The sequence below is a fragment of the Perca flavescens genome, chromosome 2 (genome assembly GCF_004354835.1).
Source record: "Perca flavescens isolate YP-PL-M2 chromosome 2, PFLA_1.0, whole genome shotgun sequence".
Lineage (NCBI taxonomy): Eukaryota > Metazoa > Chordata > Actinopteri > Perciformes > Percidae > Perca > Perca flavescens.
In genome coordinates this window covers 25,779,087-25,851,175 of record NC_041332.1, presented here as the reverse complement: position 1 = coordinate 25,851,175, position 72,089 = coordinate 25,779,087, and the positions used below count along the sequence as shown (strand labels likewise).

General features: G+C 38.6%; 2 protein-coding genes and 1 long non-coding RNA gene across 3 annotated transcripts; 2 read left to right on the top strand and 1 right to left on the bottom strand.

Moving 5' to 3' along the window:
* The first annotated feature begins 25,411 nt into the window (after positions 1-25,411).
* Positions 25,412-28,930, top strand: cnga1a (cyclic nucleotide gated channel subunit alpha 1a). Its single transcript, XM_028589275.1, has 8 exons — positions 25,412-25,491; positions 25,598-25,660; positions 25,770-25,814; positions 25,907-26,029; positions 26,118-26,222; positions 26,566-26,672; positions 27,268-27,878; positions 27,968-28,930. Exons 1-8 carry the CDS (start codon positions 25,412-25,414, stop codon positions 28,928-28,930), a joined length of 2,097 nt encoding a protein of 698 aa, XP_028445076.1.
* An 8,789-nt stretch (positions 28,931-37,719) lies between these two features.
* tacr3a (tachykinin receptor 3a) lies at positions 37,720-56,969 on the top strand. Its single transcript, XM_028589274.1, has 5 exons — positions 37,720-38,090; positions 42,276-42,464; positions 42,761-42,911; positions 55,625-55,821; positions 56,636-56,969. Exons 1-5 carry the CDS (start codon positions 37,723-37,725, stop codon positions 56,967-56,969), a joined length of 1,239 nt encoding a protein of 412 aa, XP_028445075.1. The 5' UTR covers positions 37,720-37,722.
* Positions 56,970-69,916: 12,947 nt separating this feature from the next.
* On the bottom strand, positions 69,917-70,677 carry LOC114563796 (uncharacterized). The gene is made up of 2 exons (XR_003693685.1): positions 70,479-70,677; positions 69,917-70,037 (listed from the first exon to the last, which is right to left on the bottom strand). It is a non-coding gene; the product is annotated as an uncharacterized LOC114563796 (long non-coding RNA).
* Between the last annotated feature and the right edge of the window lie 1,412 nt (positions 70,678-72,089).

The window sequence follows — 72,089 nt, the reverse complement described above, 5'->3', positions numbered from 1 at the left end:
TCGCACTCTACTGTGGCACAGAGGCAGCTCTAACTGTCAAGATGAAGTTCTTTCTTCTGGTGATTTTCTGCTTGATCAATTACCCTGTAGCTGTAAGTACCAACAAATTAATACATATGTTTTTCTTGCTACAGTCTTTATGATTTTCTTTTAGCTAATATGAAAAACAAACCAGCATTTAATTGAATGTTTTTTGCAGAATTGTCATCATCATAGAAGCAGTGATTCAGACAGCGATGAGGTAAGAAAGAATTCTCATCACTATAGCAGTGAGTCTGGCAGTGATGAGGTAAGCATTCAATATTAAAATAATGTATCAACTATAGTGACTTTATAGCAAAATAACTATAGACTGAAATATTTGATTGTGTTTATTTTCTCTTGCTACAGAGAGGCAATCGTCGCACGTGGTATGTTCCCAATCGGTTTCCTCCTTGGCCTTCTATCCCTTTCTGGACATTTCCTGGTCTGTGGCCGCAGCCACCACCAGCTCCTGTCCCACCTCCACCACCACCTCCACCTCCACCTCCACCTCCACCTCCACCTCCACCTCCCACTCCATCACCACCTCCACCTCCCACTCCAGCACCAAACCCAACCACAACCCGCAGCCCAAACCCAACCCCTGGCCCGCAGCCCCCCCAGACCACAGTTGTTGTCGTTACCACCGAGAGCCCACGAGGAGACAACAGATGACCTGTACTGATCTAAGAGCAGCAATAACAGATTGAGTTACTCACAGATATTGAAATGTATTAAAGTGTTTGTGTGTGTATTTGCATTTGTATATATATATATATATATATATATATATATATATATGTTGGTAGTATTTCACCATGATGAAGCCATGTGTGAACCAGATTTTTCTGACTTTTGTTTTGTCAGCATGTTTTCACATTTCAGTATTGGTTCAGAAACCTTTCCACAGTCTCATGTATTTGTCTGCTTAGTCCTTTCCTGAACTTTTCATATAATTTTATGTGTTACCCTCTTTTTTTATGCCATAGTCTATATAAAATCCTAGTGAAATGTAGTTTTGTATAGTGATTTTGATATGTACATTTTGAGTTTGTCGCGGTGTCATTATGACTTTTGTTGGAAGTTGGTCTCATGATGGAGGTGGAGACTAGTGTGGGTGGATGCTGATGACACGCTGCTGTAATATCCACTCAGTGTGCACACACATCACCATCCGTGGATCAACAGCTTAAGAAAGGGATGAGTGCTGAGCCTATAATATCTGACTCTTTGCTTCATCAGTTTAGTCTGTCACACTGTACTTTTATCATGACTCAGCCCATTCATCGCAATGCACTGCACTGTTAACTCTGCTGGATTTATTCACAGAAACCTTACTGCACAACTGCATTACCATTCTCACAAATATGTATGTGTTTATCCATAACCCTTTTTCAATTCATTCTCAGTTATTTTTCAAACAGTGGGTTTTGCACAGCTTCTCATTATGAATGTAATCTTTTGTCCCAGTTTATGTCAATTTAATTTTGTTAAAAAATGTAAACCAGCCAAACAACAGGCAGGGGGTGGTCAATACAATACAAAATCATGCACTAAATAATGACTTTTGACTTTTGATTTTATGATTTGTATTTGGGGTATAGAAACATAAAATAAAACCTTTAAGGTCACATTTATGTGTTAAAACTCATCTTAATAGTGTCTGTCTTTTCAGTTTTTTACATACTGTATTTCAATCAGGAGAGACTTTGTTATCATAATAATGAAATGTACAGAGTCTTTGGGTATTAGACTCCATCGTTAAAAATATTTTAAAGGGGTAGAGAAGCCAGACATATTCCCCCCCATAGAGCCTAGACACTGGTGATGGTGGAGAAGGAACGAAGGACCTGTCTGCCGGAAGGGGACTCAGGCTGTGGCTGACGATGACCAGAGGTGGAATGGGAGGAGGAGGGTTGCACGTTTGCCTGAAAAGACTGATAGCTGATAGCAAGGAGAGAAGACAGGATGTGATGCTGTGATTGGATCATGAATTCCATGGCCAATTCTGGTTGGTTTACTGAAAAATGAATGCCTCTTAACAGCTGAATAGTTTTAGGAAGAGATAGTAGTGATTTAAGTTATTTAGAAGTCTTCCTGAAAAAATTCCTAGAACCCAATATGACAGAAGAAATATCATGTGTTGAGCTCTGGAGTTCTTAATGTTGATGCTGTGTGGATGTTACACTCAATAACAGATTACTTCTGTTATCTCCCTAAAATAAACCCTTTGCTGTTTCAGTTGAGAGGGGAATTTTGTTAATCTTTTTAACCAAATCTGGCAAGTATAGCTTACCCTAAGCAAGTTTTAATGTGGAACCACTTAGTTGATTAATAATTTGGTAACCATACATGCTGCAACCAAGACTCATTTATAATGTAAAGCACTTAAACTCATTTTTTTGTAAATTTAAGTAAAATTCTGTCAGAAGTATATCCAGATTCATATTTTTTTAATAATTGAATGCAAAAATATTGTATAAGACTTTAATGATCCCTAAAGGTGAAATCACTCTACAGCAGTACAAGAAACAGTCTGAAGAGATAGAAAACCAATGAAGAGCTCTAAGGTAAATTACATTCAAAAGCTATATACATGATGTACAATATATCCCAGGCCATGTATGTAACATCACTTGAGCATTGTATAGGAAGCAAATATACTGTACAAGTGCAGAAGTAAAGAGTATTTATAATATTGTATTCTAATTCAATACTGAACAATATCAATAACAGTGATTCCAATTTCTGGCATTTGCAAAAGACATAGTAGTCAGGTGGGTTTTATACTAAGTCAAGCATCATAGCTATGAATAAAAGGGAGTGTGTGTCTATCTATTACTGTTGACCATGTAATAGTTACCTGTCCAGCGTGTCACCTTGCTTCACCGTGCAAGCTGGGATGGACTCCCAAAACACCTGTATTAGCTAGAAGGTATCCTTTTCTGCCTACAACACTAAATCCTCTAGCTGTTACAGTATGCACAGCTATTCTGGGATGAAATGTAGATCCTTGACTGACATTAAAAAGCCTCTAGCTTTAGTCTGCCCCCTTGTGCACTTGCAACCCCTGACTGTGTCCATCTGAAAAGACATTGGCTACAGTAAATGTTCAAACACATCACTTAGTGACAACGCTATGGGTTCACTCAGTCTTCTGTGTCTGGCTTTCAGGAGTGGCGTCGTATACCAGTGTATACAAGTGTATACCAGCATAAGTATTCAGAACAAAATTCTATAATGATATTATGTAAAATCCTGGGCATTAAGATATGTTTCATTGATTATGTTGTGTGTGGCATTCATCTAGCCAATTTATTTAAATGTCTACTTTAAGTGGTCTTTAAATGGCCACTTGTGGATTTAGCAGCTTTAGTTATACGTCATACTTTTCTACCATTTCCTTATTAATCTTTTTTTCTTGGTTTCGTTGCACATATTTTGTTTGACCATAATTACATCAGTCAGACAATGACGCATCAGCCGCACTTACAGCTGCTTTGAGTAACAGGAAAACCGCAAATCCTGGGTTCTTATGTGTTTGATTATTCATTTCTGTAGACATTACAGCACCATAATTGAAGGAAAACAGGCAGTTTGGGGCATTTAATGGATTTTCTTTGGCTTCCACCTCATTGCTTCATTCACACAGAAGATTAGGTTGAATTTGTCTGTTTTTTCTGTCTTGTGATTGGTTGTTTCGCTTTGTGAGCAGTGCATAAGTCAATGCCCCCTCTCGTAGTGTTTCACTGAATTTACTCTAAGTGCTCTAAGTGGACACTCCCTCCAAACGTTCATTGACCTTGTGGGAACTGTTGTGTTTTTGGAAATGATTATCTTAATACTATTATCTTGTTTTACCATAGTGTCTGCAGTACCAGTAAGTAGGCTCATTTATTGACCATATTTTAAAAAACAACATCTGAAATGTTGTTTCCTGAGTTTGTCAAATGCGAATCTGTTGTGACAATGATAATTTGGGGATTTTTCTTTTATATTTTCAGGTCCGTCCGGATGTTCTTGGTCCCCTGCTTTCACAAGGAGGAGCCACTCAAGCTCAAAGAGATGTTGAAGCCACAAACCAGCAACCTGATACTCAGACACCGGCCCCACTTTGCCCTAATGTGGAGCAACCACAGTCTGGGGTCCAGCAGCAGCCAGGGCCCCAGGCTGGCCCACAGTTTCTGCCACCCACACAACACCACGCCTGGCTTCCACTAGGGGGCAGTCCAATGATCATCCCTCAGCAGCCGAACGTCTACAGATCTCAGCCTGCTAACCAGCCAACACTCCCACAGCAGCCTCTGGTAGGGCATGAAGAGAAAAAACAACATCAGGAGAAAAATGTGCAGCAAACTAAATATGATTAACAATACATTTGTTGTCTGTTATTTTCTTAATTACAACAATACAATACATCCCAGAGATTCTGTTCAGTGAATTAGAATGCAACAAATGTAAACCTTTTTCTTTTCTTCAGATTTTCCCGCCTTATACATACTTTCCTGTTTTCTCATCTCCCTATAGGAATCAACTGGTAAGATGTAATTTTTTTTATTATAGTATAATATAGTTTTTTCTGAGACTGGTCTTCTCATGCACTCCAAACAGCATGTACTGCTCTGTACTGAACTAAAGACTGTAGATGCAAGAATATTTTCCAACCACAACCCAGCTTAAATGATTTCACCTGGGGGGTCTTTAACATATTTCTACAGCGCAAGTTTTGTGCTGTCAATATGTACTGTATAGGAAACCTGAAACAGCCATAACAGACAGTGTTGTGGGAAAAAAAGACATCTGTACTTTGCCTCAATCTCTCACTTGATTTATGGCTCAGAGATGGAAACTTTAGATGCTGTTTTGCTTTGAACATGTTTTTCTGCCACAAGTGATATTGTAATTGTGATACTTTGTGATACCAATTGTGTATATAATTGTCTGATGTTTGATGAGTAGGAGAGGGTTTGAAGTGCAATTTTGTCTTATCTCAGTGCAGAAACTGTTGAAATAAATGTCATTTTCTGTTCTCCAGTTCCCCCAATATAGATTTCCGATGATTCTTGAATCACCTATTCCACAAACTCCAGAAAATCAACCTCCAAACAGTCCGATGTTACCTACAGAAACACCTTCTGGAGCTGCTCCAGGAGATGCAGCTCAGACAGGGCAGCAGCAACAACAGGTGTCTACTCTTATAAGCTCAGGCAGAGTCGTACAGCAGTGCTCATATAATAAAATAGATAACATATTCTACTTCAAAATGTGGCACAACTTCAGGCAAAGTAAATTCTGCATTATACTCAGACTGTCTGATTTTCCTCCACAGAATCCTCAAATTGTATACATGCTCCAGCAACCCAAGGTAAATGCAAAATAAACTCTGTAAACTTACATATAATCATAATTATTGCCCAGTCTTGTTTTATAATATTCTTTCTGAATGTGTTTTATTTGACATTTGCTGTCATTGTTTACTAGAGCTCTCTGCTTGGCAGTCTAAGCTCTGAGGAATTTCAGGTAAGACAGCCAAGATTTGTATCTGTCTCTCAGCTTGTTTAAGCATTGTACTCAGTGAACCCAGTGATCCCATTGAGGATCCAATTGTTCCCCCTCCTGGGCCTCTTACAGTATCTTTCCTCTCTCCTCTGTGTTTCAGATGGCAGCTAAATTGGGCCAGCTAGGTGTTTACCTGAACACTGTGCTCACAAACCCACCTGCAAGAGCCGTTCAGCACGTGATCAGGGCCACGGGGCTCGCAAACCCTGAGCAGAAAGGCATCGTTCCAACTGTTGGGACCTCTTTATCTGGAGTCCTGCAGACACAAGGACCAGCAAGCTCTGGACCACAGCCGAACACTAATGGCCTCCCTGCAGGTTTGAAGAGACCAGCGCAAGAGGCCACTGTCCAAACATCTGTTCAACCCAAACTGCAACCCACTCAAGAAAACCTAGTCTGAGACTGTAGCCACCGGCAGAGATAACTTGAAAAAAAATGTTTTTCTTTTTCTTTTTAATAGTTAGAATAATAAAGAGTGAACCTGAATTATTTCAACCTGCGTCTCTATTGCTGTTTTTCTTTTTTTCTTTTTTAGGATATTAGTCTTAAACCTGCATTCACTGATGTTTTTGGCCAGTTTGGAGTACTAAAAACAAGCTGTTAACAAAATATTATCTATTATATCACCTTTTAAGTTGATATGCTACACGTGTTCAAAGAGAGACAGAATAACAATTGATTTGGAGTCTTGTTTGTGTCCACCTGATCAATAAAACTGATTGATTTTCTTAGCAACACCCTGACTGTGTTCGTAAAGTGTCACACATTTAAAACTACAGCAGTTTTTGCTATAAACACAAGAAAACACATATTTTCCATTTGTGCATAGCATGTCCTTTTTTGGTCTTTACATTTAAATTGTGTTTCATAAAGTTGAGTAGTTCTCACACATACTGTATGTTTGAAACTAGTAACCCATCCTGTTTAAGAATTACAATTAAACTCAACATGCCTTGAATAGTTCTTACTCAGTTTTTCTCACAATTTCTGGATTTTGGCCAAAGTGCAGCAGTTTGTTTCAAGCTCTCACCAATTGACTGAAGCCACCAAATCAGTCTATATTTCACAAAAGATGAATGAGTGGAGTCAAAATGAGGAAGTTATTAATATGCCTCAAACATGTTGTGATTGTCATGAAGAAATTTGAAAAATGGTTCAACTGTAAAATAATCATAACATTCATCATCAAATTATAATCAGCATTAATAGGTTTTAGAATCACCAACTAAATTAAATAAATCTATTACAGCTACAGTATATAATGTTAGTTTCAAAAGCTTTACTTTACACCATCTGGATACATTTGACTCCTAATCACATGCAACCCTGATGCCCCTTTGGGCTGATGCTGCAAGGGTTCACTTGATAAAACTGAACTGAATGTGATTGATGTGCATCTTGAGCCAAAAATGTGTCACAAGATTTCTCACAGAGATATGGCTGCCAATTTTGTCATCATAAAAACAGAAAATCCTTGGCCTGCCGCCAACACCTGTCCTAGATTTGCTCGTCCTTAATTCTGTCAGCAAATAAATAGGAGTAAATCTCTCTGCAGTGATCACACCCCTCCTCAACAATCCTTCAGTACTCTTCTGTTGCCGGATAGGAAAGGTAATGGAGACAACTAATATCATATGACGGGATATCATAAAATAACAATTTATTTAAATGCTCTTTCTGACTGACTATTGTCAAATCTAATAACAAAAAACATAATCTCTTTGACAGCTTCATTCGAAATGAAATTCATCCTGCTTGCTGCCTGCATCCTTGGGGTGGCTGTCTGTGCCCCAGTAAGGAAGACAACCTCTATTCCTAAAATATTTATCCTTCTTATTTCTCTCTCATTTATGTTTTAGCACTTCATAATGTAAATATTTGACAGAACTATCTTACCCTAAGATCCATGTATCTTTTTTGGAGCCTCCACGTAATTGATATCAGCAGATGGAGTTTTATCAATTGTCCTGGAATTGCAGATGTTCAAACTTCCAGTGTGTTGTCAGTGAATAATACTGCATTTACCAATAATTCTAAATAATTGATTTTACACTGACCTGCATTCCATTGATTGTGCAGTATTTTCTCATCTTTTTCACAGAAGGAGATATTCATGGAGTTTGACATCCGTCACGCTCCGGCTGAGGTACAGTAAGACACAGCTCAGATCAATTGGTGAAAACTATGACATACACACAACAACCACAGTAACAGACACATTTTCAAACATCACTGAATAAGCTCTGCACACAGGTCTGCTATTATGTGTTCACCACTGATGGTAATGTCTATAGCTGAGCCTGTTGATGGCTCTTTTACTTGTACTTGTACTTTACTTTTTTTTCTAACAATCTACACACATCTAAAGGTTAAAATGATATTCTTCAACACATGATCTTCTTCGCAGGCAGCCCAGGCTATTCCTGCTGGAATCCCACTTAAAAGTCTAGATGTTGTAAGAGCAAATTTAGCTTGTTTACACCATTTTGTATGAATTGTATTTAATAGTCACTCTTTTATTTGATAATCTGGACAATTTTCATTTCCAGCTGCTCCCGGTTGATGCCCAGAGGCAGCCTGTTGGAGGACCTGTGAGTGACATAGCTTGATTTGTGTGTGTGCATATATATAGTATCTAATTTGCAGACAATATTTAAGATGCAATAAAGCCCTACACTGCCATCTGAATGAAAAATATTTAATAGTATATACAGTCCAAACATATTTAAGTGCATGTGTGTGACTGCATGTGTTTTCATTGAAAGGTCCGTGGCTTCATCAAGCAGGAGATTCTCGAGCCAAACGGTAGAGACACCAAGGATGTGGTAAGTGCCTGCAGATTTTCATTTCTCTGACAGAAGTTGTGTGAGATTTAATTGAACTAATGATGTCTTGTCTTTGTTATCTGCTATAGTTCATCCCTTTTGGTTTCGATACTGCTGTAGCACTCCCTGTTGCTGCTGCCGACCCTGTTGCTCCTGTAGCTCCTGCAGCTCCTGTTGCTCCTGCTGCTCCCGTAGCTCCGGTTGCTCCCATTGCTCCTGCTGCTCCTGCTGCTCCAGCTGCCCCTATTGTACCCATCCTTGCTGCTAGTGCCCCTGTAAGATTTGAGCCATTTAAGTTTATTAAAGAATCATTAAGACTTGGTGACTGTCAGCTCAGGACATATATACATGGTTTGAGGGATTTTAATGTACGATAATAACTTTAAATGACTGCAGCGGTTAGGAAACTGAATTGAATTTAAGTGGTGATGAACGCAACGGGTTCATTCTCATAAATCAGTATTGCGTCAGAGAAACTATTTCTGCTGCGGTGTTGAGAAACATTCACTCATCAGCAGACGATCCTCACTCCTGATTGGCTCATCAAAAGCCTCTGTCATTTCAGGTTGCCAGACCCAGCGGAGATGATGATGATGATGATGACGAGGACTAAACAAACAAACATCCGAGTCAGCAGGATAGGAATAAGTAGGAGCAGGATAGGTAAACATGCACACAAAATACACATTACATATTTACAAGGCACGAGTGTGCTGTATTAATGCATAATTCAGAACGCTAGGTTTTAACAATATCATTTATTAAACAAAATCGAAAAACAAAAAAGTGTCTTTGAATACTTTACTACTGAAAATCTTTTTCATCACAAGAACAGTTAAAATGTATATGCTTCGCTTCCCACTTTAGGTGACCAATGCAATAAGACCAGCAGCCTACCCCGCTGAAAGATGACCATCCAACACTGCTGTTTCCCAAAGTATGAAAATATAGTGCAATGCTTTTGAAAAATAAATGGTGGTATGTTTTCTTATGAAATAAATGGTTCTCTGCAGATGGTGCAATGCTTTTCTGTGGGGAAAAAAGTGGCAAAATAAATAATAATAAAAATTGGTACTGCTCTGCAATGAAATATGAGTGTGTTTTTAATCCCAGTTTTAAGTCAATGCATTCTGCTGTTTCCTCGAATAAATTTGCTAATCTTTGTAATAATTAAAAATGGTTATTTGCTTCAAATAATGTACATATGAAAGATTACATTTTGAAATAAGATTATTATACAATCATGTAATGTTACTTTGTAAATCAGCTTTTTTACTCATTTCTACATGTTGCAAGTTACAACTACAAACATGCAGACATTAGCATATGAAGTTCATGCAAGCTAACACAATAGGGAAGTTTTACTCTTTTTCAGATTGTTTAAATGCAAAATTTCTGTTACTAATTCTAGCTTTTGACAATACAGTCATACCCTCAGTTGCCTGGATAGACTCTTCTCTGTGAAGCTATTCTGCTCTGCTGTGATGCATGATTTGGAAAAACAATTAACATGCAAGCAACTGGAAAACAAGCAATATTACATTTAATATTACAATCACATAAGTAATAGACATAATATTGAAGATTCAGATGTTTATGCCACAATGCGGCACATAACTTATAAACTGTTGTGATAGCAGAATGAGGAGAAGGCAGTGGGAAGGTGCACACTGCTCTAGACAGTGTAATCAAGCAGGCTGCTATTACACAGAAAGTGGATTTGACCACTGGTCATTTAGTAAAGCTGAAGACTAGACACCTGTTCTGCACCTAGTCATTTGGTCACATCACTCCCATCGGCTGTGATTGGCTTTCAGGTGAGCTGGGGCCCTATAAAAGACAAAGTAACTCTGTAGAAGATACGATCAACTGGCATCATCTCCCACATCTACATTCATCATCCTCTCTAGACGGTGAGTATTGAAGAACTTCATCATATTATCATAAATCTTCTTCTAATAGGTGGCCAACCATCCAGTATGACTCTGATTTTTGTAAATGTAATGATGAATTGTGTTTGTAGGACTTGGATAATCAGCAAAAATGAAATTGGCAATCCTGTGCCTCTGTCTGGCTAGCATGGCCTCCGCTGCACCTGTAAGTTTAAAAAACACAGACAAAGGTTGCTCGACTTCATTTTCTAAATGCAGGTAAAGAGCAAATGTTTTCTTGTATCTCACTATTTCTGTTTTTGCCTTCATTTTCAGTCCATCTTTCATTACCTGCCTCATTACGCGGGTTCCAGACAGCAGATGCCGTCCTCACAGGTAATCATGCATATTGTGTGTGCTGTTTAACTTCTGTATCAAAGATTGCTAATATGCAAAAAAAAAACAATAATATATAGTACACTATTGAGCAAAGGTTCCTTGTGATACGAAGCACAGCAGAAATATTGATATGTGGAGATGACTGTCTACTGATAATTTTCCATCCATTCAGATGAGGAATCCCTTTGCAGCTGGTCAGTCTCTTCCAAACCCTGGAATAGCTGGCGCTTACAGTGTGGAACTTGTATGTCAAACTCTTTCTCATCTCATAGGCTTTCATTTCACTGAGATTTGTTTTTTATGCTCTAGCTGTGATTGTGACAAATGCTTACAGTACACTTATGTTTATTTCTGTTTTTCTTTCGTAAGATTTATCCCCACAGCTTTGGTGCAGCTGGATCTAACCCTGCACAGGTAAGCACATGCACATTTTATGGTAAAAACATCACCTAACTGCTCACTACTTTTCATTGATTTTTCTTTTTTTTCTGCTGCAGCCCTTTTCCTCCCAGGGTTTCATCAAATACTCCATTCCTCAGCCACCAGGCAGACAGAGTGTGGAAGTCGTAAGTGATGTTTTTTCCACACTTTTCAGATTAACAGACGCTATTGGGACTGAAAACACTTCAGTTATGCTTGTAGAAGCATGTTTGGTACAATAAACAACTTGTTGGAACCAAATGTATTGATATTTTTGTGCTCTTGTATTTTTAAACTTGCAGTACTACCCCTATGACTTCTCCCAGCAAAGGGTAAACCTTTTAAACTTTGATATATTATACGTGCATAATGTAAATATGAAATTACTTTTAGAGTATATTGTTTTGCATGGTACAGTACTAAATGAGGGTTTGTGCTTTTGTTCCAGATAATGACAAACATCCCTCCTATGACAAACGTCCCTCACATGTCAAATGTGAGACTTATTTATTTGAAATGATGCATTTTATTGTTTCTTTTCATATTTTTCATATATCACATTTTACTCACCTCTTTTTTTTTTTACAGGTGCTCCCATTTGAATATCCCCCTCAAAACGTTCCCCAAATCCCAAATGTGAGGGAAAAGAAAGTATATATATAGAGAGAATATGTTACTTTGATTCATTCTAAGCATTTCTTCACTTCTGAAGTTTCACTTTTCTATTTTCAGTTTCCCCCATTTGATGCCAATCCTCTTCCATCCCAGGATCCTCTGCAGTCTCTCCAGCAGGACCAGCCCACGCAGACAAGCCAGGTATACTTTGCAATCTATATATAACTTTAATATATTGCTATATTAGTTTAATAACAGCTGTACTGCAAATCAACATACATATTGAGTGACTATCGATATGAATATATAGCAAATGTCATCTGTGGACCGAGTGTGTGAAAGTAACAATATTTGCTTTAAATTGCTTATTTGTTTTTGCAGATGCCGGCGAAGGTGTGAAGTAGAGAAGCATGAAAAGGAGGCAAAACTATTCCTTCCTCCTTAACATTCAGACATCTGCAATAGAACAAATTATGTTAAATGAGTGAATTTCTTTCTGTAACATGTGGATTTGCTGACTTAAGTTAAGATAACATGCTAAGATGATCATACAATAGCCACTTTTTATTAGGAATATTGTTCCGATAATAACTAAATCAATACAAGGTCATCTGCATATAGAATGAAACATATTTCTGAAGAATTTTCTGCTTTACTTTATAGCCTTCATAGATTTTCACTATTTTTGTGTTAATCAAGTACTTTGTAATGCTGTATTTCTACAGTATATAACAGATGTGCTGCATATGTTTAATAACTTTTTCATAAATGTAGTTTTCCTTAAGAATTAAAAGTTTTCAAGCAATTTTTGAGTTTCTGTGTTTGATCAAAAAGTCTCAGAATTCAATTGCCATTGTTAGTATGTAACGTGATACATACACAGCTGTAGGGCTGCAAGTAAATATTATTTGAATTATTTGTCTGTCTGCTGATTGTTTTATCAATTATCATTATTAATGAATTGTTTGGTCTAAAAAAATTCAGAAAACTGTGAAAATCACAATTTCCCAGAGCCCAAGGTGGCGTCTTCAAACAATGTTTTTTTGTCCTACCAACGGTCCAAAATCCAAAGACTTTTAGTTTAAAATGATATAAAAAAGAGAAAAGCAGCAAAAACCTCACAGTTGAATAGATGAAATGATCCAATATGTTTGCTTGAAAAATAACTTAAACAATCAAAATGGTTGCTAATTAATTTTCTGTTGATCAACCAATTGCTGTATGGACTAATTGTGTCAGCTCTACACATCTGAAGTCCGCCGAAAACCATCTTCTGCTTTTTTTCCGAAGAATATGTGATCTTTCCAGACCTCCCAGGCAGCCACTGGTTTCCATTCAGTTAACTACAGTATATGGTACAAGACTCAACATGCAATGGATATATCTTGTCAATGTTAATAAGCTTTAAAATATGGGGTATGGGCACTGGCTGCCAAACACCATCGAATTCTTGACCTATGTTTTCTGAAAAATCAAGCTCAGAAGGTAATCAGCATGCTGGATATAAAATACTTTAAAAATGTGGCTTTGCAAATGTTTTTGGACTAAGGAAATGCATTCAACACATTTATTAGACCTCAAGGATACACATAATGAGTTTTGATGAGTAACACTGAAAGTAAACATACATTTTCTTTGTTCACAAGAAAACGCAGGGCATCTTCAATTGTTATTATAGGTGATTGCACAAGTATGGTTTTAGAAATGGAATCAGAATCAGGTTTATTGCAAAGTAAGTTTTCACAGACAAAGATTTTGCCTTTTTTATGCATAACAATAAATATAGTAAGAGAAAATTAAAGATAAAAGCAAGTACTGCACTGTTCAAGAAACAGATCAAATAGAATATTTGACAATAAACAAATATTATCAAAAATGTTTTAAAAATGAAAGTTCTTTTAATGCAAAGATTCAAATGTAATATGATCACAGCTCTAGATTTGGTTGGCTTTGAATAAGCTAGTGGTGAGAGATATAGTAAGTATTACAAATTAAAGTGTTTATAAATTGTGTTTATGGATAATGTACAAACAATGGAAATTGTAAACAGTGGAGGGTCTCTGATTGACAACTGTGAAACACATTAGGACAAAGGGCAAGTGAACAAAGGCATCATCCTAAAACAAAGACAGTGAAACTTTTGTTTGTGTTGGAAAGGAAAGAGGTATACACTATAAGTGTCATGTCTATTAAAACCTCTGTGGTATCAGACTAAAGTCATCCCTGTACCCAACATAGTCAGTACAGGTACAATATATGTATCTTACATACTACATAGGTTACGGTACATCAAAATTACAACACACAGTGAACATAATTTGCCACAGTGGTTGAGCAAATTCCCCCACAGTGAAATGTAACTGTCTTAGAAAAAAAATACCATGAAGGGAAAGATCTTCCTGATCCTCGCTCCCCTGGGGACAAGCCTGTCAAAACATGACTTAACATTGATCTCTTTAAAGACACTTAAAATACACAGGCGCCATCCTCTCACGCTAAAACTGTCTCTTCCCCACAATTTCTCTTTCATGGAGCATTCATCACATAAATTCATAACTTCTATCACCCACAACAGAGGAGATGTCGACAGCAGGTTTACTAGGCTTAGTTTGACTTGCTACAACTAAAGTATGATGGCTTATGTACTGCACAGTAATTCTGGGAAGTTATAATGGCACGTAAAAAATGCACAAACAGAATAAGAGTGGTTGTAAAGAAACGCTGTTATCGGACAATGAGAGGATAACACCTGTGGGTCCGGTTAAAGAAAGAACTGGAAACATGATTTAGGCAACAGAACATATAGAACTGTTTTATAAAGATATATAAAACACACACCTATTCTAGTATGATGCTGTCACAGGCAATTTTCTAAATTTTTTGATACTTTTCGATTGTGAACACATTACATAATCAAAACCTGCTTGGAATTAGTATGTAGTATAGATTTGGGAAACATCGCGTCTACAGCCATGCTAGCAGCTCTGTTAGGGTAGGCCATATGTATACACAGCAGTGTGTTGAGTTATACTAAGATCAGCATGTTAACATGCATAATGATTATGCTGACATGCTGACGTTCCGAAGGTTTCATGTTTACCATGTTCACCACTTAGTTTATTGTGTTAGCATGCATTACCATCACATTTACTAATTATCACTAAATTCAAAATACAGATTAGGCCGATGTCATTAGTTTTAAATCAAAGTATCGGACAAATTCCAATTTTGGCCTGATGGTCACCAAAATTGTTATAATTAATCCTGAAAGGGGCATGAATGTCTGTACCAAATCAGGCTGTTCTCATTCAATGTTCATATTTATACTTACGAAAAGTAATGGAGTACTTAATTCGTATATGTAGGGACCTGCAAAAATACAGGTAAATAAATACAAAAATGTTTATGTCATACAGCTAAATACATGAATAAATTGTATTTTATTTAATATCTGGGTTAATTAAATAACAACTACATTTCCCATCCTTTGTTTTAATGTGAATTGTAATGTTTTTCTAATATAATATTATAATTTCATTGACTGGTAATTGTGTTGAAATATAATTCATGTTAAAAGTGTTAACTGTTTAATATTTGATAAGCTGAAACCATCTTAGGCATTGGTTAACTCTGGTGTGCTCTTGGTAGAGTAAGGGTACCTATGTATGATTTAAGTCTACCAGAGTTTCATATTTAAGTAAAATAGGTTTAAGGGCACTGGAAATCTATTTGCAGATGTTTTCTTCAAGTGTTATCTTGAAGAAAAAAAATGAGAAAATGTTTGAATACAACACAGTAAGAGAAACCAGAGTAGTGAAATACATTTATTTTTGTTATACATTTACTTGGCTGTCCTGAACATTTAATTTTACTAAGGTTCTGGGGAAATACCAATATAGCTCATAGTGTGTCAGTTAAGTAGTTCCACAGTGGAGGCACCACGCTGTTATTTCTTGATAATTTTGTATAACTAATTTTGCCTAAAATAATAGCGTCTAGTGGTAAAGGGAGATTTAGCCAATTTACCATCAACTGCTAAGCACTCAGGATCCTGTTCAGTAAAACATTATTAACTTAATCTAATATTATAATGTACTTCCAGGGTTATTTAAATAAACTCCTGGTGTACTTACAAACTTTCCAATCCATCGTGTACATAACCTATTTGTACTACTGTAGAAGTTTGGCATTATTAGTGGGGTCATTTATGAGATACAGAGTTGGATCCATTAGCGCCTGCACTAAGCTATTCAGCTGATCACGCTAACTCATCCAATGTTCGACCCAGCTGAAAAAAGCTTCTGGAGGGTTGTTTGGCTCAAGGTCACTTTAAGTATTACACATGATATTAACAAAATACCAGTATGAAACCACAAAAGTAGATAATTGTACCTGGTAAATAGCAGAATGGTGTCTCACAATCACATTTGTCACTATAAAGAGCTCCAGTTAACTAAAATTAAAACCACGTTTGTATCATAAAAGTTAGGTTATCAAGCTAGGCCTCAACCAGACTAGCAAGCTAGCACAACGTGGTGAGCTTTTTCATTTAAGTTAAAACAAAAGAAACAAAACAAATATAAAATTGGAGACCTCCCATGTGGATATATTACATGCATACTAACATATTATCACAATGAACACATTTACCTAAATATAACAGTGGAGCTCAGTATACGCAACTTACCATGAAACAGGCTATTGCAGACTGGTAATGGTGTGTAAGAATTTACCCTTAAAGGGATATTTCACCGATTTAGCATTAAGCTTTGTATCAGCAGAAACACGGTAGTATTTTTGAATGACCGTGCTTCCCTCCCTCATGTCCCCCATGGAGACGAGAGATCTCTGTATTGTGGGTCTGGAAAAAATCTTCCGATGGCGTAAAACGACGATTTTTGCGTCATCAGAAGATTTTTTGCCCAGAGGCAATGGACTACAGCCAGTAGTAGGAGCTACTTCCGCGTGTTTTCAACCCGCCCATAGGGAGTTGGACTGTCATCTTTCTCCGAGTATTGCCAAAGCAAAACGAGCGTCAGCCATCTTGAATCTTTGCTACTGGCTTCTAAGCAGAAAATATTTAGATAGATAGATAGATAGATAGATAGATTTATTCATCCCAAAGGAAATTTTAGAACAACAATTATGTGCATTCAAACTACTGCACACGTGTACCACCGGGATACATTGGTACAGATCAAGGAATATGCAGGACACTTTATTACAGATGGAATACTCAACACACTCTGCGAGTTTCGCCCGCCGGCTATGGAGACCAGCGGTGTTGCTCAATGCATCTGGCCGGTAAAGGGAAATCATCAGCTAGGAACGTTGAACGAGTGTGCCGGTGGAAAGCTAACGCTAGCCGACCGCCTGTTCTATCAATCCTGCATGCAAGTGTCCGCTCATTAGACAACAAACTGGACTACATCCAACTTCAATGAAACTCCCAACGCAAGTTCAGAGACTGCTGTGTTTTTGTTGTTGTGGAAATATTGCTGAACAACAGTACGGTAGCACTATCCAGCTACCAGGCCGGCTGCCCTGTCGCCAGGTAAGACTAGCTAGTGGAGGTGGGCTGTGTTAACACGGACTGCCTGGTGCAGAAATGGGGTGCTTGTATCCAACTAACTGTTAACTGCTGGTGGAGTTTGTGACTGTAAAATGCAGACCATTTTACATTCCACGAAAAAATGTACGGCTGTGTTTACAGCCCACAAGCGCTAATGCTAGTATACGTGTTAGCTGAACTTTAGGAGCATATATGTGTGTGCAGTGCACTAAATGTAGCATGTTTCGTATGTCGTTTTTATATAATGTCGTTTTTAATTGTGTAACCACTTGAGCCACGGTGAAACGTTTTGTGTATATGGTTGAAATTACAATAAAACACACTTGAGTTGACAGTCTCACTGTCTGTAAATGGTAGCCGTGGCTTGGGAGTAGACGCTAAAGCAGCGAAGCAAGTGCATTCTGGGATTTGGTGTCTTTCATCCACATCAGCCAAAAACGCATTTTCTGGCTTTTCTCGGCCTAGAAGCCACCAATTTAAAAAAAAAAAACAATTCACATTTCTACTACATAAGTGACCCAATTTAAAGATATATTCATGGTGAAAATATCCCTTTAAGTCTGCAGAATAGCACCAATAGATGGCGCCCATGTTACAGAAAAAGCCTGTCTAATATGGAAACTACTAGCCAAATGAAAAGTTACCTTTTAATGGCAAGTGGAATTATTAACTCCGCTCTACCAGCGCCGCTCTACCTGCCCACATGCCCCTCACTGAAAATGAATTACGAGGCACAAAAATTGTTCCCTGTGTGAAAAGGCCTTAAGACCGCTCTGGTCTGCATCAGGAAGAGGTCGGTGGGTGATAAAACACAGGAGTTTGTGTCCTGGGAGTATTCCTTAAGGGGACTGGTGTTTTAATCCAAACCGTAATCTTTTTACGTATAGCCAATCAGAGCAACGCTAGTTGATAGATTCAACTTTTGCTGTATTCGGTTGGCAAAACTCTGAACACATCTTTTTTTAAGAATGACTTCAATGCTTAGATTCACGGCTAAAGCCAATTCAAAAGAGCACTGTTCGCCAGCAGCAGCAGTAGCAGCCATCTTCTTTGTTTTCAAGTAGCAGGGAATTCACGCGGAACCGTTGCAACTCTGCCATCCTTATGTTAAGCCCGCCCACCGACTCTATACACGATGTGAATTGCCTGACCAGAATTTGTTTTTTCCAGCTCACAAGCCAACAGAGAGTTGCTAGACTGACCCTGGCTGCAAATTACATTTGCTGCCGCTAGGGTGTGTCTAGATTTCTAGGCTAACTTAAATCACTTTTTATCAGCTAAACTCAACTGCAATGGCCTCTGAAACAACTAGCACCTCATGGTGACCGGTACCTGGCTCACAGTAACTTTTTCTTGGCTAAATCTAACTGTAAAGAACGCTAAACTTAACTGTCATGTGACTGGTCGTCATGTGACCAGCCAGCGGTTGCCGTTATTTCGTAGGATATCATGCAAATTGTTGTGCATAGGTTTGATTTTTATCTGGTTTCTCTGCTTAAACAGAGCACAATTTATTTAAGTTGGCAAAAGTTAGGCATTCCTGTTGGTACAGGAAATATTCAGTTTATAACCTCATAACCCTTCTCGCAGCACAGTTTTTCAACGTAGCAAACAATGGAACAATCTCACTATGTGCCAAGTTAACAACAGTAAACATTTTGAAGAACTAATAAAGTTGTGTAGTGAAACTCATTAGCTCAGCAATTTGGATGCAAGAATGTCTAGAATACAGTTTTGCAGATTACAGAGTAAGTCCTTAATTATCTGATTTAGAACCTGAAAAAATAAACATAAGAAACCTGCAATGTTCAAAATTACTGTCTTATACGACTACACCAGCTAAAACAAACACAGGGATCAGTGGAAACATAGACACCACAAAAGTACTTCCCATTGGAAAACACAAACTCCTACTGTAAATCTCAATGATTGATAAGAATGTCTGAAAAACCTGTGTTAAATGTGCTAAATGGTCCAATTGGAAACAACAAAATACTCAAATGCAGTAGTGGATTATTTAAATCTTTCACTGAAGTAAAGGCCCCCGTTAAATAATGTAGAAGTGTATTTAAAATGTACTTAAGTAAAAGCACAGAAGTAATTGTCAACAAAATGTAGTATCAAAAGTAAAAGTACTCAATTTGCAGAAAATAGTCCTTGGGAGTGATAATTATTTATTATATATATTATTATATATATTATATATGCTGTTATTACATTGTTAACGTGATGCAACCATGTGTAAGCAGTATTTTACTGTTAGAGGTGGAGCTAATTTTGTACTTACTTTACTGTTAGATATGGTGTTGTGCAGTGGTTCCCTCCCAAATGGTCACAAGATACATTTTGGGGGTTGTGAGATGATTAATGGAGCATGAAAGAAGTTCTGCTAGACAAATCTGTATTCATTCATTTCTCAGCCTTTTCTCTAATCTTTTCTTATTTTGTGAAATAATGGATCATTTTATAAATAATAATAAATGAAACCATCTAAGAAGTGGACCTGCTTTCAATTCATAGACATCTGAAATGTGACAAGGGGCACCAATTACACACTGCTCTATTAAAGGGGTCACAAACAAAAGAAATTAGAAACCATTGGTTTATTCTATAACAGGAAACATTTTTATCACTATCAGTATTATCAATATTTTTACATTTTTATATTTAGAACATTAAATACTATTTATTAGTGTTGAACTATATATATATATATATATATATATATATATATATATATATATATATATATATATATATATATACTGTATAAGTATATATAATTTTCAAGTCAAACCAAGTGGTGTCTCAATCATTATTATTACATGCTTATGTCATGTCTTGTCTATTTTTTGTTTGGTTTCAGGGCAATAAAGAGAGGCCAATGTGCTAAGCATACTTGCAAAGCATGTAATTACCTAACTATAAGAGGGGCCTAAACCCTACATGCCTTTTTTTTAAGAGTAAGGAAATTTCTTCAAACGCATAGCTCTGTGAGTTTTACTGGATGTGATTGGCTGTCTCAGGATCTTCCAGTATATAAATGGCATCCATGTTAGAGATGAAGTAGATTTCTTTCCATCCCTGAGGAGACACATCTTAAGTTTCTCTCTGTACAAGGAAAAAAGGTGAGATGGACTTTTCATATGGAACCAATGTTATATCGATATATGTGTAGAATGTCAGTCTCAGAAAACAGAATTATACATAGCTCTGTCAGGTATACATCTAGACTGAGGAGACATTGGTGCTCCTGTTTGTAAATTAAAGGTGAAGGTTGTTGACCTATTATTAACCCTATGAATTGTACTATATATTTATTGCTATATTTTGTAAACATTGTCCATTTTCTTATGTACTATGGACTTTCCATTTGTGTCTTGAATAAAATTATTATTATTATTATGTTACACTAATGAAACAGTCCTGCTGAAATTATAGGTCTTAAAGCCAATTATCTTCCTATAATTTTTATTTTCAGAAATGCTTTCTCTTATTTAGTTAAAAGGAAATGAAGAAACTAAATCATGGTTATATGTAACATAATGTCTTTTTCTGTAGGAATAATCATTATGAAGCTCTTGGTGTTTATGATGTGCCTGCTGGTCACTTCCTTGGCTGCTCCTGTAAGTCTTTCTGAAACATGAACAATCTTAACATGTCATTTAGTCTGCCAACTGATTCCTTTTTTAAGATTTTAAACACTGTTTTGCTTTAGAGAAAAATGCATGGAGTCATTGTTGCTTCCTCTTTTCTCTTGCTTGGTGTGCAGGTTCCTGAGAGTGAAAGCAATGAGGAAAAAGTAAGACTTTGTCTTTTCTGTGAGGTTTCTGTCTCCGTCTGCCATTGCATGTTATACCATGTTTTAGTCCATGCCATCAGATGTATTGTATGATATGATGTCTGACAGTGAGAGGGTAATTGGCTTAATTGCATCACATGTCTGGAGATGTCTGGTATTTTGTCAGCAGGTTGCAGCACATGCTAATGATGCCCTGAGGTGGATGGAGATGTACAGGCTTTACCAGCAGCAGGTAGTGGGGGTTATTTTCACCAAAAAAGAAAAAAGAAAAACAAATATTTAAATCATCATCAGTTCAGATAGTTTGGCATCATTAATTATAATTATTAATCTTTATTTTTTCAGGGAGTAGTTGGAAACCCCTTCCTGCCTGCTGCTGATGCTCCTGTAAGTTTACATTTTGTTAGACTCTAAGCTTACTTTAGTTTTAGATTTATATGAAAACTTTAACATAAACTTTGGCATTATTACTGAAGTTTGTGTTACTTATTAATGAGCTATTCATTTGTTTAGGCAGATCCAGCTGCAGCAGCAGCGGTAAGCTCACATACAGCACCACACAATCTAATCGGTCACAATTCCATATGCTGTTTTAGTTAAACATTTTTTATTTATGCAGGTGGATGCTGCACCAGCTCAGCCAGCAGATGTCGCCCCTCCAGCTCCCGTGGCTGCTGGAGACGCATCAGAGGAGGAGACAGAGGTGAGCAGACATCTTCATACCCAAACTGAACTAAAATATTGTTTGTTTAACAGAAATAAACTATAAATGTAGATCTCTCTTTGATATAAATAGCACAACAGGTACTCCAGTTGAAAGAAAAAAAAAGTACATTTTGATTTGCCATGCAAGAACAACAAAAACACCCGGCATTGAATATACACTGACTTGAAATTGTAAAAACAGCATACATGCAGTAAAGGAGCATCCACAAAAGGAAACAGGTGCACTTTTTCTGCACTTCATTTGGGAGCTCTGAATAAAGAATTTTTTTTCCCAAAGCTAATTCAGGAAAAAGGTATCACTCCAGTGGTGGTAAAACAAAACTGCTGAGTCACCTCATGTGTTGATCATTTTGTTGAATAGTAAGAAAAACACAGGTATATCTACTAGCATGCACAATACCAAGACCCTGAAACTGAAGCAGCAGAATGGAATTCAGCCATAATAATTTTATTATTTGCACCTGTTTGTTTTCCTGTTGATTCTATTTGCTCTTTGAAAAGAGACAGTTGGGTCAGGCCAATAGTTGAAAGTAAAATTCAGGACAATAACATATACATTAGATGAAACTTTTTAATTTGCACCACTTGAGTGTTTCAGTTTTTGTTTGGGGAAACACATTCATTCATTCATTCATTCATTTATATATATATATATATATATATATATATATATGATCTTAAAGGGGTATTCCAAAAAGGTGTTATAGGTAGGTAAGTATTGTACTTGTAATTTTCTCCCACGTAACAAGAGCCACTAATGAAATAATAGCCTTAATAATAGCCTAGTTTTCACAGACTGTAGTACTCCATGGCTAGTAAACTGACGTTGTTGTTTCAATGGATAACCTAAAGTATCTGAACCGTATCTACATCTAAGTCAATTTATTTCCTTGTCATAGGATGACAATCCGGCCCCCAAAGCTGCATCACCTGGTGCTCCTGCTCCCCCCCTAAACTCTGATGAGGTAGAGGAGGCAGAGGAAGTGGAGGAAGCTGAGGCTGCAGCAGCAGAGCCGGCAGCAGCAGAGCCGGCAGCAGCAGAGCCGGCAGCTGCTGTTGAGCCAGCTGACGCAGCACCAGTAGATGCTGCAGTTGTGGATGTGCCTCCTGTTGATGTGGTTCCTGTTGACATTGCCACTGCAGCTCCTGAGGTGGCTGTCGATGGGGTGGCCCCTGCCGCAGCCGATGTCCCTGCTGCTCTTGATGCCGGTGCTGCTGATGCCGGTGCTGCCCCACTGGCAGCTGAGATTGAAACAACTGGTGTGGCAGCAGATCCTGCTGCAGTGTAGTTATCTTCCTCTTATTCCCAGACTAAGTGCTTTCTCTGTAAGCAGTAACAGCGATAGCTGGAAATATGCAACGGGATGTGTGTGCTGTGCAAAAGGTTGAACAAGCTGTGGCATATTGAATTGAGACTGAAGAAAAACTATTCAAGTGTGTTTTTATTTCAGAATTGGACAATTAAAACATTTTGTTGTGTTCTTATTCCTGTCTTCAATTAAAAGACTGCAATTCTGTACTTTAAATTCAGTTTGATGTTTGTTTGATTTGTCATGAGCGTGTGCAAGATAAAACATATATATCTTTCAGGGACTTCGTATTAGCCTTTTCCACAGCAGACATTTTGACTAGTCCTAGTAGGAAAAGCACAAATACACTAACAATAACATTAATTGTGGTTGTGTCCTATTCAAGTGTCCCAGTGCACAATACCCTGACCCTGAAACTGAAGAGTTAGGGTTAGCTAAATGGAACTAAGCCATCATTAATTTTATTACTCACACCTGTGCTTTTCCTACTTTGACATGTTAAAATGTCCACGGTGAGAAAGGCCTGTACTATAAATAAATAAATATAAATACTATAAATAAAGGCAAAAATGTCATGAATAGTAGCTGGTGACAAGTCCATTATTTGCCTTTCCTTTTCAGTGTTCCCATCATCAAAAAAGTACATAACAAAGCCATATAACACCACGAGAATTTACACTTGTTCCAAAATGATTCAATTTAAAATATAACTTCCAGAGATGCTCCACAGTTTATATTGTATACAGTAAGGGCAGATAATCTGTATTGTCATAAAACTGCAATCACGACATCAGCCAACAGGGAGTGCCACTGAACCACAGGGGAGGATCTCCTGCTTTTAGGATGCAGCGCTCACTGATAGAGGTTTAGGTTTTATTTCACGCTGACTCTTATTTATATAAAAGGAACCAGACCCACCTGATCTGAAATCTGTAATACCCGACACGGTATAATAGGATCAGAGGTGGATATAGCTGAGAGTGCTGACTGTGTGTGTGTGTGTGTGTGTGTTTGTGTGTGTGAGAGAGAGAGAGAGAGAGAGAGAGAGAGAGAGAGAGAGAGAGAGAGAGAGAGAGATCCTCTGGTGTTCCACAAATGGTGAGGAAAATAAGAGCTTGTCGCAGATGAAAAAAGAAAAACATTGTGTCAACACAAACTGTTCAACAGTTTAACAACAGGTTGTCCAAACTTCACTTAAACAAATCTCATCTCCCACTGGAGTGGGCAAATAAGGAGTGAGTGATGAGTGACTTTGTCTCTCCTCTTCTCAGCGAACTGTAATCCACAAATCCTTATCGGGGGCACTAAGACTCTATGACACAGTTAGTTAGTCTCAATGCTTATGGATAACACTTGTCTTGCTATATTTTGATATTATTTTAATTCGCATCAAATGATCAATCGAATAAATCGGCTTCTGCTGTGAGAGGCCAGCTTCCAGATCTTAAAAAAAGGATAAAAGAAAAATGGACTTTACACTACATTAACAAGTGGAAAAGGTAAGTTAAGCATGGAACCAAATCATTTCTCACTGCGAATGATTTCTGGTTATTTTCACAGAAAGTATTTTGCAGTATTTAAGATGTCTGGTCAAGAAAATAGGTGTGATGTGGATGATATTTTGCTAATGTATTTTCTGTTTTGTGTATCACCATTAAATGACAGGTGTTCTGAACTAATGATTTAAAAAAGGTTGTTTTCCTTTTTGCTCTCTTTGGCGAGCAGACTTGTTACAGTACGATTGTATAAGAGGTTTTGAGAACACAACACCTTTTTTTTGTAACAAAATTGGAAACACAATTTTGGTGCTTGTTTCATCTTACACTTCTGATTCTAAACATGCATCAACACCATGGAGACTGTAAGAAGTATCTAGGGATTCATATTTTGCAGATTATTTTTCTTAATTGTTTAGTTTATAAAATGTCAGAAAAAAATCTAAACTCTCCATTACAAGTTTACAAATGTCTTGTTTTGTCCAACAGTTTAAAAGATATTCAGTTTACCATCGAAGAATTAGAAAACCACCAAATATTCACATTTGAGACGCTGGTACTGGTAGCAATTGTCTTTTTTTTCTCCATTTTTTGCTTTAAAATTACTTAAATATAATCAAGTCATTTTGAATATTAAATTATCAAAATTGTTGTTGACTAATTTTCTATCAATGGGCTAATCAAATAATCAAGTAATAGTTTCAGCTGTACGGTAGAGACCAATTTTGAATGTGAGAGTATTTAACATTTCCATGTGTGATTTCTTTTTCCAGGTTAAACTGCAGATCTGCTGCCATGACCACTTCAACCACCCTTCCCCCCCTCATTGTGCCACAGCTCTCCACAGACAGTGATGAGTCCAGCGAGGACGACCTGTCAGCAAAAGACACATTTCAAATTATTCAATGAGCTTACAATACATTAATGAAAAAAGTAAGACAGTTAATTAACTTTGTGTGTAACATGCTGTGTTGCTTCCAGAAGTGCGCCTGAATCAAATCGTTATCGTCTGCTCAATGTGAATAACAGCAATAACAATGAAGAGTAAGTTTGATTGTGGAGTCACAAAGAGATGAAGCCCTTGAAAAACACAGTTTCTCTTTGAAGTACGAGTCATTTCACTAATACAATGTGTTAATTAATCCTTTTCCAGGGAGAAAAAGAAAAAAAGGAAAAAGGAGAAGAAGGAGAAGAAAAAGTAATTGTGTTTATTACAAACCTTTTAGCAAATTTTGCTTTAAAAGAATAGTTGATGCTCGGTATTCTCCAATGTATTGATGTGCGTTACAGAAACAAGAAGAAGGAAAAGGAAGAAAAGGAGGCAAAAGAAAAAGAAGAGAAGGAAAAGGAAAAAGAAAAGGAAAAGGAAAAGGAAAAGGAGAAGGAAAAAGAAAAGAAAAAGGACAAAGATAAGTAAGTGCATCATTCAGAACGACTTCTTCAAGGCACCTTTTTCTATTTTTAGATATTTAAGTTACACTTTCCATCTCTCGTTTCGCAGGCCTAAAGAAATATTTGTCATTAATCCTGCTGGGAATTTGTATTACAACTGGCTGTTCATCATCACACTACCAGTCATGTACAACTGGACCATGATCATAGCAAGGTGACTTTTTTTAACACTGCAATTTCCCTTCAGGTCAAATGGTCATATGATTCCATTCAGATCCATCACGTGCTAGCTGTTTTAAAATAGTTATTATTGCAATTTTAGCAGCGGGCTGACTTTGTGCAGAGAAATAGCCTTGTTCTTTCAAAAGCTGGTGGCAGGGTCTTTAAGTTAATTTGAATACACTGCAATATATATATATAAATGCTTTAGCTTGAGACTAGTGAGTTTGGCACCACATCAGATGCAGCAGTAGCACAACAGGATGTAGTGGGGAAGGTGCTCAACACTATTAAATTACAAAACACACTCATCACTGGTGGTCTTCTTCTACAAACAGGGCTTGCTTTGAGGAGCTGCAGCATGACTACATCATGTACTGGGTTATTCTGGACTACACTTCAGACTTCATCTACCTGGCTGATATGTTCATCAGGACCCGAACAGGTGAAAGCTGACTTGAGACTCCCAATCAAAATCTGTTAAAGGAAAATAGCACATTGTTTCCAAATCTGTCTTAAAACAACACTCACATACCCACATGTATTGTACACTGATGAAATTATGAACAGCTACTGTTCATACTGCAGGTGGTGCGAGATCCCTTACTTGTGTAATGGAAAATTACTGGTGACCCCTCACATGTCCTACACTCTCAACATGAGATGCTTCCATCAGGTCGATCTTATAGGGTCCCAATTAAGCATAAAAGATACCTCAACAGATATAAAAACTCATTCATCCCTATATTAGTACATCTTCTAAACTCAGGGCATAAGGTTTAAGGGGGGTGAAATGTATTTGCACAATGTATTGTATTTACTTAATGTATTTTCTGTCCATGTATGTATTGTATATGTATTTTTATGTGGCAGCCTTTTGTCCAAGACAAAACTCCCTTGGAAAAAAAGAAAATGATCATGTGTGTGTAATCAATTATTGCAATAATACATTTGATTTAATTCCAACCTTCCTCTAGGACTTCTACAGGCACTCATGAAGAAATATTGTGTCTTTAAACTTTCTACCTTTTTGAATGCAGGTTACCTGGAGCAAGGCCTGATGATAAAAGATAAGAAGCTGCTAGTTGATCGCTACATCGCCACCTTCCAGTTTCGTCTCGATTTTATCTCCATGCTGCCCACTGACTTCCTCTATTTCTTCCTCGGCCTCGACTACCCAGAGATTCGCATCAACAAGCTGCTGAGAATCGGCCGCATGATGGAGTTCTTCACGAGGACGGAGACTAAAACCAACTACCCCAACATTTTTCGCATCGGTAACTTGATCATGTACATCCTCATTATCATCCACTGGAATGCTTGCTTCTACTTCTCCTTCTCCAAATACATTGGTTTTGGTGCTGATGACTGGGTTTACCCGGCTCTGGATGATCCTAACGAGCCTGCGTTTGGGGAGTTTGGCAGGAAGTATTCATTCAGCCTCTACTGGTCCACACTGACCCTGACTACCATCGGAGAAACTCCACCACCGGCCCTGGACTCAGAATTTTTTTTCCACGTGATTGACTTTTTAGTGGGGGTCTTGATTTTTGCCACCATTGTAGGAAACATTGCCACCATGATTTCCAATATGAATGCTGCCCAAGCTCAGTTTCAGTCCCGGATTGACAACATCAAGCAGTACATGCAGGTAGATAGACCTCTTTTTTCACTTAAGAGAGCAAAATAATCTGTTCTTTGATTATATGTTGAATGTCCGTGTTTTCCTTTCATTCGCAGGTCCGAAAGGTCAGCAAGGACCTTGAGTTGCGAGTCATCAAGTGGTTTGAGTATCTGTGGAATAGTGGCAGGGCTCAGGATGAAAGAGAGGTGATGAGGTATCTTCCAGACAAGCTAAAGGCTGAGATTGGCATCCAGGTCCACATGGAGACACTCAAGAAAGTTCGTATTTTTGCAGACTGCGAGGCAGGCCTGCTGATCGAGATGGTGCTCAAGCTGAAAGCGCAGGTTTTCAGTCCAGGAGACTATATCTGCAAAAAGGGCGATATTGGCCGTGAGATGTACATCATCAAAGATGGAAAACTTGCAGTTGTTGCTGATGATGGTGTCACACAGTTTGTTGTGTTGGGAAGCGGCAGCTACTTTGGTGAGATCAGTATTCTTAATATTAAAGGCAGCAAAGCAGGAAATCGGCGAACAGCCAACATCCGTAGCATTGGATATTCAGACCTCTTCTGCCTGTCCAAGGATGACCTGATGGAGTCGCTGGTAGAGTATCCGGATGCCAAAGGCATGCTGGAGGAAAAAGGGCGGGAGATCCTGATGAAAGATGGTTTGATAGATTTGGACCCAGCTAACATCATACCCGAGGCCAAGGAGTTGGAGGAGAAGGTTAACAAATTGTACAACACGTTGGAGCTAATGCAATTCAAGCTGAAGAAGGTTCTGGGAAATTACAAAAACACTGACAAGGCTCTGAGACATCGCATCGCAGATCTGGAACACCTAACAGGAGAAGAGGTGGAAGACGAGGATGAGGAGGAAGAAGAGGGGAAAAAGGAAGACAAAATGGTGGAAGGGGAGAAAAAGGAAGAAGAGAAAAAGGAAGAAGAGTTAAAAGGCCAAGAGATAAAGGAAGTCGAAGAAGAAGGTGAAGAGGAAAAGAAGGAAGAGGAAAAAGACGAGGAAGCAAAAGATGAAGAAGAAAAGGTTGAAGGGGCAAAAGAAGAGGAGGAAAAATAACTTGGACAAGTTGTTGAAAATACTGTCACAATAGTCTAACCCAGTGGTTTCCAACCTTTAAAATAAATTAATGTCTGCTTGTGATCCATCTTTACAGGTTGGACATAAATTGTGAGCAGTTCAACCAAGAGTGAGTTCTCCTCAGATGGTTGTTGGAAAGGATTTTAAGAGGCCTGAAGAAGTGAACGTTTCTAGTATTTCAAAGGAAAATAGAAAAATCTGAGAAAACAACAACATACTTTTGTTGTTGAGTAGAATTATCTGCATGGTGACTGGTGAATTTTTCTTGGTACCCATTGAGGGGTGTCGATCCCCAGGTTAGGAACCACTGGTCTAACCCATTGGTTACAAACAGTTATTTGAATGAAACATTCTGTCAGTCTAGAGGAAATCACTCGTTGGTGGAATTGCAAACTTGCTTTTGAAACGTGACAAGCAGCCCAAACAAGACATTGTCTGTTTTTTGGTTTTGAGCTACAGTGCATAAACCTATGACAATAAAACATCTGAATTTTAACTTGAAAAGTGTTTGCACTTCTAGGCAGAGGTTTTCATTCAGTGGAGAAACAGAATCAACTGCACATGTTGGAGATTACCATTCAAAAGTGTGTATGTGTGTCTTGTGTATATGGCACAAGACGCAAATGAAAAATCTATTTTAACATCAAAAGCCCAAAAATCTTCCACTCAAAGCCAGATGTCTAAAGGAACACAAATAAACACCACTTACTCTTCTTAAAAAGAGTGTGAAAACAGCTAAGCATGTGATTACTGATCTATTGTGATTGTCTCTCAGCACTGATGACTAGGTGCATGGCACCAGAACAGAGTCACATTCATAAGCTCTAATGCATTAATCAAATCATTGATAAAGCCTAACAAAGAAGAAAATTCAACCAATGAGTGATATCTGGCCCCGGTGAATGAGTAAGACAGAGATGTTTGTAATTTTCTTTGACTTTATAATTGTCAGTGTGGTGCATTGTGGGGATAGAATGTATTTGCGTTAATTAATGAAGAGCTAGCAGATGGTTACTGCACATGGTAGCAATATAGCAATTAAGAAATGCCCATCAATTTGCCTTGTAAGGCATCCTGTTGTGCTCTATTTGTGGTCAATTTTATTCACAAAAATGTTATTAAAGGGTAAAAAGAAGACTTTTGGAGTTCAGAGCTTCAAGAAATCAGTAAACAAATTTAGCAGCATTAGTAATGGGAATATATATATAAAACTATTTGAAAATAGTAGTACAGCAGCCAGCAACATGTCATCAGAGCAATGCTGTACAGTGACAGACATAAAGAGTGAATATCTATTTAGAGTTAATTAGATGCTAAAAAGGCAAAGTGGTCTATGATTAATATGAGAGGCTAAAGTAGGTGATGTTACATTTGTTACATTGTAAAGGTGTTACCAAGCAAAAGAGAATGCTGGGCTTGTTGATTTCAGTGACCGGGGGTTTGCATCCTGAGTCCAGTTGGGTTAGGCAACAAAAGCACTTTGGTTAAGGTTAGGGAAAGATTGTGGTTTTGAGTAAATGTTAATAAACCTGTTGTGTGTCAAGTAAGTGTTTACTTTTTCTGTATTAAACCAGACAATGATCTTTCCCTAACCTTAAAGCTCTAGTAGTTTATCTTTGACGTCAAATAAATTCCGTAATATTCTTTCAGCATATTGTAATTCAAGTGGTCTGAGAGAAAACTAGACTGCACCTCTTTATGGCTGTTGTCAGGCTTGGGAAAATCTATCCCATGATGGGGGCCTTTGGTCACTCATAGGTCATTTCAGCGAGAGAGAGCGTTCCTATTGGCATGCACAGTCACACTATTTTCTCCTGCATGTTATAGGGAGAGCCGCATTGTTCCAATAATATGTTAGTCTATATCCACGATGTTCCACTTCCGGGATTGCCTTGTTGCTGCCGGAAATTCCGCCGGATGTCCTTCTTTTCGGCCGGATGTCCGTTACCTTCTGCTTTCTTTGTGTTGGCATTCCAGTCGATTTTTGAGGACTATGATTAACTGCTCCTCAGATCTCTGCAGGGTAAATCCAGACAGCTAGCTAGACTATCTGTACAATCTGAGTTTTCTGTTGCCTTCCCGAGGCTATTTTGCAGCGGCACTGGGGCTCTGTCTGGCACTTTGCGCTGCCCAAGACGATTGTGATTGGTTTAAAGAAATGCCAATAAACCAGAGCACGTTTTTCTCCCATCCCGGAATGCTGTGTGGACTCACCAGACCCTCTTCCGCAGCGCTATAGAGGAAGGTCTGGCAATGCGAGACTATTAATATGTAGAGTGTGCAATGCAATGTGTGAATCTTAACATATAGTGACACATTTAATTCCAAAAACATTTTAATTGTAGAGATTTTTGTGCAACAGGTTTCTTCTTTTCCCATCACCAGGGATAGCTTTAAGTCCTTTGCCTTTATCTGGCACACTCTACGTTGTATAAATATTAATGCCACATACTCTATGTCTTTGCAGACCTGGCACAGTGAAGGTTCTTTGCAGACCTGGCACAGTGAAGGTAATGAGTGCATGTCATTTATCATGGAGAAATTGCTGCCTCTAAGGCTGATTTCCCAGTGGAGATATTTCGTTATGAGTTTTGAAGCCTGAGGGTCCTGATTGTATTGACCAGTATTAGTTAAACAACAAAATAAGGGTCTTTTTTATATAAGCTAGTTAAAGGCATGTTGCAGAGCAGGACTCTTTTCCTGCTTCCAACGTTAGCTACATGATTGCTGGATATACTAAACTTACTTTTCTTCACTTTCCTGGAGCACAAGCGGATAGCTGAAAGGAACATCGCGACTGTTGTGTGGAATAAGATTGGTGAAAAAGTAATTTGCCAACACTAAATATCAAACAAAAGCCAGACACTATATAGTATTAAGTTGCTGTGAGCTGTAGCCTACATTCACCACTTCTAACCAGAGGCAGAATATAAAGTAATCTCTGAGATTATTCCTTCACAGCACTGTGCAATGCGAGAAAATCTCAGAGCTGAACCGGGCAGACACAGCACTTTTCATCAGGTTAATTAAGTATACTGCTAACTAATAACATTATCATCGCCAAAATACCCCCGCAAATCAAATCCCCTACGATCCGACACTGTCTCTTTCTCTCTCTCTCTCTCTCTCTCTCTCTGCACACACACACACACACACACACAGTCCAGTTCTGGTGGTTGCAGATATGCAGATACTGCAGATATGTGCTGATTAGCGGGCCAGGCGGGTAGGGCACTGCCGTGAGTCCATGAGGCTAATGTCTGATTACTCCACATTGTGAAAATAGTGCGACTGTGTTTGTTCAAAATTTTTTATTTTCAGCTGCAGATTGACACATCTGGTGCTCTACTGAGTATTTACTACTGCAGTACAGTGTACTGTATGTGAGATTGACTCAAAATAAACTACAGTTCATGTTTTGTTTTCATATTGAAGAGACATGACATCCAGTGCAACAGCGTGGCTAAGTGATATCATGCATTGGCTGTAAGAACAATTGTTGGTTATTGTCATTTATGCATGGTTAAAACATGAACGCAATCTGTTACTCAGACTCAGCAGCGTACACAATAAATAACGAGTGCCTTAGCTAGAATAAAAATAACAAAACCTATAATAAATAGAAAAACCGAGCAGCAGTTCCTCTGGGAAGAAGCTGCACTTTATAGCCTTGTTGTTCTGGCTTTAAGTCTGTGCAGCCTTCTGCCTGAGGGGAGGGGGTTGAACAGTTTGTGTGCCGGGTAGGTGGGATCCTTTGTAATACCTGAAGCACTGCTTCTGCACCTGCTGATATAAATGTCAGTCAAACAACCACCGTGTCATCTGCAAACTTCAGTATACAATTGCTTGGGTACGTTGCAGAGCAATCGTATGTGAGAAGTGTGTACAGCAGGGGGCGCAGCACACATCCCTGTGGGGAGCCGGTGTTGAGTGTTATGGTGGAAGATGAGATTCGTATGGATCTAACAGACTGGCCTGTTTGTCAAAAAGTCCAGGACCCAGTTGCAGAGAGATGGTTTTAGTCCCAACAGCAGCAGTTTGTTAACTAAAGTCTGCGGTATGATCATATTAAAAGCAGAACTAAAGTCCAGCAGGAACAGCCCGATAAAAGAATCCCTGCTCTCCAGATGGGTGAGAGCAGAGTGTACAACAGTTGACACTGCGTCACACACAGCCCGTTCTTCCTATAAGCGTACCGATTGGGTCCACCACGTTGATGTTGATAGTGTCCTTAATTTGGGCCAGAACCAGCTGTTCGAAGCATTTCATGACTATTGGGGTGAGGGCCACCGGACTGACAATGTCTTTTGCTGTTCTGTTGTTCGAGCAGCCATTAAAGTCGACAGCTAAACAGAAGAAGTTGCCTGTGTGCAAACCGGCATTACAATAGTATACTTTATAAAAAACTATACAATGTTATAGATTAAATGACCCAACAGCATATACAATTATTAAAACTATTCCCACCTCAAACAGCTGCAACATTAAAATGCTGCTGATATCTCAATGAATCAGTAATAATTAACCAGTAATATTTCATTCAATATTATTATTTTACTGCCGACTATCTTGTGGTTCTAAGATTATTAGGATCATATTGTCCTTCTGGTCCTTAAAACCCCAGAGCAACAAATAATAAGTGCCACATGCACATTTAAGGGGAGGGGATTTAAGGGGACCCCCCACATTGTATGCCTCCCTACATATCTTGAAATAAATCCTATGCCTTTGGGTTCACAGGCCAGCTGGGATTAGGTCAAAAGTTAATGCCATGTCACCAGGGCCTGGAAGCTGGCACCCATTGGGCCACTAATGCACTTCTCTAACGTCTGTGCTACCAACCGCCCAAGTTGCCCACCCATTTTTTCTACCAGCCCACCCTAATATAGCAGGCTAGAACTTGCCCTGGGTTAAAGTGACGTCCACTGATTGCATTAGGGAGACAGACTAATAGAAACACTGCATTAACAGAAGGAAGGAGAACCACATTACCTTCTCTGTATGCAGCTGATATGCTAACATTTATGCATATAACATAGCTTAGCTTGCCATTATCATTATCATCATTGTCAGGAGCAAGAGTGCTTTAGTTTGATCGGAGTAGCAGTTGATATTCAGAGATAATTGCAATGCCCTAAATTATAGTTAGTCTCCAGTCTTCTCCTGCTTGCTAATGCAGGATAAGTCTCCATGTAGAATACCTAACACTGCTCATTTTATAGGAGACAAACTCTTGAATCTAGGTTTCTGTCAAAAGGTTCCAGTATCACAGACATGCCCTCTAATAGCCTTAAATTGATTAGTGTGTGTCAGTCTGTTGGTGGTCAATATTCCCACTCGCTTTGCACACAAAAACTAAAGTACAATAAGCTACAAAGTAAAGCTTTCATTGTTTACTTTTTAGGAACGTTACGTTCAGCTGTCAATATCTGAGGTAAGAACTAATAAAGAAATATTTGAAGAGCAATGCTCTTTCATTATTGCTGTAATTGGTTACATTTGGAATTGATTAAATCAAATAGCCCAGAGCCCTGAAATGGGTTGTGACACACCACAGGGGCAGCCATGAAAAGAGCTGACGACAACACTGCAGCTAAAGCTATCTAACCGTTGCCCTGATATTTTCACAAGAAATGTGCACTGGTATGCAGTACATTTTATGTCGAAAATGTAATTGCCTAAAGACAATGAAGTCTCTACACGCACATAACAACGCGGCGGCCAAATAATAAGCCCACAGCACCTCATTAAGCAGCCAGTCTCTAAATGATCTGAGGAGAGAACAGACAGGGGTCAAGACTAGACTCTGTGGACATATACGGTACGTCACTTGCATTTTCTTTTTTTAAATAGTCTTTTGTTACTGTGTTCTTTGACAGAAGTGTTACTGTAAATCATATGTTGCTTAATTTAACATGTACACAATATGCCTATTTGGACCCCAATGGTGTTTTTGTTTAATTATTCAAAGACTGAACCTTTGTTTTTTACCCTCAAACTTGAGTAATTGTGATCTTTTCTCCCTTTTCAAAATACTAATTTCAGGGGCATTCTTTTAGCCTTGTGTGTTAGAATGCATCAATATAACCACAATGTCCCAATTCTGGCTAGGGATCTTAGTTGTGTGCCATCCCCCTCTCTTGTCCCATGTTTCCAGTCTGTCAATAAAGGCTAAAATTACTAGAAAATAATGTCCTCTTTTCTTCGAAGCAATACATTACTTACATCACTGAGTGAGGTTTTCATCATCATAAGGTGACTATGAAAAAAAAAATAAACCTTTTCAAAATTCACCAGGTCTCGACTTGTCAGCGTCAAGTTGTAAACACTGTCAGTCTGTCAGTTTAAAAAATATATATTTTTCTTCCCTTGTAATTACAGTACACATTATTTATGAAACATCCTAAAATATGTTTCCACCGTGTTCCTCAGAGAGCTAATATTTCCATCAGGACACCACTAAATGTTGAAATACATTTACTCTGGTGCAGACAATAGTCACTGATTCTATTATAAATGATATTGATCTGTGGGTCTGCTGATTCACTGAAGGGAACTAAAAAGCTCAGGAACTGCAAATGTGTGGGACCTACAAAAATATTTTTTTCCATTACATTACATTACCATCCATTCCATTACCTGTCATTTAGCTGACGCTTTTATCCAAAGCGACTTCCAATTAAGTGCTTTCAACTCTGAAGGTGCAAACTCCAGAAAACAAGTAGTAAGTGCAAGTACATTAGCTTTAAATAAACAAAACTACAAAGAGCCATATGAAAGTGCAGCCATCATTATCCCCATTTTTACCTTAAGGACTAATTCTCTCAGGAAAACAATATAGTTTTAATAAGTATTTGACTTCAAACTGAAGTCAAACACTGAATCAAAATTGAATTAAAAAGTTGACCTCTACCTAATATCAGCATTCCTAATAATGTGAATACCATTAATTCATAAATCAATGATTATGTATTATGCTCTATTTTCACATTGCAAAACACTGTTGTATTATTAAACTGAGTCCCCATCATCATTTACATATCCTCAGGGACAAAACTTCAAAATTGTCAGTGTCTCATGAATTTTAATCAGCATTAACATGCAGCATTGCACAGTAGACCAAAAGATTCATTACGTATATACGATTTACGTATAGGCAGGGCCTAACACATAAAATCGACTGTTTAAATTACAACATTAATCATTTTAACACCATCTTGCAATGATTCAGTGCTTTCTTAATAGGGATACTTTAGGTTGTGTTCCTGCACCACACAACCCTCTGAATTACTCAAACATATCTTTACTGTCAGATGGACACAGTGCGAATACGACCATAATGTTTCGGTAACCTTTTGCAGCTTTTTATGTATCTGTCTGTAAACACTATAAATCACTTAAGGGAAATTTCAGGATGTGTAAAATGGAACAATTCTTTTTCTTGTGCCTCGTGTCCTTGCTGTGTTGTGCTACAGTGTAATCTATCCGCATGAATGACACCACAAGTGAGACCTAATAGACTGAAATCACTGCATTCTTCTACAGTGCAGTCTGGCACAGTGAAGTGAAAATGTCCTGTGACTGACCTCAACATTTAATTTTTGTATTCTATTGATTCAGCATATTTTAGATCCATACGTCTATCTTATCTTATTTTATTTTAGAGTGCTGCTATCAAATTTAAAAATGTATATTTTGAGGAAAATCCACTCTACTGGAGGTATCCTACTGTATAGACCTCCTATAGCTCTTATTATAAGTAGGGATGTGTTGTTTCAAAGAATGAAATGACTGGATATGACGTGCCACTGTATAGTCACAGACATAGTTGTCTGTTGAACAGCTTTACTGGATTGATTGGATTTGATAAGCCATGAAGACATGTAAATGTACTAGTGTAGAGGTTACCATTGCTCTAAAGGCTATGTAAGCAGATGAAGGAGGTTTATCTGATGTGAAGAGTTGGATGTCTGGGAGGGACTTCAGCCTGTTAGTTGTGAATATTGATGTGACAGAAAGGGTAAGAGTCACAGCCATTCAGATACAGGATTGAACATTCTCTGAGGTGCACTGTGAGAATGAATAAGACTGTGATAAGAAAAGCACCAAGACAGATACATAATTTGACAGTGGTGGAAAAAACTCAACAGAAGGAGGTGACACTGAAATTTATGAAAAGAGTGATATCTTTGTACACACTGCCTGCAATATTTCAATATCCTATTTGTGGCTTCTTTGAAATGCTGCTGACACAAGATTATCTGAAGGGTCACAGAAGATAAAGGTACACAGTGTGCGCTGCCGCTGACTGATTATATACCCCGAAGAGAAACAGCTTAGTACATCTCTTATTCATGAAGTTTAAAACAGCAGCCACAAGTATCAATCAATCTCTTTTACCACGCGTGCCACTTGTGCGTCACTGAGTGCGCACGGCGCCCTGCCTGCTGCTGCTGCTGCTGGAGGAGAGGCTGTGCGCTCACAACCACAGTCAACAGGCACTGGAGAATATTTATTACATGTCCCCGCGTTTTTATTAGTCTTACCTTATACTAAAAAGTGCGGAACGATTGGAGACATTCACTGTGGGGATCTGGGAAGGAGATGTGTATTGTTTAAGGATAGTGATTTGCTTAGGTTGCGCGCTATGGTGCATATACGCAAATCCTCACACCATTCACACCAAAGCTATAGCTTTGCACCTCAGTGACTGGATCAGACTACTGAAACAACTAAATCATTCACTATATTTGAGGGGAAAGGAGAAGAGGATGGCAGCTCCACACAAAGGATCCAACATGACGGCGAACTTCACCAACCAGTTTGTGCAGCCGCCGTGGCGCGTAGCTCTCTGGTCCGTAGCCTACAGCTCGGTACTGGCGGTGGCGGTGTTTGGAAACCTCATCGTAATTTGGATCATTCTTGCCCACAAGCGTATGAGGACGGTAACGAACTACTTTCTCCTAAATTTGGCGTTTTCGGACGCGTCAATGGCCGCGTTTAACACTTTGATAAACTTTATTTATGCTGCCCATGGGGAGTGGTACTTCGGGGAAGGGTACTGCAAATTCCACAACTTCTTCCCGGTAACATCCGTGTTTGCAAGCATCTACTCCATGACTGCGATAGCTGTGGACAGGTGGGCTTATGAAATGCTGCAAGAACAATATTTATCGAATGACTAATTATGCTAAACTTTCCCCATGCCCCTAACCCCTCAGGTGACCAGTTACATTTGTGGGCACATGTATTGTGATTTTTTTTTATTTTTATTAAAGGAGCAATAATTTAGATTTAAATTATTCTTAGTGCGTCTACTCAATCAGTATTAGTTTGCGTATTAAAGAAAAAGGGGCAATGCAATAAAGCAATTGAGATAGAATATCCAATTTGAATGCATACTACATTTAACACACTTTAACAATCAAAGAATAAATTATATATCTAGATCCCATACCATAAATATTTCAAGCTATACAAATATCTTCTCAGTTCAAGACTTCTATCTCAGGTGCTTCATGCGTGATTTTTTGGACATCTCGTTTTTGATTATTCTACTTCACTACTTTCACCAGCATTGGTGGAAAATTGAATCTTGTGCTTTAAAAAAAAGTGTTATGGCTTGCTTGAAGATGCTCCATTTGGCAATGCTTATGCAGTTCAAGTCATTTGATGTTCTAGCTCATGCTCATAAGAACTTGCTTTGATGAAGTCTCCATCATTTTAATTTAAATTCCAATGATGCCATTGTGCCCACATTATTTCATCAGTAATGCTCCCTGCTGATTTAAGTTTATATTTATTTCAGTTCCCAGTAGGGGGGCAGTAACATGTTTGTGATTTGCATGATTATAACTGGAAAGGTGGTTTACCTGCAGGGTGACTGCCATCTCACCCACCATTAGCCTATTCCACACATTAATTTTTACATTTCGCTGCCAATGAATCATATACTGAAGCTGTTGTTTTGCACTGTCTGTGAATGACTTTGTGTGGCAACACCCTAGAAAAAATCACCCTTTTCCTCCATGTTTTTTACGCTCTCTGACTGGTTTTCTGTCACATGCACTCATATTATGTATCTTCTTTGCTCTTCCACACTTATTTCTTTCTGTGTTCCTGCATCTCTGTCTCCTTTCCTGCCCCTGTCGTTTCCAGTAATGCAGTCATTACTATCAGCCGGGCTTTGATACTGATCAGTGGACCAACATACGTCATCATGTTTGAATAAAGGGATTAGACTGATGAAGGAAGCTACCACAGGCCAACATAATGAAAACATAATGCCTGTAGAATCTGCCAAGAAGCTGCATGCAGGCATAGTGTGTGTCTACAGCCAGTATACAAGTGTCACAGTGTGTTGTGATGCTGCGTGAGGTGTTTTCCTTCTCCTTGACACAGGAAGGGAGAAATGCATTTCCTGAGGCCGTGCTCATTTTGGCTCCTCTACAGCAGCTCGCATGGGTTTGTTTTTTTGGTCTGCAGTGTCTGTTAAATTCTGTCAACCGTGTACTGAGAAAGAGAACATTGGTATGACCTACATGATGTAGATGTAACCTCCAGTCATGCTTTTCGTAACCCCAGTATGATGCTGTCTCCACTCTGATGTCTTGAAATGGCATGAGGCCACAGTTCGTGACCATCTGTGAATTTGTCCTTTCTGTTGACTCTCTGCAAGCGTGTTTTCTTAGGCGCTGGAGCAAAGCAAACGCAGGTGGCTGTGTGAAACGTAACTGGCGAAGCCTTGAAGCTTTTTTTGATGACATGGCTCGTGCCTTTTTTCATTTCTCACACCTTTATTTGCTTGTGCTGAAGCTGTAGATACTGTATGTGGAAAACATCATTAGGTCCCTGCACATAGCATTAAAGTATATATTAGGGCTGCACAATGTATAGTTTTTTTTATCGCCATCGCAATATCAACTGCCGCAATTTACATATCGCGAAAGGCTGCAACATATCACGATAGTTGAAAGAACATATCAGTAGAAAACTGCACTTTAAAAAGAAACTGTCGTTCTTATTTTATTGGGGCCTTTTATGTTTAATTTAATGTTCAATTTGTTTAATAACAGAATGTTGGGAATGATTTCCTTTTATTTGTTTCAAATTCAACAAGAAATTTTGTAAAATTGTATTTTAGAAGAATTCTGAAAGCGGAGTACATTTTAATATTTTTTTATCGCAGGTAATATCGTTATCACAAAATTCAAAATGCAATCGCATATTGCGTTTTTTCCTTATATTGTGCAGCCCTAGTGTATATATATATATATATATATATATATATATATATATATATATATATATATATATATATATATATATATATATATATATATATATATGTATATAATGTTATGTGCAGGAAGAACTGGAGAAGGAGGCACACATCACTGAGAATAACCAGAGATATTTTCCATATGGGTCATTTCACTATATTTCACTAATCATGAATATATCGGTTTTAATTTGTCTAGTTTTAAAAATATCCATGTGTGAGATTTTTTCCTCCTTCCCAATAGTAGGTTAATGGATTTTTGCTTGAGCAGCAAAAATAATAAAAAGCATAAAACAAAAATGTTCCTATACTTTCAGGAGCATAGTCCCTATGAAAACTGTTGACAATGATATCTGCGGAGTATCCAGTGCAATAGGGACATTGTTGCTGGAGGTAGATGTTGTTGAATCTTTTTTTAAAGAATAATGTTTCAATTCTGTCAGCAACACAGATACAAGTCTTCACTTTCATTTTGTTGTGGTGACATCAGAAATCTCAGAGGTAGATATCTCAACATCCAAACAAACAAAATCAAAACCATCTGCATGGCTAGATACAATTAGTTGTGTCATTTGAACTGACATTTTAAGTATTTATAAGATGCCGTGGAGTAATGGTGGCTGAAACATTTAACGTACTCCTTTCCTCTGATAACGTATGAGCCAACATTTGACATTCAGCTGTGCACGTAATGTCGGCCTACCCGCGCTGGAAGTCTCATCCAAGGTAATGTCTGCTAGTTAAACACCAGGCGGTGATAAAGTGAGTGTTTAGTTGGTGTTGTCACACAACGGTGACGTGGTTTCCAAACAATACGTTGTCTGAAAGCTTTCATGCATCTTAAGGCATAACAGACTCCCAGGTTGAACAAAAAAATGTAAAATGATTTATTAATTGGCTGCTGTAATGTTTCTGTAATCATGCCCAGTCGATGCTGACGCCTCTGTGAATGTGTGGTTGCGTAATCATGTTATTCAAGTGTTACTGGCTTTGCATTGTGGTTATTGCTCAGTGGTTACAAGTCTATCAGATAAGCCACCGTTGTGCAAGCCCGTTGGATCCCAAATAACACATACTGCTGTGATGCATACTTGATTGGACATCTAACAATCTATTCACACACTGCCAACCACAAGGACCAGCGAGACACACAGAATAAATGCCAAGCAATTACTCGTGATAGATGGGGCATCTTTGTTGTTGTCCCTCAGAGAGTTCCAGTCACTGAGGTGACAGGACAAGACCCATTCTTTACCATCTTATGAAGATTGAATTAGCGACTCTAAGCCTGCGTTAGCAGCAATTGAAAATCATGTAGCATCCTGAGTTGATAATCTCCTGCCATTTCTGAGTGCTTTACTTTGTTATTCAAACTTAATCTCATCACAATTTTTTTTAATTAATCATCCATCAATTTCCCGGAAAACCTAACGCCACAGTATAATTGGACTTTTACAGGCTGCAAGGCAGAAAATAACATATATTATTTATGAAATAAAAAAGTTAAAAAGTTAAATCATCCATTGCTTTTTAATTACATTTAGTATTGCTTCCCAAGATAAATCTGAGTTATTTTCACTTTTTATACTATTCTCTAATATTTTTCTTTTTCTTGTGGAATGCTGTTTACTTTGACCTCTTCAGGCCACTGAAAAGTGCTTTAATTTTCCATTATTTAAGCAGGTCACACGTCACTGTAATGCCATCACCTGTACAAGTAGACATTACTTAATTTTAATGAATCAAAAGCCTAAAAGTTTATGGAAAATGGATGTCATTTAGGTTATTAGTTTATTTGTAAGGGAAAAGTACAGAGAAACATTGACAGTTGGCGAGACAGTGTCCGATATACTGGTGACGTGTATATAGCTAAAGCTAATTTCCAACACCAGCCCAAAACTGTAAACAAAAAGCTACAGGGTCTCTTGCAAAGTCTATAATGTATCTCAAGTGACTTCCTGGTTAAATAAAGATTAAATAAATGAATCAACCAACAAATTATTAAATATGTATGAGGCTTGAAACACTACCTCTGACCCGTAGGTACATGGCCATCATCCATCCCCTGAAGCCTCGTCTGTCCGCAAAGGCCACCACGGCAGTAATCGTCTGTATCTGGAGTCTGGCCGTGGTTCTGGCCTTCCCTCTCTGCTACTTCTCCACCACCCGAGCTCTGCCCCGCAGGACCCTCTGCTACGTGGCCTGGCCTCGCATGGCTGACGACCCCTTCATGTGAGAAATATTTTGTAACTTGCTTTGATACCAGACAGTGTAGCTCTGTTCTTTCCACAAACTGTTGCAACATTTTTCTCTAAGTTCATGTATGTAGCTCATTTTAACAGGTTGCTCCATGCAAATTACCTATAATGCTGTAATTATGATATCATTTACAATTTATCCACAGGTGTAACCATTAAGTTATTCCTTGCTAACTGTTGTCATAGCAGAACATAAGACATAAATTTACACTGTGATAAATATTTAATAAATGTAATCACTCTCCTGCCTTCTCTCCTTTTTCTTTCTAGGTATCACACCATAGTGACAGTTCTGGTCTACGTGCTACCCTTAGTGGTGATGGGCATCACTTACACCATCGTGGGGTTGACTCTGTGGGGAGGGGAGATCCCAGGAGACTCATCTGATAACTATCATGGACAGCTCAGGGCTAAAAGGAAGGTAAGCAGCGGAGATAGTACACCATTCATTTAAGAATTTGACTTATGACCTGGGGCAGCTCAATTACTGACTGTGAACATGATGATCTTTGAACGCCACAAGTCCGAGAACCAGGAATAATCCATAATTGTCTGACAGTGAGCAGCCTGTGGCTCCAGGTAATTATTATCTCATTTCTAGAAGTAGGAATAGGAAAAGGACGATTATAGGCAGTATGCCATTTTGACAGAGATCTGGGAGTTTTTCAATTTTCTGATCCTTTTTTGGTAAAACAAGAAGACATTCAATAAGCATCAGAACAATTATCCATCTGGCTGGTGTCTGTGTACCTTTAGGATTTGGAATTAAGCCTCTGTCTCTGTTGATTGAATTGCTGTGGCAAAAAAACATTTGTCTGATGGAGAAAATCCCTGACCACCTCCAAATCTAATTAATTGTGAATGTATCCTAGTTGTAATATCATTGGTAGAGATAAAACATAACAAGGTAATTCTATACAGCAACGCTCCATGTATGATGTTTGTGCAATGTTAAGCCTGTGATATAGAAAATATGAATATTTTCCATCTGTAATTGTACCAAAATAACTCCCTATAAGCTTTTTGTTGTGTTTAATCACTGGAATTAGTTAAAAAATAGAAATATGAGATTGGATTCCCACTGGTGAGATTAAAAGGAAAAATACTGTTAATCAAGCTCAACAATTAATACAGTTATTAACTAATAATTCTGCTTTAATTTCAGTTGACATCTTCTGTGTCAGGTAGAAAATTATTATATAAACCTTACACTTAAAAATGAGACTAGAGCTAGAGCATACATCATTAAAGAAGAAGAATGACTTCTGCCTTCTGTATATGTGTGCAACAGGCAGACACACTGCACTGTGAACATTTCAGGGAAGAAAACCTTGATTCCACAGAACACAACCTTTGTGGTTGTCACTTGTCCTCAATCAACTCTTTTTCCATCCACACGGACAGGCACAAGCTCTGAGAACCAACAGTGTCTCGAGGCATTGAGTTTGTCCGCACTTAGACCTATTCAGGGGCTCATGCAAGACATTCTTTTACAATAAGACTGTTTAATGCTACAATAAGGAGTGAACAATATGAGAAAACACATCTTGCAGCAGACAACTGGGTCATAAAAGGGTGAAGAGGGCAAATGAATCACCTACTGCAACATCACTGGCAAATACAATGCAGTATTACTTGGCACAGACAAGGTCAGTTAATTCCAATAGAGGTTATGATGGATATCCATTCCTCTTTATATCTTTATTAGAAAACATTAATATGCTTCTGATTCTGTGACTGCACTATATGATTTCCCTGTGGCTGCCCACGTTCCCGAGCACCAAGAGCATTGTTGATGCAGCATCCAAAGTTCTGTCTTTGCCTTTACATGCTTTAACCTTTTCCTAAGAATCAGTATTGGCTGAAGATCATGATCCTGAGTCTTCCAGACAGAAAATGGGTCTATGGGGAGTCCTTCCTAAGTATCTGTGAAGATCAATAAGTGAAAAGCTTGGGATGGATTACCTCTAAAAAATCAGATTTATTTTTTTATGATAGGAAGTAGAACAGCGTTAAGCTGCTGTGTATGTGAGCGTCCTGCTAACCTGCAGAGTTAATGGAACAATTCTAATCCTGACTGGACTAGTGTCAAAAGATCTGTCTGTTCTGACAGAGCCTAGTGCACAGGTTTGATCCATATCAATAATCACAATAGAAGCAATTTCTTAAGGGCCATTTACCATTCACCATGCTGCACTATTAGACAATAGGAGTTGGCTGCTTTCTTTCGAGAGTGAGTGCCGGCGTTAAGGGCTGTGGCTACAGGCACATAATCTCCTGCACTCTTTCTTCACACCAGTAACTGTAATGACAAAAAATGGATCTTTGTATTTTTCACACCCTGACAAAGGCTCCTGCTGGAACACTTAGGTTAAAGCCATTCCTATTTTTACTTTATTTGGACTCCTCAGTACCTTCCTGTTCTTTCTTGCAATGGCTTTAAGAGCTGGCTCCAAACAGGCTATGGTAGGTCTGGAAAAGTATTCAAAAGAATTTAAATTATTATTCACAGCAATATTATAAAGCCTCAAATTTAACTTACAAACAACTTTAAATATTCTTGCTTTCCTGGCAATGCTAATTATAAAATGTGTTTCTGATTAGAGGCAGTTGGGAGATGTCAAACACCAGATTAAACTAAAACGGATTGTTTCGACAGTGGATTGTGCACAGAGGAGACTGTTCAATATTCTTTTGTGGAGTTTTAATTAGCATCATCAGACCTATTGCAGACACTGTCACTACTGCTAGCTACTGTAGCTAGGAAGCTCCTCATCTCATAATGGGCAAGTTTTGGTCATTTAAATAAAAATATCATTTTCAATTGATTAATCAATCTATCCATTTTATGCCACTTATCCAAGTCTTTTGCATTGATTTATTGTCTTATTTAGATTATTGCAAAAATACTGGAAATAAACGTGACATTATAATAGCTAATTCTAAGTCATATCCTTCCTACTTTGGTCAATGATGGTTAAACAGGTATTAAATTGTATTTTATGTGGGGTTAAAAAGGTCTTGGAAAGTCTTACATTTAACATGGTAAAGCCTGCAGACAATGACATTGATATATGACTAAATGTGCATTCCAAATATGCATTTGAAGGAATGTAATTATCCAGGAAGTGTACATTCCTGTACTGCACAGAAGTCATAGGTAGGTGGGAGGGATGTGTGGTTGACCTACAAAGCACAGGACTTTGACACCAGAGACCAGTGATTCATGCCCTGCTTCCCGTAAGTTAGTTGTAGACTAAAAAACATTTTATTTATGGTTAAGGGAAGGTTTTGGTTAAAGGGACAATTCAGTAATGTCCAACCTTATCTCTATATGAATGAGGGATATGGTGTGAAAAAAGTCTGCAGTTCTTTCCAATGTTCTCTGTGTCGCCACTCGTGCCCAATCCTGGTATCCTGGTACATGTGGGCACAGCTGGCAATCAGTACTGATTAGACATTTACAGTAAAGGTGCCAAATTTTCCCTTTGGATGTTTAAAACGTTAACGAGTCCAGTCTTCTGCTTCAAGTCATTGTTGACTTTTTCAATATTTAACCGAAATCAGCAACCAAGTGATTTTAGTGCCTACATGTAATCATACAACTGTTTATAATGCTGTAGTTGCTACATGTACATTGTAAAACAAATTAAATATTCTGTCAGTGAATGTTTTGCAAATTACAGCTTTGCTGATTCATCAAAACATTTGATGACTCGTTATGTTGATTTAAAAAAGTAGGGCAACAGTATGTTTTAATTAAAATGTTTTGGCTTTTGCATATTAGTGTGTACACTATACATAATTTGTAAGAGACAGGGTTTGTTCAACTGTTTTGTTCCAGTCTATGAAGTGTGTTACACTGTTGTATTGCATACATGGTGTAGGCAGGCAGTCAGTGTTGATGGTGTTGATGGAGACAGTGCAAAGCACAAAACATTTTACGTTTTTTTTGCATCTGAACCTTTTATTTTTTTTAACAAATCAAGTAAAAAAAACTTTGAAATGAAATCCACATAAGGAAATGAAAATTTATAGCATATTATTATATCTGCAAATTAATAAACATATTTTTTAGTAGACAAGGTTGACCTGAGGGATTTTATTTGTGAAGCAAACTGTTGGTGGGACTCAATATCTATTTTGCATTAAAAAGCTCATTAGCATGTGAGTTTCATTACTTTTTTTCCAAAGTAAATCAGCATCAAACTAATATGTTTTCCTTGTCTACTCCCATTTGTTTCCCACTGCTCATTTGACTTTGTATGTGAAATGCTTTGGAGATTTTGCTGCATTTAATAGTGTATTTATACACGGTTGATAAATTGTATTTATATACTACTAACTTACAACAGCAAATACATTTTAAAAGTGTTGACACCAGCAGACCAGCTCTCCCTAAAATTCACAGCAAATGTCCGCTAATCTGGACTACATTTTTACACTATTTACTGTAAATAGATGGATGACAATAACGTCTCTCTAATGTAATAGTTAAGCCATGAATTCACCAAAAGGAAGGTGCAAGCACATCTACATTTGCAGAGCAGCCAATAGAAATACTCTCTTTCTTGATATGACCTGTGATTGGCCAAAGTCTTAGATTAGATTAGATTAGATTATTAGGTTAGATTTTCTAAAGCCTGAACAAAAAAAAAAAAAAATTAACTCTTGTTTCCCTTCCTATTTCCCTAACCCCAAACTAATTTTGTTGCTTAATCATCATCCACACCAACCATTGCTCTACAACTTGTGTGCAGTAGAAAAAACAGGCAGTTGTCATTAACTTTCTGTACAAATACTGTAGCTACGAAAAGTAAAGCAATGTATTTCATAAGCATTCTTGTATTTTTTGCTGTATGCATCACAATGACCGTCTTTCACCCAGGAGTACATGTTCCTTGGCAGTGTTTAAATCCAAACCACAATTTTTTTCCTAAACTTAACTAGTCGTCTTGGTGCCTTAACTTAACTTCTGTTGCTGTCATGACGCTCACATTTTGTCGCCTAAACTTAACTGTAATGTTGGCCAAAATGACAGGCAGCTTGGGGTGTCCTGTACCCGGTTTACAGTCACCTTTTAATCAGGTAAACTCAAATTAATAACTGATGCCGATTCATTGATATCTAACGGAGCTCTGTAGCCAGCCAACGGTTGCCTATTTGTAAGATATCATACAAATCAGTGTACATACTTTTTTGTATAATACCGTACAAACTCATTCATAAAAATGCGTTCAGAAAAACATAATACTTAATTCATATATTGTGTCAAACATGTCTGTGAAACATGTTCTGTTTGTAGCTCTGACAAGCTGTCGTGGTTGTTGTTTTTAGTTTTGTTATTTGTTCAGTTTCATCTGTCATATGTTTCACCTGTTCGCTCCCTCCCTGCTCGTTTGCCCCTGTATATAATATCTTCTGTTCTGTTCAGTCTTTGTCGTGTCCTCGTCATATGTTGAGTGTTTCCTAATTGTTCCCTGTGTATTTGTTCACTTCGAAACCCGCGTTTTGGATCTTTTGGACTTCAAGCCATTTGGGGGTTTTGTTATCATTACTCGTATTACCACCTTTGTTTTGATTCTTGCACTTCTACCTTCACGTAAACCTGGATTTTCTGTTGTTCTAATAGACACTTCACCTGCATGCGCTCCTGTTTGTGTTGTGCATTTATCGTGACACAAGCTTGCCAACAACAAGGGACCAAATGCCACTCTCATCTTCACCTCCCTTTTCCATGTCATAGAATTGGTATAAAATAGCCTTTAGATTACACAGACATGTATGGGCTACTTTGCTTTAGATTGAACCTCCATATTCGAGAGGCCTGAATACAAACACTATACTCTCAAACCTGATGGAGGGGCTCAGACAATAGTAACTGCAGGCCAATTGCTTGCACTTGTCTCTCCTGGAGCGCATTGGTATCTTCTAACAAGAAAAAACACACCTGTGGATATTTGCCATGTCCAATCATAAGACATAAATTAAATATATTCTACCCTGGGCATCCCTCATGATGCCTGCTTCCCCCCTGCTATGTTACAGGAAAATTGCCATTGTCATAACATGATATGGAACTGGCTAGTAATTCATTCACCCTCTCACAAACATATTCATTCTCTTATAGAAGGCAGGCTACAGCTTATATGTCATGTATTTATTCTGCACAAAAACCAAAGCTGTGGTTTTACAAATGTGTAAGTGTGGAATAGTTCTTTACTGGCACAGTAACATCCTGGAGTCTTGTCACAATGAGGTTGCCAGGCAACCAGCTGAAGTCACAGGCCAAGCTAAGAATTAGTCCAGCACATAACGCCCAGTAAAACCATAATGTGTCGTTTTCACACTTTGGTTCTTGTTGTACGGGATAAACCAAAGATATATTACATTGTAATTCTTAAGCTTTGTAGATGCTGGTAGTTTAATTTTGTTACCTTTGGAAAGAGCCAGGATAACTTATGCTCCTTCTCCTGAATGTCTCACATATTATTTTTCTCCACGGGCAATTTGAGTCTCTAGATGCCTCACAAAAAAAAAAGAAATCACAGTTTTGTTACATTCTATATCTCAGCCGAATAGCACCAGTAATCCTGCTGCAGGACTCTTGGGTACAGCACAATATCCATTATTATTATATTATTATTATAGTTTTCGTCCCACTGGTCTTTGTAGTACAGCAAACATGAAACATCAAAGTGGTAAAACGTGATAAGACATCCTCCCTTTGAGGTCTGCTCTACTGTATGTAAATTTCATATATTTGTTCCTCACTCATCTCTTATTCTCTCTGCTCTGTCTGATCCCATTTGTGTTGGCTTTTCAAGTTTAATCCAAGTATGAAAACCACCAAAGGGTCTCTAAATTGTGCACATATACATTCAAAAACAAATGTACTTGCACATGTACAGTATATCTACCATATATAAACTAGGGGCAACTGATTTTCAGAAAACTTGATCAAATTATGCATCTCATTCAGTCTTTCTCCAATTAATTTTTTTGTAAAGCACATTGTGGATTCCCCATTTATTCAGTCTACTTTATAAATCCTGCAATCCTGTCTTTCAGCAACCTGTAGTAGAAAAAACATTTGCCAAAATTAAATCATAGTTTTTAAACTTGCTACACAATTACGTTAAACCCCAGCAGTCAGGAAATTAAATAAACAGAAAGAAAGATAAAAAAAAAGACTTATTTGTTTTGCTCACTGTTGCTCTCTTTTAGTTGTTATTTGAGTCCACTTGCTTTCCTCAGGCAGCAAGTTGGATGTGGGATGTGGGATAGGTATACGTGATGGGCAATCTTATGGTTCCCTCAGTAGTTAGTCTTTCTTCTCTTCTTTGTCCTCTGGAAAATGACCTCTGCATAAGGAAGTTTGAGACATAGAGAATTACTTAGTTTATCTAATTATCATTCTGTTTGATCCCAACTCAAAACAAACCAGTCAAAGACCAGTCTGGTCCATGAGTAAGTTGGTAGAAATAATTCATTCTTATTACTTATTGGCTACCTTAAGGGCCTTATATTTCTTTATTGAACTCCACGACTTCACATACACTTAATCATAATCTCCAATCATTTGCTAATCGGCTCACTGTCCCCCCTCAACTGCAATACCCCCACACCCCACCGACCACACGTACTGCTAACCGGGACAACCTCAGATCTCTCCAGCCTGCCCCCATCCCACCACCCTCTCACCATGCCAACTTTGCCCTCCTCAACACCCGATCACTCAACAATAAAGCCCCTGCCCTCCATGAACTAATCCTTGACAACACTCTGGACTTCCTTCTGCTCACTGAAACCTGGCAACAACCCAACGACTTCTTCTCCCTCAACCAAGCATCCCCCCCTGGCTACAACTATATTGGCAAACCCCGCCCCTCCCGCCGTGGAGGTGGCCTTGCTGTTATTTTCAATCAGAACTTCCGGATCACAGAACTCACCCTCCCCTCAGTATCATCGTTTGAATATCTCGCCTTCAAAGCGCTTTCCTCCATGACAGTCATCCTCATTTACCGGCCACCTAAACCAAATCCCTCCTTCCTCTCTGATTTTACTGAACTCCTCACACTAGCCTCATCTCTCTCTCCACATCTGCTGCTACTTGGTGACTTAAACATTCACATGGACTCCCCCACCTGCAAGCTCTCATCAGAATTCAACATTTTACTGGATAACTTCTCTCTCACCCAACATGTCACATTCCCCACCCATGAAAAAGGACACATCCTCGACCTGGTCTGCTCCACCAACCAACCAGTGCTCGACCTCCATCCATGCCTCTTTCCCCTCTCTGATCACAAACTGATATGGTTCACCATCCCTTCTCCAACCCCACGCCCCCGCCTCCTCAGAGAAATCACCTTCCGCAACCTCAAATCTATCAATCCCCACCATCTCTCTGACCTGCTCTCCACCGCTCTCCACCTGGACTCAACCCTCACCTCACCTGATGACCTCACAGACCACCTCAACTCCACCTTGTCTACCTCCCTCAACACCCTGGCCCCCCTCAAAACAAAAACCGTCACTTTTAACACCTCTTCACCCTGGTACACACCTGCACTCCGGAAAATGAAACAAACTGGCCGCCAACTTGAACGTCTGACAAAGAAATCATCTCTCACAGTCCATCATGAAGCCTATAAATCCCATCTCACCGCCTACAAAGATGCCCTCATTGCTGCCAAATCTGCCTACCTCTCCACCATCCTCACCGACCCCTGCCAAAACCCCAGAACCCTCTTCTCCACAATGAACAACCTCATCAAGCCTCGGACCAACAGCCTCCTTACCTCTACTCCGGATCTCTGCAACTCATTCCTCCACTTTTACACTGACAAAATCAATCTCATTTACAAATCTCTATCCCCTGTATCTGACCTCCCAGGATCTATTCCAGCACCTACCTTGGACCCTCCTCTCCCCATCCCTACAGACCTCCCGACCCTTCCTCCACACTGCCTCCTCTCCCATTTTGACCCAGTCACTCTCCTGAAATCTCCAAACTCATCAGCTCTTCCAAACCCACTACTTGCTCCCTTGACCCCCTCCCTACTCCGCTCCTGAAGTCCTGCCTCCCGGTCCTATGCCCCTACCTCACTAACCTCTTCAACTCCTCACTGTCCCTTGAACTGTCCCTCTGCTTTCAAAACTGCTGCTGTCACCCCAATCCTTAAAAACCTGGCCTGCATCCCTCCTCTCTCAACAACTACCGCCCAATATCCAACCTCCCTTTCTGTCTAAAACCCTGGAACGATAGTCGCCTCACAACTACAAACCCATCTTCATGCCAATAACCTATTCGAACCTCTCCAATCTGGTTTCGCCCCCTCCACAGCACAGAAACCGCTCTCCTCAAAGTCCTCAACGACCTCCTCACCTCTGCTGACGCCGGTTCCCTCAACATCCTCATCCTCCTCGACCTGAGTGCAGCCTTCGATACCGTGAGCCATAACATCCTGCTCACCAGACTCAAAGACCTCGGTATCGAAGGTACTGCACTCAGCTGGCTCCACTCCTACCTAGCCAACAGATCCCATTTCATCTCTCTCCACAACCACACCTCTGCCACAGCCACAGTTACTCAAGGCGTTCCCCAAGGCTCCGTACTCGGCCCCCTCCTCTTCATCATCTACATCCTCCCTCTTGGTCAGATACTCCGCCACTTCAACCTGGACTTCCACTGCTATGCTGATGACACCCAGATCTACCTCAGCACCAAATCCCCCCACAATCCTACCCTCTCCCACATCAACTCCTGTCTGTCAGCTATTAAAACCTGGATGCAACACCACTTCCTCAAACTCAACAGCGACAAAACAGAATTCCTTCTGATCGGCTCCAAATCCACACTTAGCAAAACCAATAACCCCACTCTCACCATCGCCGGCACCATTGTCTCCCCATCTCCCCAGGCCCGCAACCTTGGCGTTATCTTTGATTCCACCCTCTCCCTTGAGCCTCACATCCGTCAAGTCATTAAAGCCTCCTTCTTTCACCTCCGCAACATCGCCAAAATCAGACCCTCTCTCACACCCCCCGCTGCTGAAAGACTCATTCACGCCTTCATCTCCTCCCGACTGGACTACTGCAACTCACTTCTCCTCGGCATCAGCTCTACCAACATCAACCGACTCCAACTGGTCCAGAACTCAGCCGCCCGCCTCATTACCCGCTCCAAATCCTGGCACCACATCACTCCAGTCCTAAAACAACTCCACTGGCTTCCTATCTCCCAACGGATCACCTACAAAATCCTGGTCCTCACCTACAAAGCTCTCCACCATCTGGCCCCCTCATACCTTACTGACCTCCTCTCCCCCTACCAACCCTCACGGTCCCTCAGATCCACCTCAGCCGGTCTCCTCTCCATCCAAAAGTCCAAACTCCGCAGTTTTGGGGACAGAGCATTCTCCAGAGCAGCTACCAGGCTCTGGAACTCCCTCCCCCAAGAGATCCGCACCTCTGAGTCCCTCACCATCTTCCAGTCCCGCCTCAAGACCCATCTCTTCAACTCTGCCTACCCATAGCCCCCCTGCCCCCCTCCATTTTTCATCTGAATCTTGTTTTGTTCTACTTGTTTTGTTTTGTTTTGTTCTACTTGTTTTGTTATGTTTTTAATCTACCCTGCCCTGTAAAGCGACTTTGAGTCCATGAAAAGCGCTATATAAATTCAATTTATTATTATTATTATTATTATTATGAAACACTGACAGGTTAAATTCTTTCAGACAATGTTGTGTGAATACCGCTCTATAAATGATAGCCTGTCCCCTCTAATACAGATGTGTACTAAATTGTAAACCTAACAATCCTATTTTTAAATAGGCAACCTTTCAATGAAGAAAGGATGCATTGTTGTGTTTTTTAATCAGTACCATTAAAAAGATAGCAATCAAGACGATGTCGTAGGATGACATATTTATTTATTTACACAAGACTTATTTCCATTCCATTAACTAAGCTAACAATATGGAGCATACATCTCATTTTGTTTGTGTTTGCTCTTCTTTTGTTTGTTTTATTATGAAGCATTTTGTAACAGTGTAACATATACTGCAAACAATACATGTAAAAACACAAACCTTTTACACTCCATGTGGCCATTGTTTCTTTGTTGTACTGCCCTATTTGTGCACCAGTCAGGCTTTTACTCCCATTCTCATTCTGTAATAATAACAGAGTGAAAACAAATTTAATTTCCCTCCCTGGGATCAATAAAGTATGTCCTTCAAGAATCCAGCCTCATATGGAATATCCTTTGTGGTACACAGTATATGTTATATGGATTGTATTGAATTCTCTGGCAGTCCAAATATGGATTGTTTGAACAAGACCCAAGAGCACTTAGCAAATGTGTTTCTCCTCCTCAAATTTATTAACATATTTAGCCTATTAAGAAACTGGATGTGTCTTGATGGTACAGCTTAGCCTTTAACCAGAGAGTACAAGATTTTCAACACTTGGATCTGTCTGTCACATGAATACATCCTACTAACTGTGTCTATAGACAATGCCTGATAGCTTATTCATTTGTGCCATAGACCTCCAGTGTTGTCGAAATGACATGACATGTGTTTTCATTATAACAAATATGAGCACTGAAGTGTAGTTTGAGTCAGTCCCACATACACTGTCCTGCTGCCATAATATTGAGAGATGGACAAACGCATTGTTGGTTTTGGGATGTTGACAATAATAAGAATATAGATTAAGACAGCATTGTCCTGTAAAGTAACACTCATACAGTGAGAACATACAGTATTATTTACATAAGATTCACAGTATTTCTCAGTTAGTAGTTATTTTTGCCATGTAGCCAAGCTTTCGGAAAAATAATGGGTTGTTCAAGTTACCTAAATAACGCTCATGTATGTTCTGCCATCCTCTAACACCTAAGATATGAATTTGTTAACTGAATTTAGTTTCACTATTACAGAACTGTAGACACTGATACAATCCATCCATTTAAAATAAACAACACTGGACTCTTCACCTTTCCCTCTGAGCGTTCTCCCGCTTCATTGCTGTGATACATTGTTGGCAATGGAGCATGTCACATGCAATGGAAAGATTTACACTGCACCCATAACATCTACTTTGTTGTTAACGTCTTTTAATTAGTCTCCTCACATCACTTTCAAATCTGACTTGTGTCTTCTTGAAATAATCAGAGCCTTCATTTAATGTCAACACTGTCATCAAACAAAAATACTGACTGCTCCACCACTGTTTAGCAGCCACCTAGCACAGTTTACAGCATGGCTTGTGTAAAGTCATAAACTTCTTTGAAACATGCACTAAACACAGGGATTGCCAGGACTTCTGTTTGGATTTCAGGAGGGATGCAATAATGTCTGTTTTGTCTCTGGTAGTGTGCCTCTACAGCCTGCCTCTGAGGAGCCACACACTATTATAGATTGTGTTCCCAGTTACCCCCCAGGGACAATACACAGCAGTTAATTGACTTCACTTCCAGTTAGAAAAATAAATTAAAAGATAGATAGATAGATAGATAGATAGATAGATAGATAGATAGATAGATATATAGTCTTTTCTGTTTTTGTTATTGAGTAAGTTGTTATTTTACCTTTGCATTATTGTGTTTTATGTTATGTGGTATGTTGCTTTACATTTTTTGTTGTTTTCTGTTTGTTCTGGGACGACATTGAAAATGAGATGATACATCTCAAGGAGTTAATCCTAATGAAATATACTTTGATTTGAGTTTAGATTTTATTATTACAGTGCTACTGTGCTTCAACGTTTTCTGGCATACCGTACATGTTCATGTGACAAAGCCCTGACATGGACATGTTATAAGATGAAAGAGACTAGAACATACCGTCCTGCCTTCCATTACAATCTTGAGATGCATCACCTAGCTAGGTGCTATCAAAATGCTGCAATAAAGAAATGGGCTAAAATTACAAGCTCCACATTCTTCCCCCCAAATATGCATTGGTTTTAAAGAGAGTGACATGTTGACAGTGGTATTTTCTTTTGCAATTTCCTCCTGCTTGCACATTGCTGTCTCTCTCAATGCTTCCAGGAATCCTGAACACAGATAACAATGACAGCATGTGCATGTTTCTTATCATCGCTCTTTCTTTCCTCGTGCAGGTGGTGAAGATGATGATCATCGTAGTGGTGACCTTTGCCCTCTGCTGGCTCCCCTATCACGTCTACTTCATTGCGACAGGTCTCAACAAACGTCTGGTCAAGTGGAAGTACATCCAGCAGGTTTACCTGTCAGTGCTGTGGCTGGCAATGAGCTCCACCATGTACAACCCCATCATCTACTGCTGCCTCAACAGCAGGTGGGTAACTACAGGGGGGTGTTGACAATCTAAAACATGGAATGTTACAACTGAACCTACTTTAAGGCTGTTAGTAAATAAGAGAAACAAGTGGGATTGATTGTATTGTTACACATCACTGAGTGTAATGAAGTGCCATTGTATGTTTTCGTAGAAGTTAGGCATGGATCCATAATCTTTCAACATATCAACATCAGTTGCATATTTTATTACATTCTCTCCATTCATCCCTCTGAGTTTTATTAAGTACTTTATATGTATGGTCCATGGTCTTTTGTTCATTTAATTAGACTACAAATCTAGAGTATCTGAAATGATGAAATGTTTTTTTTAAGGATTTGTAGATCTGAAAGTCAAAAATGAAATTTTTATAAATTGATTTTGATCATGTTTTTGTAGTGAATAAATTACATTACTCAGTCTACTCATACAAATTAATTAGTTTCTTTAAAAAACATTACTTAAAAAATTGCTTCTCTCAAGCATCTGAAGCTGTTTGGTGTATCAATGAATACAGCCTCAATGCGTTCAGAAAATAATCCATTGCCAGGATCTCAGGTTTACTGTTGAGTACTTTCACAGTAACAACTGCACACAATTGATCTCTTTTTCATCACTGCACAAACAGTTTGAAATGCATCACTAATTTTTGCCAATTTTTGGTACAGTATTGTATACAGTAAACGCTGCTTCTTGAATTATTAAAGGAAAAATTCGTAGAAAAAAACATTATAAAACATTTACTTATGTATTTATTTCTCATTCAACCTGTGTTTTTTCCAACCGTTCCCCTCACCCTCTTGATGTGGCGCAGGTTTCGAGCTGGCTTCAAGCGAGTTTTTCGTTGCTGCCCATTCATCAAGGTATCCAGCTACGACGAGTTGGAACTACGCTCTACGCGGCTGCAGCAGACACGCCAGAGCAGCATGTACACGCTGTCCCGAATGGATACCACTGTCTTGATGGTTTACGACCCTGCCGAGGGTGATGGCGGTGCAGGTGATGGCTCTGAAGGGAAGCACTCCCTGTCCGCTAGGAAGAGAAACTACATCACGTCTCGCCACATTGAGATCACGGGATGTAACGGTGGCGGTGCGAAGACGCAAAATGGAGGGGCTCCAAGCGCTCAACCTGAGGAGTTCTTTTAAAGGTTGTTCTCACAGACTTACACACAGACATATACATGCATGTCAGAAATGTACACACATGCGTAATACACTGCACATACAAACGGTGCACAGCTGTTTGCTTAATTTAGACGTAGAAGCATTGTATCAGAGTGTTTAACAAAGAAGGCCATATGGATATAGAGATTATTAAATAGTTTACCTTGATGGATAATGGAGCATGGATGGATCACTGAGCGGGCTTTTTGGGCAAAGATGCAGGAGCTCAAGGGGTCCCTTTGAATTGAATGTTAAGAGCAGTTTAAAAGTCACACTTATGAAATACAGTGTTTTGATCCAGATTCTTTACAACTGACAGTAATAGGCTATTGTAAACCTACATCAAAATAAGTTGAGCAATTTAAATATGTTTCACAGCAGAATAGCTCTGCTTTAAGAAAATACATCAGGTTTTTTTTCAGTATTTTACAATAAGATTTTGTCTATCATCTTGTATTGTTTTGTATATTATCTGTGGAGGGGAGGGCCTGTTTCACAAATTGATTTGTGAGCAGTGTTTACACGCTGATCCCAAAACATGGCACCATCACAATTCACAAAGATACACAGATAAATTTGGGAGTCCTCCAGGGCTCTTCCATCCTCATGCACGGGTCACAAATATGGCGTTTGTTTATCTCATTTTGCAAACAGCAGCTTGGTGAAACAGGCCTGTGCTGTGCCAGGATGCACACAATCTCTCATTGCCTCCAGCATAAACAAACTACTGACGTTCAGGGTTTGTTCCCAAACAACAGCATAAATGGGGAGTCATGGTTCACACTTGCAAGTTAGCCCAGAAAAAAACGTGAATTGATCACTAGCGACTGGGGCTTTGTTAGGGGGCCCTTTACATGTCATGCTCGGGAAAAGTCTTAACAACGTACAAGGTGAACAATAGTTAACTTGAACAGTATGATCATCTAAATTTAAGACGCTTTGCCATTGAGTGCTAGGTTGAAGTTTTCTCCTTATCCCATAAGGGTCTCTCTGAATTAATTAAATACTGCAAGTAGCTGTTTCCTTAAAGTGCATTCAGTACATTCCACTCTGATTGAGATTAGCATTTAAACACAGTCAGTGCAATCCTATTTTGGTAAGGTCCGTCCCATGATTAAAGTGATATCATAAAAATGAATCAATTCTGCTTGGGGATTCGCTGCTAGGAGTGTGAGGCCATCTTACAATGAAAATAATCTGAATCATGGTGATTGTAATTATGTAAGTATGTCATAGATTTCATTTCCATTTGTAGGTATTAACTTTGAACTTAATGTGATGCAGAGGATGCACTCTGCGCTATTTCCGCCTGCAGCCATGAATGAGCGGCTGCAGAAAGTCTCCAATGGAATGGCTATTGATTGAACCCCATTTAGCTTTATATGTGGCTTTGAGTTTGGCTCTAAAAGTACCATGATTGACTTTGGCTTTCAGTTATGTAAGAGTTGTAAGAAACATGTTTCCTGTAACTGGCAACAAGCCAGAGGCGAAATCCAGTACATTTGCAGTAGGCCAATAAACAGGGTGCTGGAGAATGTGCAGATTGAAACAGAACTAAACAACTAAGCCCTAGTGGGTCAATAACAATCACATTTTTTGCAACTAAGTGAAGGAAAACATAAAGGAAGCTGCACTGTGAAGTGCAAGATTTGTTTTACTGTTCTATAATGTTCTTTTACATGCCTTCATACAATGTGTAATGAGAAAGCAGGACAGTGTTTGCCTTTTGCAGTTGTTGGTGTTTCAGTGGTTTCTTCCAGCATGCTGTTATCCAGTGTTGTATCTATATTTAACTCCCTGCTTGTGTGCACATCAAGTCACGCTAGTCTGTGCAATGTTGGGTTTACAATAAGATAAGTTGAACCATACTGTGACAGGATTATATAAACCACAGGACTAGTGTATCCCCTCTGACTATGTACACAGCTACAGACGGACATGACTCACTGCTGGATAAATGTAATAATAGATTTTTTTTTTTTTTCACCAAACAGACCTTCTTTAAAGATACTGCCAAAAAAAGATTTAAATAATGTATCCTGTATGAAGTGTAACAAATGATTCCCAGTCATTCATTTTGTCATGTTTGGAAGAAAATTAAAGTTTAAATCTCCTAGATTGACCAGAAATTGCAACCACAGAAGCACATTTTAAATGTCCTTAATTATTCTTACCAACAGTTCTGAATGTTAGAAGACTTCATGAAAGTATTTACTTAAGAATGTGAAGAAAATAAAAGTTGTGCATTTCAGTGTGATGTATTTTTGCTGTCGTCATATGAGTATATTGAAGTTGGTTAAATATTTGTATGTGGTAATCAATCTATTTTCATGTTTCTCTCTATAAATGTTTGTGTTTTCTATGAATGTACAGTACAATCTGTGCCTCTATCTCTGTCAAGTGGTGACCATATTATTTGTTGTGTTTTTAAAGGATAATTTGTTAATTTCGACCTGAGCCTCATTTCTTTGATCTTTGACCACCACGCAATTCCGATGTCATCACTTTACTACATTTATTTCCATTTTACTTTGCCGGAAGTACTACTTTCACTGCTCTTATTCAAAAACAGGACTCAGGTTGAAATAAACTATTGTATTATCCTTTATACTAATAATTATAATATTAGTATTGCTAGCAAATGACAACTATTTTGGTAATTTGAGTTTAGGAATTGTAAGATCTCTTTGTTACAATTCTACAGTGTATATCATATTATAGACCTCCAAAAGGGTTTTGGTTGCTCTGCATTGGTCAGTGCTTCATTTGAATGGCCCTTTTTACAGTATGATGAGTGTTTACAAGAGACATGACATGCTTATGATGAAATGTAGCTGTGACTTGATGCAAACACACAAAAATCAAACAACTGAGCGATGTTTTGTTTTATGTTCATTGTCAGAAACAATCAGTGTTGGGAACGTTACTTTAAAAAAGTAATTAGTTATAGTTACTAACTACTTGTTCAAAAAAGTAACTGAGTTAGTAACTGAATTACTTTATAATAAAAGTAACTCGTTACCAGGGAAAGTAACTATTTGCGTTACTTAAAAAAAAAAAAGTTCCTGTATGTCAAAGAATTTTGATTTTTTTTTAGCAGTTTTCACAAGTCAGTTGAAATGAGTAGAACAGACAGGTGTTTAACGTACATAACTTTCAATATTTATTGCACGTCGACAGACAGCAAGAGATTGATCCTGCACTTCAAGTATTATCTTTGTAAGAAAAGTAAACAGTTAGACCATATAAACTTATATGACACATATACTTTTAACACCTGCCTATCATACGGTTGACTTCAGCCTTTGTCATAGGTTTTTGTTGTGAGGCAGAAAGATCTAGCTTTTGCTGCTTGGAGGACTTTGCTCCGAGTCCTTCTTTGCTAGCAGATGGCGAGCTATCATCTGTGGTGGAGGTATCGCTGGTTTTGGCCACTAGCTTTGTAGATGCTTGTGTCGTTGTGAGATGCTTCATTAAATTAGAGTTGCTTATAACGGATGTCGACAAAGTCTTTGCTCCTGAACATAATGTACACATGCACGTTCTTGCCTTTGACCACAATTCATTTGAAGTAGTGCATATCTCCACCTTGAAAATGCCAACTTTTCATCGGATTGCTCCTGACTCGCCATCTCTGCCTAATCTGTTTAGCTGTTGTGTGTGTGTGGCGCGTGTGCTGGCATGTGTGTAAAAACACTGGCTCTGATTGGCTACCATGAAACACGACTCGGCCTTAGCCAATCATAAACGCTTACCTCGTTATTAACCCACCTCCTCAGTAGCTGTTAGCAAGGGATGCGTTCGGATTACACAGTTTATTCAATCAATGCATAGTAACGCACCGCATTTAACGTCCAGTAACGTTAACGGCGTTGTAACGACTGGAAAAGTAATTAGTTAGATTACCCCGTTACTGAAAAAATAACTTTGTTACCTAACGCCGTTCTTTTAAACGGCGTTATTCCAAACACTGGAAACAATGCAGTCTATTGTAATAATCCGCTACTTTTAAAGGGCCCTTGGCATGAAAATGTCACTTTATGAGGTTTTTTAACATTAATATGCGTTCCCCCAGTCTGCCTATGGTCCCACAGTGGCTAGAAATGGTGATAGGTGTAAACCGAGCCCTGGGTATCCTGCTCTGCCTTTGAGAAAATGAAAGCTCAGATGGGCCGATCTGGAATCTTGCTCCTTATGAGGTCATAAGGAGCAAGGTTACCTCCCCTTTCTCTGATTTGCCCGCCCAGAGAATTTGTCCCACCCATGAGAGAGAGACATCATGGCTTTCAAACCACACAGAAATGGCACATCCTAAGGAAAGCTCATTGTGGGACTGGCTCTAGTGGCTGTAATTCTGCACCAAGGCTGAATTCCGGGAAAGAGACTTCAGATACAATATTAGGGGACAACTTAGGTCTATATAAGCATCTAAAGAGCCCCATGTCATGGGACTTTTCATTTTATACCATACAGCATCATAGATTTGACCTTATGTAAGCAAACTGCATTCATGAAAGAGCAATGGTTTTTTTGCAATTACTTCTACCACATCTCATAACTATCCGTACATCGAAGCATTTTGATTTTGGAATTATGAGATCCTTATTTTGTTATTTCCACGTACATCCATATCTACCTCTTCCCGGCTTGTTATATATTTTACATATGATGTTGCAAATATCTTTAAACAGGAAGCTCTTACATTTTAGCCATGATTGTTTGGGTATTTGCAGCAACAGGTTTGTTGCTAAAGAGAATTTAGGGAAAAAGAAACTTTTTAATTTTAATTGATTAATTGCCACTACTGCCTTTGAGGTTAAAAATACACCAAATGTGTTTATATGTATAATTGTAAACATGAGTCTGCTCAGACAGGAATTTTGTCATTCTGTTATGTTCAGTCCCTTCAACCACAGAACAACAACTCATGGTTGTTCACACTCATCACCAAAATTGAGATCAACGCAAATGTTGCGGATTATAACAGTTGAGCTTTAATAAAGTGTCAATGTGTGTTGTTGTCTCTGTCTTGCTATACAAAAATAGGTCAATGAACTATTCACACTGTAACACCGAGCATGAACATTGGAGAAGAGGCGGCCTAGTAGCTGACTTTAGGTAACCATCTGTTCCGTTAGTTAGACTAAACAAAAATAGCTTTCTTGACCTCCCCAATCCACAGTTTATGGCTGCAGATAACTAGATAAACAACTCTGTTATTTGGAGCATTTTTTTTCAGAAATAGTGAGTGAGTGCGGACAGCATGCTAAAGGCACAAAGGAAATGAGCAGTTTCACTTGAGTTACATTACAAAAAGTTGAGCTAACTTATTGAGCGAGGATACCAAGTTTTACAGTGAGACAGCTGTCCTTTTGTTGCTGTTCTGACAAGAACCAGACTAAATCTCAGCTGGCAAAAAGTCTACTACACTGCATGGATATGTTTTTAATCTCAATTCTTCCTTAAACATTACAGTTGCTTTGGGAATTGTGCTCTTAGCTTCCAGATGCTCCTTGTCCTTACAAATGTGCATGCAACCAGGCAACAGCCATCAAACAACCACCTTTGAGATTACTAGATTACTTATTCCTTTTTGGTTATACTTCGGAAGTTATGATCAATGATCCAAAACTCATTAATAAGGATTGTTCCCAGACAAATATCTATGAAACCTCAAAAGTAGGTAAAAGATTAAAAACACAGGTGGCAGCCTATGACGATAATGTGCAAATCTATTATCGTGACATTAGCCCTGTTTGGTTAGACATCTCTTTTTGTCTTTCTTGTTATCAAAAGTTCATGGTTTAATTACTGGAGGTTGTAGTAGGGATCCTGGGAAATGTAAGAAACCACCAACTGAAGCTGAAGCAGATGACAAACGCTGAGAGGGAGAGAGAGTGAATACAACAAAAGATCAAAAGACTGATAGTAACACAGCATGTTAGTATCTGAGGGTGTATTTTTTGCTTCAAGTATAACTTGACATAGAAGAGCAGCAGGAAGATGTCCGGTGAATTTAGCTGGTTTTGCAATCTATGATCTGAAATGTTCCTTAAAACTTCATTATAAATTCTACATTATGATGTTTTGTAAATGGAAAAAAAAGAGGGGATGTTCAGACCTCATCCTTTTCAGATTCTACTTGTTAAACTAATCACAGATTCAGAGCTGAAATAATAATGTGTCGAGCACATAAAGCCTAAGGTTGTTCAATTATTCATCATGGTTGTATTAAACTATTATTTTACTCTACTAAATAAGGCAATAGGTATGCAGCAGCTTGTCTCTGCTACTCGACACTGCTTTATAGTGCAGTCTGGTGTGTGGAAATGCAGGTATGTTTTACATATTTTTATTCAAATATATAATTATATAAATGTGTGCATAAGAACACAAATATACAAGATCTTTGTGATATAGACACATCTGTTTTTGAAGAAATACGTTTATAGGAGACTTTATTCAGATCAGTTGAATTCATGTGTCTCCTTTTCTGCCTACAGTAAAACCGCAACAATGGATGTGTGGGAACTAAAATTGTATGTGTTCTATTATTCTCACAGCAACATCAACAATTTACATACAGTATCTCAGTATCTCCCCCTGTTAAGGAATTCATTGCAATACATTTTTTAAGCATTCACCAACACTAAGGGGTCTTGTCAAAGCCTCTGAATCTGAGGAGACAAAATGTGCTGCAACAATCTTTGATATCAAAGATTTCTGTTCTGTCAGAAAACCTGTAGCTTATATTTTTCTCAGAATGAAGACTTATCATGCTGCTACAATATAAAGCATTTTAAATAATTAATTAATATTAATTCATTGTGAATATGGCAGAGGTTGATTTTCTTTTTGTTTATAAATGAGTTACTTCAGGTTTTGTAGTTCTTATACCAATATGTATCTTATTTGAGGTCTTATCACTGAGCTTCAACTTAAACTACTACTTGTCATTTAGGAAACTAGTGCAGTGCCCATTTAAAACGTGCCTGCTGGAACAGATGATTGCTTGGCCTCCGGTATTGCAGCCGGTATTGGCCCTCAGATACTAACATGCTGTGTTACTATCAGTCTTTTGATCTTTTGTTGTATTCACTCTCCCTCCCTCTCAGCCTTTGTCATCTGCTTCAGCTTCAGTTGGTGGTTTCTTACATGTCCCAGGATCCCTACTACAACCTCCAGTAATTAAGCCATGATCTTTTGATAACAAGAAAGAAGAAAAGAGATGTCTAACCAAACAGGGCTAATGTTACCGATAATAGATTTGCAGCTCTCTCGAGAAGGCTCATCCAAACAACTTCCCACTTGATGCACTTCCTTGGACATAGCCTAGTTGCGTCCCCTAGCAATGATAGGGTATACGCATCATTTGCTAACAGCTAGCTATTTGGGACCAGGCTATTTCCAGGAACAAAAGCATTGATTCCAAAAGTTACATCACTGATGCTTGAAATGTTTGAGTTTGTTACAATGTAATATTTCCGGTCTCAAGCTCTCGCGCTCAACATTGCATTTCCTCTGGTCCTCAGCAATTCACCCGCCAAGAGTGAAGTCGATTGGATGATAGTCTATATCCTTGACGTCCCACTTCTTCCACTTTTTATTTTATAAATTTCACTCGGATTTCACTAATTTAGGCCGGATATCCATTGCCTTGGGCTTCCTTTGTGTTGGCATTTTAAACTCCGGTCGATTCATGAGGACTATGGTTAACCTTTTCTCAGATCTCTGCAGGGTAAATCCAGACAGCCAGCTAGACTATCTGCAGGGGTGTCGGATTGGGGGGACTGAGTAAAAAGATGCTAGAATGAATAGCTGTGGATGCAGGGAGGGGCCCATAGAAAATGCCTTTCTACAGGGCCCAGAGTTTTCTGTTGCACGACTAAAACAACTTTTGAACGTATACACACATTAATATTGTTAATTTTGTACTTTACATGTTCACCTTTCACTCTTTCTTCTCACAGGGATGGGCCGCAGGCTGCCAGGCCTGAGATGTTTACAATTTCAGGACTTTCCATGTAAAACCAAACTGAGTGGATAAGGTGATGTAGTGACAGATGTGAGTGTTTGTGTGAGTGTCTGGACATACAGTTATTCTTGATTGCTTTGACCTGCTTAAAGAAACTGGGATCCACTTGGTTTTCATCATCACTGTCTCAGCAGAGCAGAAGACACCTCTTGCAAATGTGTTAACCCTTTCTCATTGGATTGACACATTTTCCCCACGCTTTTGCAGAACAGTTAACACGGATGTCATTCAAGCAGTCCAAACTCCATTGTTTTAGCTATGGTAACCAAACAGAAACCATCTGTTCCTAACTATTAGAAACTACCTACATCAGTATGAAATCACTGAAGCACCTGTTTGACACTCCTTGACACAAATCTTCAATTAGCAATCAGTCAGCAGGGTTAGGCCATGTGGCCCCCTCGTCAAGACAGAAGCGATTGAGTATCAATAGTGGTTATTTCTTATACTCTACAGTAATAGATGTTTATGTAATAAATTTTATTTTTATTTTCTTAATTTCTTATGCTCTAGTAGATTTTATTTTGGTTTACATGTATTTTGTGTAATATTTACAGTATTTCAGTTTTTAGCCACAGTTTGAAAATAAGAATAAATGGAATCAATAAAATTTGCATCAAAGCATTTCTGATTCTGGATCCAATTCTTAGCAAGAAGGCAAATTTGACAACAAATGGCACTGGCACGAAAGCTACGTACAGTACTAGGCTACAATGACAAACAATGGTGCACTGATTCGCACTGAGTGGTGTATTTTGTTGTCCACTGTGTAATGGTTGATTGGAAGAGCTCATACACTTGTTTGCAAGTTGTGTTGTTTGAATGCAAAATTTGCTTTTGTTGCATATTTTAAATGTTTTGGCACGGTTAGAGCCTTTTGCAAACAAAATGTGTCATTTTGACCATGAGTGCCACTGTTTTGGCCCGCGTGTTAACTGTTTTGAAAAATGTGGAGTTTGAGTTGACTGCTGCATCAAAGCAATCAAGAAAAACTGTAATAGACATTTCTCAGCAGCACAACATACATTTTGACTTGTCAAACACCGATGTAATAAATAACTGAAAAAATAGCTTCATTCCATTTAGGCATTCCAGTTCCCGGGCCATAGTAATGCACCTAATATGAATAGAGCCATCACTAATGTAATTAGTTACACCTGTGCTTTCCCTGCTACAATGTCTGCTGCAAGAAAGGCTATCAACAGGGGAATTTTAAGTGAAATGTTTGACAAAAAGAGCAAGGTATGAAAAGATGAAGTTAAAGTGTGTCTATCTGCAACACTGTTTGGAAAAAGTACTTAACCTTTAAACACTGTTTGTTGCTACCCCCCTTAATTTACTGTTCGCGGTCAAATTTGACCAGACAGTTTTAACTGCTATTATTTTAACTGCTCTTATTTTAACATAAATACCAATAAAAATGACAAAAGGTATTTTTAATAGAACATTTATTGTAAAAAGAACCTTATTAGAACATTAACATCTATAACATGTGTGTGTGTGTGTGTGTGTGTGTGTGTGTGTGTGTGTGTGTGTGTGTGTGTGTGTGTGTGTGTGTGTGTGTGTGTGTGTGTGTGTGTGTGTGTGTGCATGCATGTGTGTGCGAACATTGGTGGTTCACATGTACAAGTGGCAACATGACAACATCAACTGACAACATGAACTATGTGTGTGTGTGTGTGTGTGTGTGTGTTTCTGTGTGTGCATGCATGCATGTGTGTGCGAACATTGGTGGTTCACACGCACAAATGGCAAGGAAAGTTATAAGAGTGTGTGTATGGAGATGTCTTAAATCTCCTGGATGAAAATTATACTCTTTCACATTCATTTCCTATGGCAGTCATTTTTGACTGTAAACTAAGTGACCAAGTTGAATAAATCATTCAAAATTCAAAGAAAGTAGTCACAATGAATTGTATGTGTTCAAATGCCTTTTGTGAAGGATATCATAAGGTCTTGAGGCAATCTGATGAAAAATGCCATATTTATGGTACAGGGAATGTGTATGTCGGTCATGTTTGACCGGAACAGTGTTAGAAGGTTGGGAGCTGTTAATGAGTTATATCCTTGTGAAGAATGTTTAAGCTCAGCGGCATCCTCTTCAGGATCCCTGTAAACACTTGATTTGAGTGTAAGAATGGTAAATAAAGACTTCATTGTGAGTTAAGTCTTACATGACATAATAGGAGGAGCGTCAAGCTGTGATTCTACAAAGTCTAAGGTACTTCTGGAGCTACAGTATATTTTACTTAGGAAACCAAATGAGGCAGAGATTCTACACTTAACAAGAAAAAAATTAGGGATGTGGTGAATTACATACAAAGAAAACAAAACAACTCCTTACTTGGACTGAATAAATGTTAATAAATTTATGAAATAAGGTGTATACAAAAACGTGGACCCTTAAAAACTCCATTCTGAATATAGTGTTGAATCTAAAACATATTTACACCCTCTACATTACATTGCATGTCATTTAGCTGATGCTTTTATCCAAAGCGACTTACAGTTGCTAATTGTCAGCAGTCACACGCCTTTGGAGCAACTAGGGGTTAAGTGTCTTGCTCAGGGACACATTGGTTGATGTATTGCAGTGGGAATCGAACCCAGGTCTCCCAAGGCATGTGTCATATCCACTGACACATCACCACCCTCTAGATGTCAGGTCCTTCTTTTAATTACAAAAATGTTGTGTAATGTTGTAATTATTTAAAAAGTAAGTTATATTACAACAAATATAGCTGTAAAAATAACACACACAGAGGATTTGTGGCTGGCTTGTTAAAAACACTGTTAAAATCAATCGTCTACCTCAGGGGTCGGCAACCTTAGGCACGCGTGCCACCATGGGCACGCGGGACCTTAACCAATGGCACGCTGGCAATATGTGTGCAAGAGAGTTATTGATGTGTTGAAATCATGGTTGAAATGCTGAAGCACTCTCCCATCCACATGCCAAATTACAACGTTCACAGTTGCCGACCTCATAGGTGCCGATACCGTGGGTGCTCCCACGAAAAATACTGAGCACCCACATGTGCCAATTCATTTTTATATTAATTTAATATTAAACATTGCAGGTGGTGCTAAGTGGAGCGTCTGTCATAGTGTGATTGGTCATGTCGGTGGCATTGATTTATAATTTCCCACGAAGCTGATTAAACTTCTCATCTCCAATCCTATCTGTGAGAAGTGGCGCTGTCCTGAGTTGAAAGCTAGCTTACTTTACGGCATGTGTGTTTGTGTCGGCCGCTGTCCATTTCCTAAGGTTCTGAAATGCAAACATTGTTGACTACTTTTTTTTTTTTAACTGTGTGCGCGTGTGAGCACCCACGGAGGAAAACATAAATCGGCGCCTGTGCGCGACCTGTTATTTACGGTAGTTTGATTGACTCATATCTCTGACTGGGAACAATACAAAGAGGATTACCAACGGCCGCTGGGGCAGATGAACTAACGCTAGTCTTGTTACTGTAAGGCGGCTACAATTAAACCTTCGTTAGTTAAAAGTAAATACTTATCAGTTCACTCACCTGTGTAGACTGGCATCAACATGTAGAAAGTACGGTGGCCGAGAAGGGTCACAACACATACAAACGCCACAACAACTGCATATTCAGAAAACACCTCCAAATTCAGCAAAACACATGCAAACGCCGCCACAACAACTGCATATTCAGAAAACACCTCCAAATTCAGAAAACACATACAAACGCCACAACAACTACATATTCAGAAAACACATACAAACGCCACAACAACTACATATTCAGAAAACACAAACAAATTCAGAAAACAACTTCGTCAATTTCACATCACGAACGCTGCAAATATTCACAGCACGAGTAAATAGGGAAACGAACTGCAAGCTGCAAAGACGACAACGGAAATGTTTCCAGGGGGGCCATAATCAGTGACGGACCCGCATCCATCAGGTTGTCTTCTCGCTATCTGCCGTTTCTCATTGTCAAGGATCCTTCAGAGGCTAGGTCAGACTCCTCCTGAGCATTCGGATAACATGTACATTGGAACAGGCTAGCAAGTGCACGTCATTTCGTGCTTGCGTCATTGAAAGTGTTTCGCCACCTTCACTTCCGCGCTGCATTTCAAAACACTGGACGACATGGATGTGGAACTGTGAACTGTGCTGTTCAATGTTTTTGTTGAAATGAAGAATATGAATCAGCGTCAGTCTGCTTGCAGGAGGAGAATAATCTGTCGGCAACTTTGCCGCAACGTGCTAAGGTAGGTAACGTTACCGACACTGTTAGGCTTTAATGTAAGCAATAGTTGTTTTCTCTTATTTATCCCATGTCAGAAAATTAAAAAAAAATTGTGAGAGTTTATGTTTGCAATTGCATTAATCTTAATTGCATTATCCTTACAGTAGAAGTATACATTAGCTCGTAGTTTACTAAATGTATTTAACATTAGCCCATGTCCAGTAGCTTCTAGCTTTCAAACAAATGCAGTGCAAAATATGATCAGCATCTACAAGGTAAACACTACCAGCTAATGACTTACCACAGGCAGTATGATATGCAGTATGCTTAAATATATTTGTGATACAATTCTAATCTTACCAGGACAGGTTGGATAACTACTGGACTAACCTAAAGCTTTCTCCTTCTGTCTGCAGTCTTGAAGCAACCCCATCATCAGCTACTGAGTCTGGTCGCCGCTTCATGTTGAATATACTTGTGTACAGTTTAGTAATGTTTGAATAAATGTTATAATAACGATACACGTTTCGTTAATGTCTTTTTAGAGCTTATATACCTCACAAGTTATTGAAACAGGTACCATCTGAATATAATTATTCAGTTAGAAATAGAAATTGAAAAACGTTTATATTATATACACACCCAAAAACGAAATGACAAAGACAAACCAGTTAAGTTAATGCATTTATTTTCAGAATGGCAAATAATCTAGCTATTCGACATCTCTCTTTGGCCTCTGTCTCCCTGCTTGTCTTTTGCTTTCCCATCATCAGCGACCACCTCCGTTTGTCCCTGTTAAAAGACAGCAAACACATGAAAAATATGTTTACCATTATGAATTCCATAACGTAACGTTATATGCAACATTATACTTGTTACATGGGATACTACTCATATATTTTAGCCTTCATGTAACGTTGATAGTGAAGTAAATAAGGTGCAGCGTTACCTTAAATCATGCAGCTACAACTGATAAACACACATTTCAAAATCTCGGCTAACGTTATATAAAAGAGATGAAAATGCCACCGGACAAACTTTAAAAACGCAAATGGTACAAAAAGACAGCAACCTAGCTAGCTAACAGCCTACTGTTAACGATAGCTTAACGTTAGCTCGGGTGTATCTACCTAATTACTATAGCAATTTTTACCAGCATTGAAGCGTTAAGCATTACATTGATGTAAAACATTAACGGTGATAACACATGTACGACACACTAAAGATACTTACATTTAAATTATTATTTCGCCGTGGCCATAGTTGGATTCGTAATTTTGCACCCCGGATGGATGCGGGTCCGTCACTGATTATGGCCCCCCTGGAAACATTTCCGTTGTCGTCTTTGCAGCTTGCAGTTCGTTTCCCTATTTACTTGTGCTGTGAATATTTGCAGCTTACGTGATATGAATTTGACGAAGTTGTTTTCAGAATTTGGTGGTGTTTTCTGAATATGTAGTTGTTGTGGCGTTTGTAGGTGTTTTCTGAATATGTAGTTGTTTTGGCGTTTGTGTGTGTTTTCTGAATTTGGAGGTGTTTTCTGAATATGTAGTTGTTGTGGCGTTTGTATGTGTTTTCTGAATTTGGAGGTGTTTTCAGAATATGTAGTTGTTGTGGCGTTTGTATGTGTTTTCTGAATTTGGAGGTGTTTTCTGTATATGCAGTTGTTGTGGCGGCGTTTGCATGTGTTTTGCTGAATTTTGAGGTGTTTTCTGAATATGCAGTTGTTGTGGCGTTTGTATGTGTTGTGACCCTTCTCGGCCACCTTAAGAAAGTGATATTTCAATCTGCTCTGTCTGCTCAGTCCACTCTTGTCCACCGCACTGTTTTACGCAAACACAGCTCTACACTGCAAATAGCTAATTTTTACAAAACAAGCTAAAAGAAAAGCTGTCGGTTTGTAGTCTATTTTTCTTAGTTTGCAGGGAATCTTGAAATTTGGACAAATTCTTATAAACTTAAGCTGTCTGAAGAAACCATCCTCTCCGCTGGAGCGGTAAATATGGATGCATTATTAGACCAAAACAAATACATGTGGCTACTTAATATGCACGTGAATGACGCAATCGTTATGGTCGTGTTCTTCATTCTTGATAATGATGCTGGTTGTGTTATTATTATTTTGCCACAGCATCGTTTCATTGAAAATGAGACATACAGGACCTGCTTATCAGTCCATTCATCATTAAAGCTGGGCTTTTCCACAACTTTTCACTTCAGGCTCTTTGACAGTGATATTTTTGTCAGCCCATTTTCCACCAATCAAGACTGCATACTAAAACCATGTTTCCATAATAATAATATACAATAATAATAATAATTACAAGGTCCTGATTATTACAGATTCCCTGGATATTACATTTTGATGTGATGTCATAAAAAAAATTAATGTTAACATGGCACACTAATAAACAAGAAATTTTGAAAAGGGCACTTCATATCAAAAAGGTTGCCGACCCCTGGTCTACCTAATCGTCTGTGGATTTTCCACTGTCACTGCCATGCAGTACAAGCTACAGTATTCATCATTCATTGGCCCACATTAGTTATCTACTGTGGCAATCCTGTGTGTTCTTGAACAACATTCAACAGTCTATAATCTAATCGCCAGTTTATTCTAGTAAATGTATGAGCAGAGGCTTAACAGAAACACTTTTAACCAATATATGTTAAATCAATGAATGATAAGAGATATTTACAGCAAAATTCTTAACACATACAAATAGAGTTCTGCTAAACACAAGCTAAATCCACATTTCCAAATTTTGCCACATTTACAGACTTGCTGACTTTTCAGCATATTGTTACTCAAGTGGTCTGAGAGACAACCAGGCCTCTGCTCTG

What these genes read in the sequence shown, in the direction of transcription:
- tacr3a (XM_028589274.1), top strand. Translation starts at nt 37,723, where the DNA reads ATGGCAGCTCCACACAAAGGATCCAACATGACGGCGAACTTCACCAAC. An exon ending in ACTGCGATAGCTGTGGACAG is followed by an intron (nt 38,091 to 42,275) that starts GTGGGCTTATGA and finishes TCTGACCCGTAG; the next exon opens with GTACATGGCCATCATCCATC. An exon ending in AGCTCAGGGCTAAAAGGAAG is followed by an intron (nt 42,912 to 55,624) that starts GTAAGCAGCGGA and finishes TTCCTCGTGCAG; the next exon opens with GTGGTGAAGATGATGATCAT.
- cnga1a (XM_028589275.1), top strand. Translation starts at nt 25,412, where the DNA reads ATGACCACTTCAACCACCCTTCCCCCCCTCATTGTGCCACAGCTCTCC. An exon ending in AAGAAAAAGGACAAAGATAA is followed by an intron (nt 26,030 to 26,117) that starts GTAAGTGCATCA and finishes CTCGTTTCGCAG; the next exon opens with GCCTAAAGAAATATTTGTCA. An exon ending in ACATCAAGCAGTACATGCAG is followed by an intron (nt 27,879 to 27,967) that starts GTAGATAGACCT and finishes TTTCATTCGCAG; the next exon opens with GTCCGAAAGGTCAGCAAGGA.